The sequence below is a fragment of the Myotis nattereri genome (genome assembly GCF_964212035.1).
Source record: "Myotis nattereri genome assembly, chromosome: 4".
NCBI lineage: Eukaryota > Metazoa > Chordata > Mammalia > Chiroptera > Vespertilionidae > Myotis > Myotis nattereri.
The window spans coordinates 90,581,408-90,635,341 of NC_138079.1; the positions used below are offsets into that span (position 1 = coordinate 90,581,408).

A 53,934-nucleotide genomic window follows, 5' to 3' on the forward strand; every position below is an offset into this window, starting at 1 on the left:
TCCTTGCAACGATAGACCAGGGGGAAGGCCTCCTTAAATTGGGGGTTTTCGTCAAAAAAAGCCGGGGCCGCCCCCCAGGGAAGGTCCCTATTTAAGGGTTTATCGGGAGGGGACTGAGCCTGACGAGGCTGCAGGGCCGCGAGGCCCCGCCCCCCCCAGATTCCCAGCACGCCCTGCGCGGAGAGGACACGACGGTGGGGGAGGGGCGGAGGAAGGGGCGGGGCGAGGGGAAGAAAAGGACGTCGTTTTACGACCGGGGCGGTGCGGTGCGGAAGCGGAAGTGAAGGGCGCGCTTGGCGGCGGCGGCGGGAGCTGCGGAGTCGGGAATCAAAACAAAGGGCCTGGCGGGGCGGGGGGAAGGCGGCGGGGTCGGAATGTGAGCGAAGGTGGAGCTGGCTGTAGAGGTGAGTGTGCTGGCAGCGTTGGGAACCAGTCCTTGATGGGCCCACTTCTCTGGGGCCCCCAGGCTGGAGGAAAGACGGTGTACCCCCTTTCCCCTGCCTATTACTGGCGGAGGTGCGGAAGGTTGGCTAATCGAGAAGGACTGGGACCCACCACTCAGGCCCCCACTAAAGGTTCGGGTTGCTTCCCTTTCGTGTCGGTTCACGACAGCCATTGCTGCGCCGCTGCTGCCCTTGTGTGTGTGGGGGGGGGGGCGGCGAGTTGGCTCCCCGCCCGCACCTGTCTCCCTGCTCCCAATGGTGCCCTCCAGGTGTGGAGAGCAACCTTTCCAGAGGGGTTTGCTCTATGGGAAGGTTAAGAGAGGAAGATGGGGCGGGTGCTTTTGCAACCCTCCTGAGCGTTTTGCATCCTCCTCCGTTCTCAACACTCTCTCTCTAGGGTGCAGCCTCTGGTTTGAAGGGTAGTAGTTGAGTTTTCTTAGGGCTTGAGCCACTCCCACTACTTGGTTGTTACGCGACACCTTGATACACCTTTTAGAGTTCCCCAAGCACCTTTCTGGTATTACTAAGAGCTCTCCAGTTACCTTTATGTCTTTTGAACTTCCTAACATCTCTGAGCGGTAATATTCTGTTTTTGCATACAGAAAAATTGAAACCTAACGGTCTTCCTAGGCGTTTATCGAACTCTTCATTCACTCAGCTATTACGGATATGTGCTAGATTCAGGAGATACAAAAATAAGTAAGGAAACATCCCTACTGTCAGGAAGTTTATATTCAAGTGGAGAGACAGAAAATAAAGCAAGCAAATAAGACAATTTTAGATAGAAGAGCTATTGAAAAAAGTAATGGGGTTGGGGAGGGCGTATGGGGGGGGTGTTAAGGATTAGATTGGGTGTTAAGGTCACTGCTAAATTTTCTACTTGATTGTCTCATTTAATCCAAACAATAGCCCTATGAGAGTGCCACTATTCTCAGGCCCATTTTCCAGATGGGATCTGAGGTTTCGAGAGATTGTGAGCTACACAGAGAGGAAGCCAAAGAATTGGGGATTAATATGCAGACAGTCTGATTTCAGAACCTGTGCTCTCAAACACTATTTGAATTGCTCAGATATTCTTAGAGGTAATGGCAGAAGTGAGACTTAAACGCAAATCAAAGAAAACTTTGCTTTGGCTACTTAAGTTACTTAGTGGCATTCCCAGGAATATTTGGGAAAATTTCCAGGTGCAGGCCACTAACAAGCTAATATGTGTGTACTTTCTGTTGCTGTGTTGAGCAATACAGAGGGCACCTTGGTGTGGTAGAAAGAGGTGAACAAGCCTGGTTTACTCCCTTTCTAATAGTGTGATCTTGCGCAAGTTACAAAACTTCATTAAACTTCTGTTTTCTCCTCTGTAAGATGTGGCTTAATCATTGTATCCCTGTGCCAATCGTAGGCCTGCTACAGTGTAGGTAATAAGTACATATTTGCTGAATGAAGAAATAATGTTAAATAAAAATGCTTAGTAAACTATATTGTACTCTACCTGTCAGCTCACTTTCAGGATTGGCCTTGAAGAGGTTTGTGAGAACACATTGAAGTTGTGTATATCCTGAATATCACAAATTCTTTATGATTTAGAGGAGATTGTGGGAGGTATTAAACCTGTATTTAAGAGGAAAAACAAGTAGCATAATGTACTAATATTGTGGTAGTTAACCTCATCTCTGTCTCCAAATTAACTCCTAATTATAAACAGCTAGGTAAAGTAAAAATATTTATTTAGTATATACTAAGTAGCCAGCCCTGTGCTTGGCACAGGTGATGAAGTGTTGAAATCAAATGGTAGGCTCCTTTATCTAATATTTTTCACCCCCAGTAGTGCTGTGAGGTATATAGGGAAGAAATTAGCCACACTGTGAACCGAGGAAGAATCCAAAATTTAATGAAGTTTTGTAGCTTCAACATAGGGGCCAAATAGTAAATATTTTAGGCTTTGTAGGCAGTATAGTCTCTGTTGCAAATACTTAATTCTGCAATTATAGTGCAAAAATCAGCCATAGACAGTTCTTAAATGAGTGTGGCCATGTCTCGATAAAACTGTTTATAGACACTGAAATTTGAATTTCATAAAATTTTGTGTAATAAAACATTTTGATTTTTTAAAAAAACATATTTTATTGATTTTTTACAGAGAGGAAGGGAGAGAGATAGAGAGTTAGAAACATCGATCAGCTGCCTCCTGTACACCCCCTACTGGGGATGTGCCTGCAACCCAGGTACATGCCCTTGACCGGAATCGAACCTGGGACCTTTCAGTCCGCAGGCCAGCACTCTATCCACTGAGCCAAACCAGTTTCGGCTATTTTGATTTTTTTTCTAAGAATTTAAAAATGTAAAATACATTCTTAGTTCAAAGGCCATTTAAATAAAAGCAGTGGGCTGGTTTTGGCTGGCAGGTCATAGTTTGCCTACCCCTGCTTTATGTGATCAGCCCTCCTATACCTTAAATATGGCACTTGTATCATCATCTCTCCCCTCACCCTACTATGTTGATGTTAAAACTGCTTAAAACGAGGATCATATCAGAGAGATAGCTAAAAGGAATTCTTTTCTATATTCCCAGGTTACATTTCTGAAAGATAAATTAATAACCTTAAAGTGGCCACTGTAGGTAAGAGTAGGTGATTGTTGGGGTATAATGGCGGGGCTTGGAAATGAGATTCAGTTGTCCTTACCATTGGCTGGCTGCCTCCATGCCCAATGACTATTACTGATTTGATCTGCTTTTATTGTACTGTTTAAGTGTTGTTGCACTGGAGTAGATACAGCATGTCTGTGACTTGAGATTTCTCTGTTAGATTTTTGTTGGTATACCAGGTTGCACAGACTAAGAAATTGGTTTGATTTGTTTTGTAGCAGAATCAAATTCAAAGTCTTGGTCGGATGGCTCAGTTGGTTGAAGAGTCATCCTGTATACCAAAAGGTTGTTGGTTCAGTTCCTAGTCACAGTACATACCTAGGTTTCGGGTTTGATCCCTGGTCTGGGCACTTCGAGGAGGCAACTGATTGATGTTTCTTATATCAATAGTTCTCTCTCTCTCTCTCTTACGCTCAAAATCAGTTTTTAAAAAAACCCCACCATATCTTCTGGGGAAGATTGAAAAAAAAAATCAAAAGTCCACAGAGGCCACATAATGTGGACCTTCCATACTGATATCAAAGACCAGTGGGATAAGTTGTTATTAAATCAATTGCAGAATCTTACATAACTGGTAATGAAGACATATAGTTATTCTTTTACTAAAAATTACATGCTCTCTACTGTTAACTTTTTGACTCTCATAAGAAGAGCCTTTAGGGAAAGACAGTTGAGAAGAATTAAGAAAAACTATAGAAAACGTCTACTCAGGGCTAGAGGAGGTTGTCGCCAGCTAAGTGAAGAGGAGAGCTTTCACTCGGGATATGCAGGTGTCCAAGATTTGGCTACTTCTCTCAAGCATGGCTGTCTATAGAAAAGAAATAGGGCTCATCTGGAGTTCATTTTTATTGGAAGAATTATAGAACATGAGAAATGGAAGAGGCCGATTTTTTAAAAAAACAGGTGGATGCAGTCAGAATTTAAGCATAAACAGTCAACCAAGTTTACCAAATGTTAGTAACCTGTAATATGCTTTGAAAGCCATTCTACTTTTGCTCCTTAAGATCTTACTTGTTGGGAGCCATTGCACCATTAATATAGTTGCAGTCTCACATTTTAATAGTAAAATTTGTCCTTATGCATATAAATAACATTGAAATCTCATTCTCAACAGGGTGGAAGAATGAGAGAAAAGAAAGGTGAAAGAATGTTGAACAACTTTGTGTGGCTATATGATGGAAGGAAACGGAACTGAGAACTCCTGTAGTAGAACACTCGGACGGCTTCAACAAGATAATGGTGCTAAGCCATGGCTTTGGAAATTCTCTAATTGCTTTTCTCGTCCTGAGCAGATGTTACCACTTAGTCCCCAAACGGTAACTATGTGCCAGACTAAGGACATAGCAATTCCTAATGCAAATAGGTGGGCGCCCCATCTGTTCTGGGGCAGTTGCTCTCCCTGGAGTCTGTGCTGAGTTTTCCTGGTATCTTAATTATATTACTTCTTGTAGAACATTACTATAATTCCTGACTCAATGAGCATAATTTTTTAACTCCTGTATGTCCACTCTTAAATAACAGTAGATGCTTTAAATACTTAATGTTAACATTTTGGGAAGATTTTTTTCTCATTAAAGTCATGGATTTCAAAGATAAATCCACATTGTAGAATACAATTGGAGAAAATATAAAGTAGATTTTATTTTACTGTAGCCTTCTGAAATTTTTTAAAAATATATATATTTTTTAATTGATTTTAGAGAGGACGAGAGAGGGAGAGAGAGAGAGAAGCATCAATGGTGAAGAGAATCCTTGATTGGCTACATGCCCCCTACTGGGGATTGAGCCTGCAACCTGGGCATGTGCCCTTGACCGGAATCAAACCCGGGACTCTTCAGTCTGCAGGCTGATGCTCTATCCACTGAGCCAAATTAGCTAGGAACAGATCCAGACACTTGATTTTTGTCAGTGGCATTCAGAATTGAGTGTGTTCAAGGGTACCAACTCACAATAACCTTGCCATAAGAGCCAGATTTGTATAAATCAGAATGGCAGCATATTCATTTCCAGCCTGAACTGTAATTACCAAAAGGGCAGAATATAGTGCTTGTTGGATGGTCAGCCCATTGCTGTTACCTCCCTTTTAAGAAAAATCTAACTGAAAATCCAGATTTCTCCTGAATGAATATAGAATCACAGCAAAAGGAGTGAAATCATGGAAGTCAGATGGACCCTTCTATGCTTCCAGGGATGAGCATGTCTCAATCACTATACGAGGGCATCTTCTTCATCTTGGTAAAGCCTGCAGTCAGTCCATAAAGGCTCTTGATTAGTTAGATCTCCTTTCAGGGTCCAGGAGCTCTGCTGAGAGATTTATGTGCATGATCTTATTTTATCCTTCTAACAGTTGTCAGAAGTACATCCCGTTGTTCCCAGTTGAAAGATGAGGAAATGGAAGTGTAGAGGGCTTAAGTAACTTACTCAGGGTCATAAAACTGCTGAGTATCACATGCAAGCCAAGGCCTCTGACACTAACGCCATACCACAACCTTTATAAATTTACTGGCCTCCTGTGTCTATGTTGGAGGAATGTGACAAACTATTTCTCTTGTATCTCTTCCCAGTTTTCTAATTATCCTAATTTTTTTCACTGACCGCAGAATAATTGTTGGCATTAGGGATTTAGGCCATGATATTCTAGGGTTTGCTAAATGTCATCAGCAACACGTTTATAGACTTTTCCACAGATGGGTCACTTGGGGAGATGGCTGAGCTCATCCATAGTGCTTGGAATCTTCTCTGAAGAACCTTACTAAAACCCCTAATGATTTTACTGCAAAGCACTTTGCTTTTAAGCCATCTTTATTGAATGCTGCTGTGACTGTGTTGTTTTCATACCACCTATTTTGTCTTCAGAAGATGCCGTGAGACAAGGGGAAGTTATCAAAAGGAGGTAACTGGGACATAGATGATTAACCCGGCTTACCAAAGACCCCTACCCTAGTCTCTTAAAATTCCGGAAGAACACAGTCTTGCCTTTGGTTGTCTTTCCATGTTCACCTCCTGCAGGCCTCTCTGAAGAATGCCACTGGTTTTAGTTAGTATTCCATTTTGTTTGTTCATGATTGAGTGGTATAAACAGGATCGAATCGTTTCCATTGTTGAATTCAATAGGATGTAACCAAAAATCTCTGACCTCATAAAATTAACTGGTGTTCTGATTTTTTTTTTCTCAGAAAGATTACATGGAGAACAAGAAAGTTGCTGTGGAATTAAAGGATGTACCATCTCCCCTTCATACTGGCTCTAAACTTTTTCCAGCAGTTCCACTTCCAGATACTCATTCTCTTCAGAAAACTAAAATACAACTTCCAACTGTCCCCAAAGTAAGCTGCTGTGCTCATTGCACTAATGAACCCTCCACTTCACCAATGCGTTTTGGTGGTGGCGGTGGCGGTGGCGGTGGCGGAGGTACTGGTAGCTTGATTCATACGGGCACAGTATTAGACTCACAGAGCACCAGGACAATCACATGCCAGGTAGGGTCAGGACTTGCTTTTCAGTCTTCACCTTCACTCCAGAATGCCTTAGCTAGGAACAGTATGGCCGGCATTGCAAGTGACTTTCCCAGCACGTGTCCAGAAAGTAACCTCTCTTCCTGCCAACACCTGCCCTGTTGTGGAAAGCTCCATTTCCAGTCATGCCATGGTAACGTGCACAAGCTACATCAGTTCCCGGCTCTCCAGGGCTGCACCTCTGCTGGCTATTTCCCCTGTTCTGATTTCACAAGTGGGGCTCCAGGGCATTTGGAAGAGCACATTTCACAGTCGGAGCTAACACCTCACTTGTGCACCAGCTCTTTGCACCTAAATGTGGTCCCTCCGGTGTGTTTAAAGGGCTCCCTTTACTGCGAAGACTGTCTAAACAAGGTTTGTATCTTTTTATTTGATATGTTGGGGGCAGCTGAGGTTTGAGGAATGACATTTTTAAAGTGGATATATCTTGAAAAGCCTTTATTTTGCATGGGGTTGAAGATTCTTCCATGATGTCGCTTTCTTCCCATGAGCATAACTTCTGCTGGTCCCAAAGCTATGGGTAAAATGGGAGGGACCATTCAGATAGGTAGAGAGTAATTATTTATATAGTTTACCCTGTTAGGGCCTCTTGAGATAAATCTGTTTTGTACGTGTAAACCTAGTTCAGCAAAGCCTCGTGTACTGTTTTGTCTTTAAAGGCTACAGCACAATTGTGATTTCTTATGACACCCTGTACACGAACCCATTCATGTAATGTAGGTAATTGCATGTTGTCCTTTTGTAGTAATTTGAGGAACTTGAAACTTGGCCTCAATCCCACTTGTGTTTAAGTGAACACTTTAATTCCCTTTATGTAAAGTGTGTCTGAGGTCTCCATTGCAGCAGACACATGCCCCAGAATGTAAAGGTCTGATCATGTGACTCTCTCTCCTGATCATTTCAAGTCACTTCTTCGAGTGAGTTTATGAATTGATAACTAATAGTCTAGGAAAGATTATTTGAAAAGGTATTTTATTAGAGGTTAGCTTAGCATCTGGAAAGGAGAAACACTTGGAATGTGTTTTCAGTTGTTGTATATAATTCTGAAATGATATATCTGAAACCTTTTTAAAAAAAATTTTTAAAACAGCCGGCAAGAAATAGTATAATTGCTGCTGCTAAAGTCTGGCCAAATATACCACCTCCAAATACTCAAACTGCACCTGTTACTGTTCCTCTGTGTAATGGCTGTGGAACCAAAGGGAAGGAGACCACATTGTTATTGGCGACCAGTCTAGACAAAGCTGCTTCGAAATTTGGTAAATGACAGTATGGTATAAATGTGCATATTTAAGTAGTTTTCAATATCATATCCTAACTGTGCATTGCCTGTAAAAGAGTCCTTGTGGTTCTAAAGCTACTGTGTATGTGAGTGTCCATTTCCATCTCTTGGTAAAAATATTTTTATTTTTATAGATCAGTATGTTATTTGCCCTTTATTTGTATTTTTAAAAATATATTGTTATTGATTTCAAAGAGGAAGGGATAGGGGGAGAGAGAGAGAAACAGCAACGTTGAGAGAGAATCATGGATCAGCTGCCTCCTGCACGCCCCACAGTGGGATTGAGCCTGCAACCCAGGCATGTGCCCTAACCAGGAATCGAACTGTGACCTCCTGGTTTACAGGTCAAGGATGCTCAACCACTGAGCCATGCCAGCTGGGCTCATTTGCCCTTTATATTGGGCTGCGGCTAATTGAAATCAGAAGTTGTGTGTAGAAAAATGGGGAGTACATTAGGAGAAATAAGTACTGGATGGGACATAGTGTCAACTTAGGCTAATAATCACACTTATTTATTGTATACTCTCTAGAAGCTGTAAGTCTTTAGAAAGGTTTGGTAATGACTGGTGAAAAATGACATTTGAAAACCTAAGAGCATTTTCCCCAAAAGTAACGAATGTGATATTTTATTTTTTAAAAACATTTAAAAAATATTAAATCAGATGTTAATGCTGCACTAAAAATCATTTGAAAGCGACAGTAAAAACTTTTGTTACCTCTTCATTGTTCTTTCCAATGGGGCAGAGCATGGAAATCGGATCCCAGGGCTGCAGCATCCATTCACCTACGTGTTAGTATTTAGAGATGCATAAGTGGTCAGCATGAGGATGGCTCAGGCTTTGCGATGGATTATTGTGGGCTTAAAGTAAATTAACCTTTTTTAGTTTGTTCTCTTCTGAAAAATAGGAATAATTGCTAAGAGGTACTCTGACAGCTTGGGGGGTTTTTGTTTTATTAGATCAACCAGTGAGGTTGGTATCCTTAAAATTAATATCCATCAATTATTTTGATTTTCTGCCACTAAGAATGATAGCTATTTTATTTTAATTTGCCATTTCTTTTTCATTATGTATAATTGAAAGTGTTAACATTTCTTAAGGCTCACCAGAAGTTGCACTAGCCGGACAGCTGCTGGAAAACTTACCCCCCATTGGAGTTTTTTGGGATATTGAAAACTGCTCAGTTCCCTCTGGCCGCTCAGCCTCTGCTGTTGTACATAGAATCCGTGAGAAGTTTTTTAAAGGCCATAGAGAAGCAGAATTCATCTGTGTTTGTGACATCAGTAAAGAAAACAAAGAAGTTATTCAAGAGCTGAATAATTGCCAGGTAAAAAAATAAAACAGTTTTAATCTATTATGGTAGAAGAATAGGTACATGTGATTTTCTTTCAAAGAATTACAATTCAAAATTTATTTAATGTGCATTTGGAAATAAAGGAAATTAGCAAAAGATTATTTCTAAAGTACAGTAAATCCTCACTTAACATTGTCAATAGGTTCTACAACTTCAAGTGAAATGACATATAATGAAACCAGTTTTGCCCCATAGGCTAATAGATATAAACAAGAGTTAAGTTCCTATAGCAGCAGTACTCAACCTGTGGGTCGCGACCCCTTTGGGGGTCACCTAAGACCATCGGAAAACACATATAATTACATATTGTTTTTGTGATTAATCACTATGCTTTAATTATGTTCAATTTGTAACAATGAAATTGGGGGTCACCACAACATGAGGAACTGTATTAAAGGGTCGTGGCATTAGGAAGGCTGTCCTATAGCAATTCACCAGTGTTACAACAAAATGACATTGAACGAAATGATGTTATTTGAGGGCCTGCTGTACTAGCAATCATGTAATCGTGTCTAATTTTTCAGTAATGCTACTCGTATGTGACTAGTGATATACTTGTATAATGGTTTCCTTTGATTTTCTTTTTTTTTTTCTTTTTTTTTTTTTTAAATATATTTTACCGACCCTCTACAGAGAGGAAGGGAGAGAGATAGAGAGCCAGAAACATCGATGAGAGAGAAACATCGATCAGCCACCTCCTGCACATCTCCCACTGGGGATATGCCCGCAACCCAGGTACATGCCCCTGACCGGAATCGAACCTGGGACCCCTCAGTCCGCAGGCCGCCGCTCCATCCACCGAGCCAAACCGGTCTCGGCTCCTTTGATTTTCATAATTGCTCTGTGAACAAGGCTCATACGATTTATTATCTGAAATTTACGAATGAAATTGAGACCCCCAAAGTGGTTAAGCAACTTAAAAATTTTTTTTAATTCATTTGAGAGAGAGAGTCGGGAGAGGGCGGGGGAGGGCAGAAAGAGAAAGAGAAACATTTTTTTAAATATATTTTATTGATTTTTCACAGAGAGGAAGGGAAAGGGATAGAGAGTTAGAAACATCGATGAGAGAGAAACATCAATCAGCTGCCTCCTGCACGCCCCCTACCGGGGATGTGCCTGCAACCAAGGTACTTGCGCTTGACCGGAATTGAACCCGGGACCCATCAGTCTGCAGGCCGACGAGCTATCCACTGAGCCAAACCGGTTAGGGCATCAGTTTGTTGTTCCACTTATTTATGCAATAATTGATTGATTCTTTTATGTGTCCGACCTGGGATTGAACTCATGACCTTGGTGTATGGGGATGATGCTCCAGCCAACTGAGCCATCTGACCAGGGCTTAAGCAACTTTTTTTTTTTTAATATATTTTATTGATTTTTTTACAGAGAGGAAGGGAGAGAGATAGAGAGTTTGAAACATCGATGAGAGAGAAACATTGATCAGCTGCCTCGTGCCCACAACCAAGGTACATGCCCTTGACCGGAATCGAACCTGGGACCTTTCAGTCCGTAGGCCGACACTCTATCCACTGAGCCAAACCGGTTAGGACTAAGCAACTTTTTTTAAAAATTGATTTTAAAATCAAGAGAGAGGAAGGGAGGATAGAGAGATAGAAACATCGATAAAAGAGAAACATCATTCCACTGCCTCCTCTGTATGCCCCCTAATGGGGATTGAGCCCACATTCCGGATATGTGCCCTGACTGGGAGTCAAACCAGTGACCACTTGGTTTGTGGGTCGATGCTCAATCACTGAGCCATACCGGCTGGACTTAAGCAACTTTTTAAAGATCACATGGCCAGTAAGTAGATAACTAAGATTTAAATCCAGATTGACCCCAAAGTCTGTTCTCTTAAATTGGAACTAGAATCCAGTTCTTTTGACTCTTAGACAAGTAATTCCATTGATATGCCATATTGGTGTCTAAAATTATATACTTATGTTCTTTATAAAAACTAATCTGTTGTGTTTTGCATGTAGTTGTGGCACCTCTCAAAACTTTCTTTGCTTTGAAGACTGTTAATTATGACCTGATAATTTTTTTTTTTGTTAATCCTCACCCAAGGATATTTTTCAATTGATTTCTAGAGAGGGAGGGGAATGAGAAAGAGAAAGATCTATGTGACAGACACATCGATCGGTTGCCTCCCGCATACATCCCAGCCAGGACTGAGGAGTCAAACCTGCAACCCAGATGCATGCCCATGACTGGGAATTGAGCCTTTGACCCTTCAGTGTGCAGGCTACTGAGCCACACCAGCCAGAGCAAGCCTGATAATTTTAATAGGAATAAACACAGTTTAGCTCCCTAAAGGCTAGATGCCTCTCCTGTTCACTACCTGACCCCAGATCCTGAAAGGCGTAGTGTATATAGCATAGACAAATGACACCAGCCCCAAATATTATTTTAATCATATATCAAATCTCTGCTATTCCCAAATTGTTGGTAAAAGCTCTTCGTGAGAGTTCATGCAACTACTTCAAATTTCACTTCCTTTTCTCTGCCTAATTTCTGATAGGGGCATGGATGGAGTGCAAAAGCAGATTAGAGAGGAGAGGGGGGCAATAATGGAAGCAGGCAATTCTTATGGAGAACCAAATTTGAAATTATTGACACCTGGTTGCAATTTTTTCCCATTTCAAGTTGCAATAATAATAATAATAATGAAAGATTTTATTTCCTCAAAGACAGTCTGTTAAGATGTGTAGTGATTTTCTCACCTCAGCCTTTGCTCATTTGTCCTTATTATAAATTAATGCAGGTAACTGTTGCCCACATCAATGCTACTGCGAAGAATGCCGCTGATGACAAACTCCGCCAGAGCCTCCGAAGGTTTGCAAATACGCACACTGCTCCAGCTACCGTGGTTCTTGTGTCGAGTAAGTGTGGAATATCTGCTCATTGTAGCTAAATGCGCTGTGTGGGGATTATAGGAGCCAGAACATGTTAAAGTAAAATGTGTCCGAAAGAGGCTGAAGTACATTGGACATATTTATGCTTATGTCTGGGAACTGTCTGGGAAATAAAAATGGGTCTACATGGAATTCTGTATTTTCTCCTTGGAACTTGAGTAAGGATTCTTGTGGGGCCAAGTTTATTAAAGAAAATGTAATTTTTTCTTTTTTTTTTTTTAAAAAAAAGAAAACTCTGATATTGTTTTTAACCCTGGGCCAATGCTGCTAATCTTAAAAATCTAAGATGAGTAATGTCCAAAGTTGACACTCCCCAAAATATTAATATTTGCTCCCTGTTATGACTAGAAGTAATCTTGGGATTCAATATAAGTATGTGGTAAAATTGTCTTACCATGCTAATTCCTCTGATATCAAATGTGTTCCTATTCTAAAAAGGGAGGGGGAGGGGTCGGCTTTAGCTCAAGCAGTTACTTCATGGCAGACATTAAAAAGGGAGGAGGGAGTCTTTCTTTCTCAAGTGTTTCTAATGTTTGGGGATGGGATTGGGCTGTATCTTACCTTTCAGCTGATGTCAATTTTGCCTTGGAACTTAGTGACCTGAGACACAGACATGGTTTTCACATAATTTTGATCCATAAAAACCAGGCCTCAGAAGCACTGCTGCATCATGCTAATGAATTGATTAGATTTGAAGAATTCATTTCCGACTTGCCCCCCAGGTCACCACTAAAAATGCCAGTAAGTGAGTTTGCCTTCTCTTTGCTATATTCCAGCACTAGATTAGGGAGGTTGAAGAAGCCCTGAGCAAGGGGTCTCCAAGCCTAGAGGAAACTCTTCGTTATAGGAGGTCTAGCCAGATTTTGAAATAAGGATTAGCAATCTTCAGTTCTTCTCTTACAAATATACAGAGACTTGATATGTATGAATGTTGTTTTTATTTTTAAAATTGACTTAGATTTACCTTACCAATAGCCACTGGCCAGTGTCTCCATAGCTAACAATGCTTTGTGTCAGAGGGATAGAAATAATGGAATAAGAGTTATTATTCCTTTTGCTTTCAAGTGTTTTGGGTAAAGAATATGGTGATGGTTTGTACCAACTGGTGTGTTTGGAGTCAAATAGAGGAATTGTGAAGTTTTCAGGCATTTAAAATGTAAGTCCTCAGCAGGCCTCTGAGCCTGTTTTCTGTAGTTGCACTCCATGTCATGCAAGTGCACAGGAAGGTAGGAATGGTTATTGCTACATCTATAGCCTGTTAAGCCACATGATAGGAGAAGGTGAGTTTTTTCCAGCAAGATGAGCATTTCTGATCATCTTGATTCAGGACAGGAATGTTTACTGCAATGCTGAACAACATTAATAAGTTTCTTGGAGATTATTTATGTAACTCTTAAAGAAATAGTAACGATGGAGAGGAGCTGTAGTGTAGATCAGTGATGGAACCTATGACACGCGTGTCAGAGGTGACATGCGAACTCATTTTTTTGGTTGATTTTTCTTTGTTAAATGGCATTTAAATATATAAAATAAATATAAGTCTTTGTTTTACTATGGTTGCAAATATCAAAAAATTTCTATATGTGACATGGCACCAGAGTTAAGTTAGGGTTTTTCAAAATGCTGACACGCCGAGCTCAAAAGGTTCGCCATCACTGGTGGAGATGAAGCAGAAGAGTAGGCAATCCCATACATTAAGTGCAGTTTTAATGTAATTAGATAACTGGAGAGTTACCGAAGTACCTTAGCGATGATCTCATCCAATGTCCTTAGGGAGGAGAAAGTCAGCACTTAGAAAAAGTAGGCAATTCATTGGAGGTCACACAGCTTGATCATGGAAGAGCAGAGACGACCCCAGGGCCCCTGATCCAAGCACTTGAGCTGCTAGTCTCCCTGTATTCCCTGACACCCAGAACAAGCCAAGGTTAAACACATGCTAAGGATAACCCAGTTGGGGATACCAGAGTCTGACCCAACTTCAATCTTTGAACCACCCTCCTAATTAATTTTTGTTGTTATTCGTTATGTTTTTAGCCGTTTGGCTATAGCTGCATTTTTCACCCTTCTGCTTCTGTTTGCACTCACTTTTCTAATTTGGAAGACCTTGAAGTCAGGTGTATTTTAGGTGAAAGATTGCCCACTATAGAGATCTTTATTCCTTATGGTTAAAAAACAAAACAAAACATTATTCAGAAATTGAATCATCAGTCTCATTCACTAGAGTGATAGCTTCAGATACAGTTCTCTTTTTCTATGTTTTTTAATCTAAATAAGTTCACCTTCTCCCATCAAAATCATTATTTACCTCCCATCCGAGGTCTCAAGCTTGTTGGAGATGATTTCTTGTTCTTATTTTGTAATTAAATGTGTGCCCTTGAGTTAACCTGTTGTAACACTTCTCCTCTGTGTCAGCAGTGCCACACTCTGCTCTATGTTTATAACCTACCAGCAAATAAAGATGGCAAGAGCGTCAGCAACAGGCTCAGACGCCTGTCCGACAACTGTGGTGGGAAAGTGCTGAGCATCACAGGCTGCAGTGCAATCCTCCGCTTCATAAACCAAGATAGTGCAGAACGGGCTCAGAAGCGAATGGAAAATGAAGATGTCTTTGGGAATAGGATCATCGTGTCATTTACTCCCAAAAATAAAGAACTCTGTGAAACAAATAGTTCAAATGCAATTCCTGATAAAGTGAAGTCTCCAAAAAAACTTAAGATTCCAAAATTGTGCCTCATCAAAGATGCAAATGAGCAATCTTCCAGTGCCAAAGCCATGCCTGGAAAAGGGTCGCAGGCAAATTCTGGATCTGCTGCAAAAAACACAAATGTGAAAAGTTTACAGGTAATTATGGTACCTCTTGCTTTCTGAAGTTTATGATAGGTTTGGTTTCTTTGTCTCTGTGTTTTATAGGCCCGCTTGCTTTTGTTCTGTCCTTTTTTTAGTTCCATTTTGATGATAACTCAAAGTGACATGATTTCTGTACAGGGTCTGACACACCTTGGGTACTTAAATTTTTAATTCTTCTGCACTTGTCTCTTTTAAGGAGCTGTGCCGTCTGGAGTCAAAAACTGGTACTAGAAACAGTGAATCTCAGCAGGGTAACCTGAGGCTGGTGGCACCTCCTCACAGAAACTCGAGTGTCGTAGCACCCACACTAAAAAACTCCGGGTTGGCAGAATCCGTTTACAAAACCAATCCGAAGTAGGTTGACTTACTCTTTTCTCATAGTTGCTTCTCCAAAGTGAGGGAAAACAAATAACCTCTGATTTTTCCCTTCATTAGAAAAGAGAACCTCAGTGCCCGAAGTGTTACCAGTTCTCCTGTAGAGAAAAAAAACAAAGAGGAGACTTTGTTCCAAGTGAGTTACCCGTCTGCTTTTAGCAAGCTGGTTGCATCCAGGCAGATCGGTTCTCTGCTCACATCTCCATCTTGGTCTTCGCGGTAAGTCCAGCTTCTTGATCCAAGGAGTGGTTATGTGCAATAGAAGATATGTTTGTTTAAAAGAATTCAAGCAACACAGAAGCACATAAAGTAAAAGAAAAGTCTCATCCCGCTTCTGTCAGCCCCCTTGCCCCAGGTAATTTTAGCTAACATTTGGGGGCAGTGCTTCTCACCATCCTTCCCTTCTCCACGTGGGCATCAGTAAGCAGAAGTCAGAGAAAGAAGCTTGTCCTGGAGTTCCTGGCCAGGGAGGCACGTGAGGATGTCTTTGCCATTTCCTCATGGCCTCATCATGTTGAGGAAAAGGCCCAAACTAGACACACACTGGTTATTCTTATTCATAGGATAATTACAAGAAGTAAGGGCCTCTGTAAACCACTGTAAGGATCTGTATAACACTTACCTTATCTAAGCTTTCTAAACACTCGCACTGAGTAATTCTGGAAGCTTGGAAGACGGAAGGAGCCATAAGGCCATGTGGCATCCCATGAACTCCTTCTAGCATTGTAGGTGTTCTGCTGAGTTGGTGAAGACTCACTATGAAGGCAATGTTGGACCTGTAAAATTACATTTTATATTTTATTGATTTTTTTACAGAGAGGAAGGGAGAGGGATAGAGAGTTAGAAACATCTATAAGAGAGAAACATCGATCAGCTGCCTCCTGCACACTCCCCACTGGGGATGTGCCCGCAACCAAGGTACATGCCCTTGGCCGGAATCGAACCTGGGACCCTTGAGTCCGCAGGCTGACGCTCTATCCACTGAGCCAAACCGGTTAGGGCTATAATTACATTTTAAAATGTACACAAAACTTCTTTTTCTTACATGGGGAAGAAATGCTACATATGAGTAAGAATATCTAGCTTTTTCAAAGCTAGGGGTGGTTAAGGACTTACATTGGTTATCACAAGCTAAAGCTAATTTCCTAAGAATAAATGATCAGAGTGGAAAATCAATTCATTAGGTCTGCCTATAATTTCTACCTTTAGCTTTGAATTATCCAATGAAAGAATATTTCATATTAAATAATTCACTGGTTATTAATATGGGGTCAGCAGGTAGTACTTTTGACAATATATGTGGAAGACAAAAACACATTTGAAAACCAAATTGCATTGTGGCAAGCTCTGTCTATATATAGTTTCAAAGAAAGCCTAAATGATACAAACTAAATAGAATGCCATCTTAAAAAATAATCTCACTGTGTATGTCGTAAGCAGGAGCATGTCTCCAACCCTTTTAAACAGAGTGTCCCCTCTTGCTTTCAGTGTTGCAAATTCAAGCATTGGTGCCGACTGCCCAGACCCATTTGCAAATGGTGCTGATATCCAGATCAGTAACATAGACTACAGAGTATCCCGGAAGGAGCTGCAGCAGCTCATACAGGAAGCATTTTCTAGGCATGGCAAGGTAATCTCTCACTCTTGTTCTTGCCTTTGTCTTACCCTTTGCTGACATTTCAAATTGAGATAACTTAATTCAGCACTCATAACCACAGCCAGGATACGTGTTACTGAACGAGCCCGAGCTCCTTCCTTCATCTGCTCTCAGTGGTGCCATCCATCCAGTTTTTAGGACCCAGCCCCAGAGAGCAAGAAGCCTAGCAGAGAAGCATTTGTGGTCATGGGCAGGGATTTAAAATAGCACTTTAGGAAATAAAACATTGATGGGTTTTAGTTGGCTCTGGCTGCTAAAATCTAGAAATAGGATTCTAAAATAATGTTGGCTGTTTTTGGTAATATTTTACTGTATCCAATTCAGTTTTTAGGTGGAGTGTGCTAAAATTACACACCTTTTCCTGGTTCTTAAAATGGCTATGCCCCAGGTTTTTGCAGGGCCGAGAGAAGACTCCTAAACACCTCTTGCCCGTGTTGGCCTCTGAGCCTGCATCAGAGAGCTGTGCGTGCCAGAGCACACAGGCTGGCCAGACCAGTGTCACGTCCCTGACCTTGGGTCATTTAGGTTCTAGTTGGCTGAAGTGCAGAATATAGACAAGTTTCCTCACTTCACTGAAGTCCACAAATGTGTCCCTTAATGATTCACCTTCGATGTTTAAATCAGAAGACATAGCATCTGTTGTCTTTCTCACTGCTGTAGGTGAAGAGTGTGGAGCTCAGCCCCCACACAGATTATCAGCTCAGGGCTGTTGTTCAAATGGAAAACTTACAAGAAGCAATCAGTGCGGTGAATACCCTCCACAGATACAAAATTGGCAGTAAGAAGATCCTGGTCTCACTTGCCACAGGAGCTGCTAATAAATCACTCTCTTTACTGAGGTAAAAACCCAAACAAGCCATTTATTTCAGGAAATAACATTTTGGCCCTGAAATAATTTTATAAATAATAAAAATAGATTTTAGCACAATCCCAAACTGTTGTGGTAATTACATATGCAGTAATGCTTATTCTAAATTGATAGAGTTAGAAGTAAACTAGAAATTAGAAAAGATAAATTAGAAATAAGCTAGATAGAATAATTTGACTCTTGTTCAAGTCATTAACCAAAAGTGAAGCACACCTAAATTTGGCAGGTACTTGAAAGTGAAATGATACGCCACATACCCAGATAGCTTCTAAAAATAGTAGACCTTGACAATAAAAGTTTATGAGCCTGGAAAGTGAAATATTATTTTTCAAATCTTAGTAGAAGGTGGATTAGTCTGTAGAGGGTAGATCTACAAGCTCTCAACTGCAGATATATCCATAACGTTAAATAGACACCCAGCCCTGTAATTCTCATTACTACTATATTAATCTTAGGAATCTGGTGATGGTTTTATTGAGAATAAGCTTTGATTCTTCTTTGGCTCTCACTGTTTGGAGTATAGTAAAACAGGACTCACTCCTGAATATCTGTTTGGAGTCAAGATCTTTTCTATAATATACACTTCATTATTATAAATTGTTTCTCTTTCCCTTCTCCCTCCCAAGAATAAAAATAATACTCATGGAAGAAAATTTGGGAAGTTCAGAAACAGAAGAAGCAAAGGGGGGTGGGAGGGATCATCCATAATCCTATGGCTCAAAGCCATTCACTCTTAACAGTTTGGCTTTTGTTTTCCCTTTGAGTATTTTTGGTGCCTTTTTGTTTTTTAAAACCATATTTGAAATGATATACTCAATTGTATCTTTAACTACAGGAATTCTACTCCCATATTTCTAACATATGAACCACAGTGTAGCAGGAGACTTTCAAACTATTCTGCCTTTTGCTCTGAATTAACAAGGTGCTTGTCTTACTGAGTAGTCAGGGTCTTTCTGATACACAGGTAGAAAGCCTTATGCTTGAGTCAGAGGAAAATCCCAGTGTGACTTAATATTTTTTAATTGCGTTGTCCCTAAAATCCTTTCCTCAGATTTTTTTGGAAAATAAATTCTGATATACCAGAAACTGGTAAATTTATTTTGTATATACATTATGTTAATCAATTTTAAAGTACAACTTAGAAATCATCTGTTGATTTCCAACAGCATTTATTCTCTAATGATTAAGATTTTGTCTTACAGTGGAGAAACCATGTCTATTCTTCAGGACGCTCCTGCCTGTTGTCTGCCTCTTTTAAAATTTACAGATATCTATGAAAAAAAGTAAGTTAGGTTTATTTTTTTCATTGATGTAATTCGTACTGATTCATGACTTCCAGAATTCCAATATTGATTGGTGATTGGGATAAAACTCTTTTTTTTTTTAATATATTTTTATTGATTTTTTACAGAGAGGAAGGGAGAGAGATAGAGTTAGAAACATCGATGAGAGAGAAACATCGATCAGCTTCCTCCTGCACATCTCCTACTGGGGATATGCCCGCAACCCAGGTACATACCCTTGAGCGGAATTGAACCTGGGACCTTTCAGTCCGCAGGCCGACGCTCTATCCACTGAGCCAAACCGGTTTCGGCTGGGATAAAACTCTTAAGGAACTTGCAGCCTGATGGAGGAAATGAGACAAAGAGAGTGATGTTCAAATTCACATTTTGATTTTTTTTAAATCTTTATTGTTGACAGTATTACATAGGTCCTTCCCCCCCTCCCCCCCCCAAACCTCTTCCAGCCCGTTCCCATCCTTCCCCCACCCCCAGGCCCTCACCATCCATTTGTCTATGTCAGGGGTGGGCAAACTTTTTGACTCGAGGGCCACAATGGGTTCTTAAACTGGACCGGAGGGCCGGAACAAAAGCATGGATGGAGTGTTTGTGTGAACTAATATAAATTCAAAGTAAACATCATTACATAAAAGGGTACGGTCTTTTTTTTCAATAGTTTTATTCATTTCAAACAGGCCGGATTCGGCCCGCGGGCCGTAGTTTGCCCACGGCTGGTCTGTGTCCATGGGTTATGCATATATGCATACAAGTTCATTGGTTCATCTCTTCCCACCACCCTCCCCTGCCTTCTTTCTTGATTTTAACATACTTTTTTTTTTTTATCCTCACTGGAGGATATGTTTTCTTTTGTTGTTTTTTAAAAATATATTTTTATTGATTTCATAAAGGAAGGGTGAGGGAGAGGGGCATAGAAACATTAGTGATGAGAGAGAATCATTGATTGGCTGCTTCCTGCACAACCCACACTGGGGATTCAGCCCACAATCTGGGCATATGCCCTGACTGGGAATCAAACCCTGACCTCCTGGTTCATAGGTTGATGCTCAAACACTGAGCCACACTAGCTGTGCTAGAGGATATGTTTTTATTGTTTTTGTGTATGTTTTTTAAGAGAGAGACAGACAGACATCATAGATGTGGGAGAGAAACATTGATAGGTTGCCTCTGGTACACTCCTGACGGGAGTTAAACCTGCAACGTAGGTATGGGCCCTGACCGGGAATTGAACCCACAACCTTTTGGTATACAGGCTGACACTCCAATTAGTTGAGCCACCCAACCAAGGATTAACATGCATTTTTAAAAAATTTTTTACTTTTAGCAAATTTAATCTCATTGCCCAAAACAGTACTTTTTTTTTTTAACTGGTCAGTTTTATTATTTATTGAGTGAACAATTTTGAGCATCTTCTAGACTGTACGCTCCAGGAGGACAAGGGCAAAATCTGACCCAACAAGGTATCTTTGATACCCAGCACATAATAGATGCTCAACAAATATCAGTGGAGTGAAAGGCTGAGGCTCTGTGGACAGTGCTGAGCTGGGAAGACATAGCCTTTGTCCTTGAGGAGCTTATGTCTGGAAGGAAAGGAAAAACACACATTATTACATAGAACCAAAAAAAATGACATTAAAAGGAAAATGTTTTGAGGATACAGAGGATGGAAAGAACAGGAGCTTGACCGTTTATGTGGATAATGGGAACCCTGGAGTACTGGAGGAGTGAGGTGAGGGGAGAGGTGTAGCAGGAACCATGTTCCAGGCAGACTCTTCTGGTGACAGTCATGTCTAAGATGAAATGAACAGGAGAGGGATGGAGACGAAGAGGGGAGAGTGCTGCAGCAGTCCCAGTTCTGAGCAGATGCTGTTGGAACAGAAGGAACCAGATACCACAGTAGTTTCAATTGTCAGTAAAACAGGACTTGGTAACTAGTTTTAAATAGCAGGCAAGGTAAAAAGTAGAGGTCAATTTGATTCTGAGGTTTTTCTGCACTGGATGGCTGGGAGGATGGTTGTATAGTTAAACTGGAAATAGGGAAATAAAACATGTTCAGGAGGTACAAGTTTTTGATCTTGGTTTTGGACATACAAGTTTTAGGGAGCTATTGGAATATCTGGTCAAGAGTTCGATTCATCCTCTGCACATTTGGAGGATCCCTTGGGAAAGAAGTTGTCTTCCAGAAAGGACAATTATTTGCCTAAAGGTGATCATGAAAGACATGGGAGCATATAAAACTAGAGAAGAGGGAGGAGAAACAGAAGGGCAGAACTGGGAGAAATGCCACTAAGGACAGGAAGTGGAGGAGAACTCAGAGGTGAGAGTGTTACCAGGAGGTAGGGGTGGCTTGCAACATTGAGGGCACTGAGGCAGTGGTGTGAGGTTTGGGGAAGAGAAGAAGGCCAGTGGTGATGTGAGAGACATCTCTGAAGCATCCTGTGGATAAAATCCTGGAGGGAACAGTTGGCAGACTGGATGGTGAAACAGGAGAAGCAAATCCAGAGAGGCCAGCTGTCTTCATTATTGGGAAGATAGGAGCGTGTGAGATAGAGTGAGAGCAGGAGAATGTGCTTCTACAGGAGCAGGACAATAGGAGTGAGGGGATGAAGTTATGAGACTGGCTTTGGTAGAGGGGAAATATGAGCATCTGTGTAGGGAACTGGGAAGAAACCATTGGAGCAGCTGTCGTTTAATGAACACTTACTATGTGCCAAGCTCTCAAACAGAATCACATTTTATCCTCATATCAATACTGTGAGGCAGGTATTGTCACTTATTTTACATATGGGAAAACAGGTCCGGAGTGGTTGTGTAACTTGACTATGGTCATACAGCTTGAGTCAGGATATGAGTTCAAATCTACCTGCCCTGATTCAGAGTCTGTGCATTTAAGCTCCAAGTATGAAAGACACATGTCAGGGGGAGGAGTTGAGGGGTCCAGTCTCAGTGGAAGTATGAGTCGTTAGGTTGAGGCATAGGTAAGGCAAGGTGGTAGCTGGAAAGGCGTATACGTCTTCTGGGGGAGCAGAGCAAAGATGGTGAGGTAATATAGAGGGATTTGAAGTGAAGGGGAGCCAAGTTGAAAGAGGTCGTATCAGATAGCTTTCCATTTCAGAAAATTAGGTGAGGCATTTACAGAAACTGCATGAGGGTTGGGGGCTAGCCACCAAATGATATAATCATACTGAGCAATGAGCTGAGATGACTCAAAGGAATGCCAAGCATCACTGGTTCAATAGGGAATGAATTTATAGTAGAATTATTCCAGTTTTACTTTTGAAGAGACAGGCTCTATTCTTGGTTGTAGCCCTTTACTTAAACAGGACAGGTGTTTTGTATAATCAGTGAAAGACGTTCTAAGTCAGCATCTCTTTTTCCTTGCTTTTAGGTTTGGACACAAGTTGAATGTGTCAGATTTATATAAATTAACAGACACAGTCGCCATCCGTGAACATGGGAATGGAAGACTGGTGTGTCTCTTACCCAGCAGTCAAGCTCGACAGAGTCCCTTGGGGTCTTCCCAGTCCCATGATGGCTCCTCAACAAACGGCAGTCCAATTATATTTGAAGAGTTAGAGTATCATGAGCCTGTCTGCAGACAGCATTGTTCCAATAAGGATTTCAGGTATAACATCCATTTCCCTTCAGAAATAATCCTTTTGTATAAGGTCATGGAAGATCTCTTACAATTACCTTGCTACTGTTTTGTTTTCTGCAGTGAACACGAATTTGATCCAGACTGTTACCAGATTCCTTTTGTGATTCTCTCTTTGAAGACGTTTGGGCCCCAGGTTCATAGTCTTCTGCAGACACACGAGGGCACTGTGCCTTTATTAAGGTGAACAAACATGTCAAAACCATTGTGACGGGATACCTTAGTTCTCTTTATAGAAAATCTCTCTCTGTCCACACCTCTCCCCAAGAAACAGTCCTTAGCCTCGTAGTCAGTTAAAATATATCTGAAATGGGTCCATTCACTCAGTATTTTAACAAGAAAATGTTTGTGCTGAATTTTGGAAAAATGAGTAGGGTAGTTTCCTTTCTACAGAGAAGAGATGATTATAAGTGCTATAATAGAAGTATGCACAAGCACTATGAGGGTACACATAAGCTCAAACAGTTATAGATTTCAAAATTTGAGAGGTAAAAGTATTCTTCATAAGTTCATTTAACCACACCATGGGTCATCTGGTGAACAACATGGGCCAGCGCAGGACTAAGTTGCCTTAAGGCCTGTAGTAACTAAAGCAAAGGAATCACTGACTTGGAATCCAGTTGCCTTATTTGTAACCCCCTCTGCTGGAAAACTGTTCAGGAATTTCTATTACCATCAGAATGCATCAAAGAGGTCAGTTCACCGTGATGGACTCCCAGTGACCTTAATTTTAACTCTAAACCCAGATTGTGGGCATTTAAATTATTTATTAATGGATACATTAAAATAAAGTCTTCTGTTTAGTGGGTGCTTTACTTTTCCATGATATTAATTTAATGGCCCTTTTTTTCAGCTTTCCAGATTGTTATGCTGCAGAGTTTGGTGAACTAGAAATATTGCCAGAAAATCGAGGGGCTGTTCCCTTAGAACACCTCATCACCTGTGTTCCAGGTGTAAACATTGCCACTGCACAGAATGGCATCAAGGTAGTGAAATGGATTCACAACAAGCCCCCTCCTCCAAACACAGGTAGGTGTCGGGTGTCTGGTCCTCTGAGCCCTATCTGTAGCGAGAGAAGACTATTGGCTTTTATCTTAAACAAATGTAAAGGACCCCGGGTCTCCCCTTTGATCTTTCATAAAAGGGCTCTCTACTAGTAAAGTGCAAAGGTTTGGCAGAACTAAATTTTTTGAAAGTACCAGCATAAATTATGTTAAAAATTTAAAACCCAAATTCCACAGTAACAAATCTACTTACCTACCTAATTTGGGGAGCTTTTCAACTTGTCAATTGACTTGTCCTTTTAAAAATAATTTCAAATATTTGAAGGAAATACTTCTGAATGCAGATTTACCTTTGAAATTAATTTAGCTTGACATGTCTGACTTTGATAAATGTGAAAACAGATTTAACTTTAAAGGACCAGGGCATTTGGACCTAGATTTGGGTGTGTTTCTGAGTTCTGGACATTCCCTGAGTCGCAGGTGTCTAATCCTGCTACCTGTGAACACTAAGTTGTTGCCTTTATACCTCCACTTCCTTCTCTGTGGCCCTCAGTACTTCCTCCTTTTCTCCCCTGACCTCCCCCTGCCCTTATAAAGAAAGGTATGGGTAACCAAGGAGCTCTATACCAAAGCTTTTTACCCACCTCCTGCCTTTCACCTCAGTTCTAGACCACTCTGGGTTCCATATGTTATACCGTTAAAACTTCTCACTTACATGAACATTCAAAATAAGTGCAAAAACCAGTTTCTCAGTTTTATATCATGCTAGTTTTACATTCTTGCTTTCCATGGTTTCTTGGGCAATATTCTCAGCTTCTTTATGCATTAAGTAGAGGCCCGGTGCACAGATTCGTGCACTGGTAGGGAGGTGTGGCCTGTGGGGATCAGCCCATTGCAGAAGCAGCCGCTCATCCCAGTCAGCTGAGCAGCTGTGGACCTGCCCTCTGAGTGGCTGCTCCTGCTCTGGGAGCGCTGCACATCCCGCTCAGCCGAGAGGCACTCCCACTGTGGGAGCACACCCACCACCAGGGGACAGCTCCTGTGTTGAGAACCTGCCCCCGGTGGTCAGTGCATGCCATAGCGACTGGTTGACTGGTCATTCTGGTTGTTCCTCTGTTCGGTTGCTGGGCTTTTATATATATACTAGGGGCCCGGTGCACGAAGTTCGTGCACTGGGTGTGTGTGGGGCGGGGAGTGTCCCTCAGCCCAGCCTGCCCCCTCTCACATACTGGGAGCCCTCAGGCGTTGACCCCATCACCCTCCAGTCGCAGGATTGGCCCCTTGCCCAGGCCTGATGCCTCTGATAGAGGCATCAGGCCTGGGCAGGGGACCCTCATTTCCCCCCATCACTGGTTCTGCCCCCAGCCCAGGCCTGATGCCTCTGGCCCAGGCATCAGGCCTGGGCAGGTGACCCCCAGATCCCTCCGATTGCTGGCTCTGCCCCTTTCCCAGGCCTGATGCCTTGGCCAGAGGTGTAGACCCCCATCACCCTCCGATCGCCTGATTGGCCCCTTGCCCAGGCCTGACGCCTCCACCAGAGGTGTCAGGCTTGGACAGGGGACCCCCATCTCCCCCCGATCACTGGCTCTGACCCCCGCCCAGGCCTGAGGCCTCTGGCCCAGGAATCATGCCTGGGCAGGGGACCCCCATCTCCCTCTGATCGCTTGCTCCACCCCCCCGCCCAAGCCTGACGCCTCGGCCAGAGGAGTTGACCCTCATCACCCTCCAATCACCAATCACCAGATCGGCCCCTTGACCAGGCCTGAGGCCTCCGGCAGAGGTGTCAGGCCTGGGCAGGGGACCCCCAGCTCCCCACGGCTGCAGGCTCCGCCCCTGCCCAGGCCTAACGCCTCTGGCCGAGGCGTCCGGCCCGGGTAGCAGGGACCCGCAGCTGCAGCGGCCCCGCGATCGTGGGCTTCGCTTTAGGCCCAAGCAAGGGACCCCTAGCTCCCGGGACTGCCAGCTTCGACCGTGCCCAGCTCCCATCGCTGGTTCCACCCCTACTTCCTGCTATCACTGGCCAGGGTGGAAAAGGCACCTGATTCTCCGATCATGGCTGGGGGGCAGGGCAAAGGCGGCCCCAGGGCCGCCTTTGCCCTGCCCCCCAGCTCTTAGCTCCCCCCTGGGTTTCCGATCACTGTCAATGGCAGGGGGCTTCTTCCTGCTTTCCCTTTCGCCTCCCTGCATTGTGCCTACATATGCAAATTAACCGCCATCTTGTTGGCAGTTAACCGCCAATCTTAGTTGGCAGTTAATTTGCATATAGCCCTGATTAGCCAATGAAAAGGGTAGCGTCGTACGCCAATTACTATTTTTCTCTTTCATTAGTGTAGATAGATTAGGCTCTTCTGGGCTACCTGCTTGATGACCATTTATAACTGTGTTCCTGTGGGAAAGTATGTTCCATGTGACCAAATTACAATTGGATCTTTGAAATACAACCACCTTATAAACTGGAAACTTCTTTTGTATTTCCACTTATGCTTTAAGTTAACACTGGTGAACTATTCTTTGTTTTGGCAACTTGACTTCTAGAAGTATTGGGAAGCCTTTGCCAGCCCATGAATAAGTTGGGCTGGCCTGTTAATTATTTCGCACTTGGGTGTAGAAACTGTGAGGTAAAGCAAGCAGCTAGTTCGTCTCATTTGCTTGGTCATGACTGAGTTCAAGCAAGGGAATCCAAAGTTAGTTAGTTACCTACCTCTTCCAGCCGATGAAGTCATGCTTCATGTCTTAATGTATGTTCTTTTTTTCTCCCCACTATCTAGACCCTTGGCTTCTGCGGTCTAAAAGTCCTGTAGGTAACCCCCAGCTGATCCAGTTCAGTAGAGAAGTGATTGACTTACTGAAGAGCCAACCATCCTGTATCATGCGAATTAGTAATTTCATCCCATCCTATCACCACCATTTTGCAAAGCAATGCCGGGTGTCAGACTATGGATATTCCAAGCTGATTGAATTATTAGAAGCAGTGCCTCATGTGTTGCAGGTAAGGAATGCTAAGGGATTATTTGTTAAAGATGGGAATATTTCTCCATGACTTTGGCTACCTCAGCCAAAGAACCAGTGTAGCTGGTATCCTGATTAATTCCTAAGAAGTCAGTCCAGAGCAAAACATCTTGTATAAGCTTTCTTTAGAGTGCAGAAGACATACACAGGGTGGCTTAAGTTTTTAGAAAGCTACGAGCTTCCAACTTAAAAAGTCCTTAGAGCACTGAGGGTTATTTTCCTTCTAATTTCTATGGACTGGCCTTCCTCCCAGCACATATCTCTCCAAAAGTGTTCGCTGTTACATGGGAACTGCTGTGAACATGGGCTTTATAAGTATAAGTGTAAGTAATCCAGGTTTTGATTTGCAGATTCTCGGAATGGGCTCCAAACGTTTGTTGACCCTTACACACAGGGCCCAGGTGAAGCGCTTTACTCAGGATTTACTAAAACTTCTCAAGTCCCAGGCCAGCAAACAGGTTGTTGTGAGAGAATTCTCTCAGGCTTATCATTGGTGAGTTGATGAGAATTTTTTAAAAATGAAAGCAAATATTTTAAAACACTTTTTTTGAAGCATTCTTTTGGAAAACTTGTAAGAGTTATTCTGTCAAGTCATATTGTAATTGTTTACCTATTCCCATGGTTAAAATCTAGGTGTTTCTCAAAGGACTGGGAAGTCACCGAATATGGTGTCTGTGAGTTGATCGATATTGTATCGGAGATTCCAGACACAACCATCTGCCTGTCCCAACAAGATAATGAAATGGTGATTTGTATCCCCAAAAGAGGTATGTTGACTAGAAGAAAGAGATCTATCTAAATGGTTGTTTTAACATGGCATCATGGAAGAGATGCATCTTTCTCCCGCTTGTCCATGGTTCCCAAGATTCCATGGAAAGTACTGTGTGAAAGCGGTGGTTATGCAGTGGATCCAAGGCTTCAGAGTAGGTGGGACCACTTGTTGAGAAGAAAAGCAAGCTAGTGTTTTAGAATCCACCTGTCCCTTTAACTCTGAGCTACTTCGCTATGCACACTTGAAAAGGAAAGAAAACTCACATCAATGTTTTGGTTTACTGTTGAGGTCTGGGAGATAAGAGAGAGAAATCTGCATACGGTCATGTTCTCCCACTATTATTCATCAGTGTTGTTCTTAACCTGGGCTCCTGCACAGCACTGTATCCACGAAATCATTGCACTTCACAGCTAAGGCAAGTAATGCCAGTCTTTCCTAGGTTACCTTTTCAAGTGTGTCATGCTCAGTATGGGGTCAGGGTGGGAGACGGGTGGGTGGCTAGAGAAATTATTTCTAGTTTATAAGATGAAGCTACATGGATGTGTATCTGTGTGTATGTGTATTTCATTGTACACATAATAGCCTGACTTCCTGGTGTTTTGTGCTTGAATGAGTTTAAAAACCATCTGCAAAGAGAGAGGAGTGTCTATTTTAGGTTGTGTGTGTTTAGAAGGCAAAGATAAATGTAATCTGTGCATAGGATTAATAATATTAAGCACAAATGGGTAGAAGAAGGTTGTGACTTGTGTTTGTTTGTTTTAAAGAACGTACCCAGGATGAAATAGAAAGGACAAAACAGTTCTCCCAGGATGTGGTTGATTTGCTGAGGCACCAGCCCCATTTCCGGATGCCCTTTAATAAGTTCATCCCCTCTTACCATCACCACTTTGGCCGGCAGTGCAAACTCGCATATTATGGGTTTACCAAACTACTTGAACTTTTTGAAGCCATACCCAATATTCTACAAGTAAGTGAAGAAGTTCTTCCCCACCTCCCCCAGAGAAATAGGGAGTTATAGAATAGAATCAAAACTTGAAATATTTCTATCAGAGAAGCTATATTTTTGGCTCATTAGTATTTAGTTTGTGGTTTTTCCTTCAATATAGAAGTAAATTATTTCTCAAACTGGTGTTAGGGTAATTATTGCAAAAAGGGTTAGGCTTAGTGAAAAAAGGATTAAATACTTTAAATTTTTAAGTTGAATATACTTTCTTTTTTTTTTTTAATTTAATTTTATTTTTTTTTATATATTTTTTTATTGATTTCAGAGAGGAAGGGAGAGGGACAGAGAGAGATAGAAACATCAGTGATGAGAGAGAATCACCGATCAGCTGCCTCCTGCACACCCCCCACTAGGGATCGAGCCCGCAACCCGGGCATGCGCCCCTGACCGGAATCGAACCCGGGACCCTTCAGTCCGCAGGCCGACGCTCTATCCACTGAGCCAAACCAGCCAGGGCTGAATATACTTTCATTAGCTCCATACTTTTCCAATCTCTTATGGGGATGAGTACATAAAGCAATACAAATGCTTAGCTGGTAAGTCATTGGTAACTTAAACCAGACTTTTTTTGACTTTTATTAATATTACCATTTTCGACCCTCAAAGTGCTTCTTACATTTTAACACATTGTTTGCGGGTAGTTTTTATCGTGCGCTAACAGGTGGCACGTGGCTTGGGCCATTTTTGCTAATTTTTTGTGCAAATGGCAAAGTTCAGTAAAATTACGATAACTTTAGTTTACGTATTTATACGTTACCCACATTCTACTGCTAGTCTATAAAAAGCGTATTAATACGTGTCCCGCGCTCTACTTACTACCAGTCAACGTAAAACGTATAAATACGTTTCCCGCATACAATGTGTTAAAAAATTTTGTGGTAAAGATACACGTTACCTATACCTACTTAACTATTTTTAAGTGTACAGTTGAGTTATCCTGTATAATAAAAGGCTAATATGCAAATCGACCGAACGGCAGAACAACCAGTCGCTATGACGCACACTGACCACCAGGGGGCAGATGCTCAATGCAGGGTCTACCCTCTGATGCCACTCAGCCAGAAGCTGGGGTCACTGCTGGCGAGTGCAACAGCGGTGGCGGTGGCGCTAAGGATGTCTGACTGCCGGCTTAGCCATCAGTCAGACATCCCCCGAAGGCTTGAGGGCTCGAGGGCTCTGGGACTGTGAGAGGGTGCAGGCCAGGCTGAGGGACACACACCCAGTGCACACATTTCGTGCACTGGACCTTTAGTATTAAATATATTTACATTGTTGTGCAACCAAGTTCCAGAACTTTTTAATCTTACAAAACTAAAACTATATTTATTATAGAACACCAAAGTGCTTTTTAGTTATTAACACATTTTCAGGCTATTTAATTCCATGAATAATCGTAACTTTTTTGGTGTTCCTTTCCTCCTCCTGTGTGTTTTCCAAGGTTTTGGAATGTGGAGAAGAAAAAATCCTCGCTTTGACAGAGGTAGAACGATTCAAAGCTCTAGCTGCCCAGTTTGTTAAACTCCTTCGGTCCCAAAAAGATAACTGCCTTATGATGTCAGATCTGCTCACAGAATACGCTAAGACTTTTGGTTACACGTTTCGTCTCCAAGACTATGATGTCAGCTCAGTTTCAGCTTTAACGCAGAAGCTCTGCCATGTTGTGAAGGTAACGGATTTTTTCATGGGATAACACTTGGGGCATTCACCTGTGCGTCAGCATTTCTGTAGGCACACGTTGCACTACTTAGTGCTTCACAGCTTGCTTTGTATGTCATTAATACCTTGTGAGGTAATAGAAGGGGACTTAGGTTTGGCAGTTTAGTTTTGGACTTGCTTTGTGTGTTTATAAGTTGTCTTGTCAAAGTGATGTCTTGAACTGATGAGGTCACTGTTTTATTGTCGGGTGTTTATTCCCAGTGGTGTCAGTCTCAGCACCGCTGGCCTGAAATTGGATCAGTCTAAACAGATCTTCATCTCTGTTTGCGGGAGACTGTAATCACAAATCTCTTCTCCTTCCAAATTCTGACTCACTTAAGGAATAGGTGTAGGAGCAAGCTACCTGAGAATTGCCTTTGTTGTTGGTAACGCTGGGTTGGAGAGAGTACCTTCCTCCTCTTCCCTGCCCTGCACTGAGCTGAGCCTCCTGCCCTAGTTTTCATGCTGCATCCACCCCAGAACCGAGGAAACTCACTATAGGGAGGAAGAAATGGAAAGGAAAACACACCAGGTGGGGGCAGCCCCAGTCACCGGCCTGGACGGAGTCTGTTTATGCACTCGGGTAGAGGAGGGAAAACCTGCCCTGAAGACAGACGTAGCTGCGGGAGAGTGGGAAGAGCACTAGGAGTGGGGAACGTTGAAGGCCAAGGAGAAGGAATGGCCTGTGGCGTCGCATGCTACTGAGAGGGCAAGTGACACGGGCTAATGTGACCCACGGACCTAGCTAAGTGAGCATGTTCGAGAGCTACTGAGAGCGTCTACTTGAGAGAGAAGAGAAATAGACAAAGGCGAGAAAGGGTGATGGGTGAGGAGGCAGGAGTTGTGAGAGCTGTCATTCAGTGGAAGGAGAGACGGTGAAGATACATTTTTATTTTGATAAGAGGAAAGCAAGGTAGGGTGGATGCAGATATAGGTAAACTTGATGTTTGTCACCAGGAAAAGAAGGGGGTTATCTTCCAAGAGCTATTTTCCTGTCAGGTAGGAGGTGAGAGCAACTGCTTAGATAGAGGAGAGCATGGAGAAGGTCTGGAATTGTCATGGCGGTAAGTGGAAGAGTGACCAGGAAATCAAGCAGGGGTGCTGGGAGTATGGAGAACTCTCTGGAAGTCTGTAAAAATTGTGGCTGGGCTGCTCAGTGCAGCTCCAGGATAGCAGATAGTTGGGCTCAAGGTGAGACTTTGCCAGATGGGTACAACAAAAAGGCATGGACAGAGGAGTTTAGAGTATTGACATGACTGCTGATTAGCGGCCCATCAGTGCCAAGATGGATGAAAGGGGCGAAAACAGGAGTCATTGCTGGGGAAGTTGCAGAAGGATGAGAATCTCTTTGTCTTCTCCCACCCAGCATCTGCTCTAGGCTCCCATTTGCATGTAGGATGCATGGGAGGTTTGAATGACTTACTTTGGAAGTGGGCACTGACAGTATCCCAAGTGTGACCCTGGGGATGGGTGTCTGGAGTAAAATCAAGTAGAAGGATGTCATTGGAGATGAGAAATTAGAGGCACTGAAAGGCCATGGTGTGGAACAGGCTCCCGGAATGCTCAGTCACCCAGGACAACAGCAATGGTGACCAGACTTTGACGAATAAAGTTGAATGACTGGGAAGCTAGGCTGTGGAGGCGGGGACAGATGGGAAAGGCTACCCTAGCTCCACTCGATTCCCTGGGGAGCTTCTGGGAAATGCCAATGACCGGATTTCACCGCTGCCTTTGAGATTCTTATGTAATTAGCCCGAGTGTGCTCTTAGCATTTTTTATAAGCTGCCTGTGTGATTCTAATGTGTAGCCAGGGCTGCAAGTCAAGGGATGTATCTAAGTAGCATTAAAGGAGCAGGTTTGTTTTTTCCCTTGAAAGGCTGGAGTAGTAGTAATGGTCTGGGCATCTAAGATATGACTTGGACTGCCCTGGTCATATAATATGATTGATTAAACCTCACACCTGCAGAGGAAATGTGTAGTGTAAATCTCAAATCCATAATCTTGATAAATGGAGTGGGGCATCCATCTACCAGCTCCTGCCTTGGCTCTAGGTGAACATCAGAAGCATAGACACACTGGTATTGGGACGTCTCATCAAGTGCCACCCACCTCTCTCTGCCTCTGAGGATCCAAACCCCAGCTAGGCCCTGGCGGGTGTGTTTCAGTGGTTAGAGGGTCGGCCCACACAATGAAGGGTCGCATGTTTGATTCCTGGTTAAGGGTACATGCCTAGGTTTGGGGTTCCATCCCCAGCCCCAGTTGGGGCTTGTGTGTCTCTCACATTGATGTTTCTCTCTCCTCCCCTCCCTTCCGCTCTAAAAATCACCTGGAAAGTCAGAAAAAAATGGGAAAACAGCTGTAGTAGTAAATATTGGTTTGCCTGCCAATGCCTAAGCAGTGTGTATACTGAAGCTCTGCCTATTTTAATTTCATTGAAGACTCAATTCACAGATTTGTTCACCCCTTCCCAGGACCTGTGGGTCTCAGTCACTAAATGCTTATTTCTTCACATGTTTCTTGGTCCCCATATGGTAACTTGTGTCTTTTTTGCAAGGTTTCCCTCCAATGTGCTTAAAAACTGAAATCCTTTACCTTCTTGAGAATCTGAAAGAATGGAGACCTAGACATGTAATCAGTCCTGAAAATACCAACTTTTTGGCAAGTAACAATGGACGAGAATAATGCAGCTGACCTTTTAGTTAGAGTGGACCTGGTAGTCCGAATAAGCCTTCTATCACCTCCCAGTCTAGCCCCTGGGACACATATGTGGGGTGAGTGGTGTCTGCAGAGCAGCACTGTGGAGTGTCGCCTGCAGTCTAACCACCTCCACCCCAGCACAGCAACCCTTAATTCACAAGCTGGACCAGTGGATGCCAGCTGGCCAGTCTTGTCCCCTTCCCTTAGGGGGCAGTGGAAAGAATGTCCTAAGAGGGGGTGATATTGATGGAAGTTTCTGGTTATGGACAAGGAGGAAGGGAGAGAATAATTTCACTAGAAGGGTTGGTCTAGTGTCCTAAAGAAGCTGAAAACAAACCCAGTCTTTACTTCAATTTAAGAGAACGATTTAGAGACTTTTCCTTATGGGTCCCATTAGCGAAATGAAACTAGCTGAGTTTGGATAAGTTTAAATTCTTGTTTTCCCCAGGTTACTGATACGGAATCTGGCAAACAGATCCAGCTGGTCAACCGCAAGTCCCTGCGCTCTCTCACTGCCCAGCTGCTGGTATTGTTGATGTCCTGGGAAGGAGCCACCTTTCTTTCTGTTGATGAGCTCAAGAGACATTATGAAGCTACCCACAGCACTCTTCTCAACCCTCTCGAATATGGGTTCATGACCCTGACCGAACTTCTGAAAAGTCTGCCTTACTTAGTTGAGGTATGAGTGCTAATGGTTTTTTAGCGCCATTGTAATGAAACTGTTCAGTTGGATATTTCTGGATTACCTAGTAGTCTAGATTAGAGGGTTTAGAGCTGAAAGGGACCAAGTGGTCATTTTATAGTTGAACAAACAGAGACAACCTGCCCAAATGAATGTCAAGCCAGGTCAAAAGCCCTGGCCTCCTGATTCTTGAACTGGGGAACTTTTGTCCTGCATTAGGCTGGATTTTACTACTGTACCTCTCACTGAATTAGAGCGATTACATGGTGACTTCGGTGACTTACCAGTCAGATACAGGTCAGAAAAGGAGATTGACTGGCTGGTCACCCAAGGCACCCTTTCAAGGATGGCACTTCCAAGATTAGAAGAATTGTTAGAGAATAAGGTCCTAGAAAAATTTATCAAAATTGACTGGAAGTTAAAAATCAGACTATTTGCCACAAAAGAGGCTTTAAATGTCATTGAAATTTTGCCACTGAAAAAGGCACCAGGATCAGATAGGTTAACAATTGGGTTTTAACTAACCCTTAAAGAATGAACTTCTTAAAAAGTATTCTAGGCTACTTGTTGCAAAGCTCCCAATTTCATTTTATGACGCCAAAATACCAAACTTGAATACCAAAAGCCTAATATGGTCACACAAAAGAAAGTGAGTCTAAATAGGATATTAACCAATAAAATCCAAAAGTAACATACCATTGTTCTCATATAACCATGTGATCAATAATTAAATAACTAAAAGGTATTGACAGAAAATTTCTCCTTGGCCAAACTTCCTTCAGGCTCCCCTGAGCAGCCTTCTAGACCAGCGGTCACCAACCTTTCGGACCGCACGGACTACCAGCGGTTGGTGACCGCTGTTTTAGACTAGACCTTAACCTCGGATGTCAGTTAGGAATTTTCCATCCACCAACAGCCTCCCTCCTCCCTAGGCTATAAATCCCCATTTTTCTTTGTTAGATAGTTGACCCTTAAACAACATGGAGAACTGGGGCACCCCCCCCCCACGCAGTCGAACATCACGTATAATGTTTGACTCCCCAAAGACGTCCATTGTCCCTCGGTATCCACGGGGTTGGTTCCCAGACCCCCTCGGATTCCCAAATCCACAGCTGTCTCCTGTATAAAGTGGCATAGATCAGTGCATCCACTTGGCCCTCTGCTTTAGTGGACTCCCAACCACAGATCAAAAACAGTACAGGTATTCAGTGAAAAAAATTTGCGTGTAAGTAAACCCGTGCAGTTCAAACCTGTGTTGTTTAAGGGTCAACTGTATTCAGAAGTGAGTCCGTTCTACTAAGGCTGTTTCTCTTCCCCTGAGGCGGTAGTTCCTGAATAAAAACTACCACTTTAGCTACTGTCTAGCTCAGCCTTTCTGTCACAAAATCAAATTCAGCATTTTCTGAACTCTTGTTAATCACCTGTTACGTGAACACCAGTCCTGGGCAATGTAAATGGATGTTCAAGACAAAAGGCTTTCCATGGCCAGCTGAGGTTGGCAAATGTCCCTTCTCCTGCAGAATCTCAGTGCACATTGAAGATTCTGAAAAGGTTTATGGTAAAGAAATTTGCTTAATTTACTTGAAAACAGAAGAGCTTTGGGCCATTTTTCCCTTGTTGGTTTTGTTTTTTAGAAGAATGCTGACATCCTCGTCCTGCATCACCGAGTTCTTTGGAACACCACTTTGGGAGATGAGCTTTAGTGGCCTCAGCCCCCAGGCCTGGTACAGCTCTCTCTGCCTAAGGGGTTGCCTTCCACCTTCATGCCAACCTTTTTGTTTGAGACCCCAGGTTTGCCACTTTCCTTCCTTTCTGACACACTGCTTCTCCAGACCCCTGCCCTTTTGGACTTGCAAATAGACCTCGGGTTTGCTCAAGGCTCCAGCTTTCTCTGGGAGGAGATCCTTGAATAAATCCCTCCTCCTCTTTGGCTCCATTTTTAGGTTGACTTGACACCTTGTCACTCTCAGCTGGAGGCCCTCACTTCTGGGGATGGGGGCAGCCTCTCTGAGAGTGTCTAATGCTGCGTCTTTCTCTTGGACCAGGTTTTCACTAATGATAAGACAGAGGAGTGTGTGAAGCTCACAAGTCTGTATTTGTTTGCCAAGAATGTGCGGTCTTTACTTCGTACTTACCACTACCAGCAGCTTTTCCTTCATGAGTTTTCCGTGGCCTATTCCAAGTATGTCGGAGAAACAGTGCAACCCAAGGCTTATGGCTTCAGTAGCGTAGAGGAGCTCTTGGGAGCAATCCCACAGGTGGGTGTTTTCTGAGCTTCTTGGAGAGTCTTCCTAGAGAGCCACATCCTTACTTTCCTGAGCGGAATAAGGAAATGTCAGGTGTTTTGGACAGATCCTTGCATAACATAGTTTGTATAAGATGAATGCTTTTAGTGTTTCTCCTTCATTCTGTAAAGCTTTATTAAATTCCCATACGCCCGATGAGGAAGTCCTAGACCCTGCCCTCAAGAAGGTGTCAGGTCTTGGAGAGTCAGGACACCCCAGCAGGTGATAAGTCCCTATCAGTGCAGCCACCAGTGGGCACACGGTAGAGGGCCATGGGCAGGCCCGGCGGACACCAGAGCCAAGTTGCGAAGGATGTGTTGACCACGTGGCAAAGAAGGGAGAGGGCAGTCTAGGTAGAGGGGATGCGTAAGCAGATTTCTGACAGTGAAGTACGAGCTCTGTTATGGGGGCCTTGCTCCTCTGGATAAGAAGCAGCACTCAGGAGCAAGGAGAGACCTTCAGGTTTGCATGTGAAAAATAGCACAGTCACCGCTGTGCATAGTACAGTTGAGAGAAACAGGAGGGAACAGGGAGCGTGGCCAGGACTCTGGCCATTGCCCAGGTCAGGGTGCGAGTTGTGAAGGGATTGAGCCTGAGTGAAAATAATAAGAGCACGTAGTTAGGGACACGTGGGAGCTGAGGTCAGGGCTGTGATGACAGCTGCCTGTGGGAGCGCTCCAGGAGCCCAGGGCTGGGCCGAAGAGGCAGAGAGCAGCAGCAGCATTAGGTGGAGGGCTTTGTTTAGGATTAGGATAATGAGTTTAGTTTGAGGGATCTGGGAAATCTCCATGAATTCTTCTGGATGTGTTTAGTTTCTGGAAAAAATAGTAAGGGCTCTCATGTGAGAACGATCTTCATTTATAGACCAGAACTGGTGTTTAGAAGATGATCTTTTTAAAAGCCATAAGGAATATTTTTAAAGCTGAGTCTCACAATTTTTAGACTGCATAGCTTTTTATAAGGGACATGTTTTTGCCAGCCTCTATTGCTTTAAAAGAGTATAGAAAATTTTTTTCCTGGCATTAACTCAGTTTTAAATTCTAGTATGTTTAAGGCAGACACAGGTCACATTCTTCCTGAAGTTTAGGGTTTATCTCTCCTCCTTTTCCATTGCTTAACCAGGAGTATGTCTTGTGTGCAGGTGGTCTGGATAAAAGGACATGGTCATAAGAGAATTGTAGTGTTAAAAAATGACATGAAAAGTAAGTAAGCGCCCATCCCTGCCCCTGCAGAAATCCCGGTTCTCTCACTGACTTCTCCCTCTGACAGGTGCTCTTTGTCCTCTAGGTCATTTGAATTCAAACTGGCCCTCGGCTACTGAGCGTATCCTGGAGGTGCCCAAGTCTTGCACAGCCATGGAACTCAAACTTGGAGCAGGTGGTGATGGTAAGAAAGGACAGACAAGGCAAAGCTGGTGAATTCTAGCAGAAATGGCTTGGAGTGGGGATGGGGTGGGAGGGACTCAGTGTGCCATTTTCATGAATTAGTTAAGTAGCCACACATTTTTCAAAGTATTTGGTTAATAACAGAGAAAAAAAACGGCCTACATTTGATAGTATTTTATGGTTCACTGGTTAATGTTCTTAAGGGATGCTAGCACCCCGCTCCCCCTCCAAATGTTAACATGTCAACCCAATTCAGGTGTTAAAGGAAAAAATTATTCTGACACTCTTTTTAAAACAGTATTTCACCATTGCAGTAGGGTCAGCTCTGCTGCAAGATCAGGCTCAACTCTGAGTACAACAAGGACAAGTGGGGTTTGTAGTCAAGGGCATCGGTGGATGGAAAATCACCAAGGGGAGACATGATGGGTAGGGGGATTCTAGCCTAACAGACCTAAGAGGATCCTTGCTAAAGGCAGGCCAAGGACTTAGACATGGCAGTGTGGAGTGGGTGCTGGTGGAGGGTGAGGAACTTGATCAGATTGCATGGCTCGGGGATTCTCGGTAAACTGACTTCCCAGGATTTTTGCTGAGACACAGCAAGGACAGGACAGACATGGAAGGCCAAGGTCAGGGTATAGCAGAGGAGAGGGCTAAGAGGAGTCTCAAGTTGGGTCAGGGAGAGTCTTCGTCGTAGGACATCCCTGGGAAAGACTGATGGTAATTCATTCATGTTACTCAGAACAACATTGAGTCACTTAGATTTTACGTGGAACTATCTCTGTAGATGTAAATCAGCTCGCTTGAATTGAATTTTAACTTTATTGAAAGACTTTTGAATCCATTGTTATGTATGAGAATTTTGTCTTCATTGGACTCTGACAGTCATAAGTGTTACTGTGTTCTGTGTTTATTACTCAGTTGTGTAACACTTTACATTTTATAAAGCACCTTAATGTAACCCATCTCTCCCAGCTGTCACAACCTTCAGCAGTTGTTACCTACGTACCAAAATTCCCGGAGGTGAAGTAGCTTACCCAAAATCACTCAGCTAGGAAGTGACAGTACTTGGACCCAAGTCTTGTAAATGCTGAGCTTTGCTCCTTTAACTACTATACACCCCTTCTGGGTTTTTATTTCCCTCCTCTGGGAGCTTACTGTGGGGCCCTTTTTCTCAGATGGGGTCTCGGGGGAGATCTTGGCTTGTGGCTCTTCACTTACCAAAGACACACCCAGATCTTTCTGTTAATGGCCTTTTTTAAAACCTTGAGTTATTGAGTACTTCCTGCCACTTTTCCTGTTTAAGGCTTTGAAACAAAGCCTCGGGCAGACTTGTGTGGACTGTCCTGATGAGCCATACCTACCTCTCCTGTCCAGGGCCCAGTCCGACGGAGCAGGAGCTTCTCCGCCTGACCAGTGCCTCCCCCGTGGACCTACTGTGCGCGCCCGTGCCCTCCTGCCTGCCGTCCCCTCAGCTGAGGCCAGATCCTGTCATCCTTCAGTCTGCTGATCTCATTCAGTTTGAGGAACACCCTCAAGAACCTTCTGGTAGGATGTACTGTATTGTGGGCTTAAGAGATAAAATCGCACGCCAATGTAGTAAGTGTTTGATGGAGGTGGGAGAAACTATACCTTTTCAGGCACAAAATACCTGTGCTGATTATTCAGGACCCTCTTTTCCTGTCAGGGTTCCTCCCAAGCCTGAGGTGGCTTAGGGAGCAAGCAAGGGAGTGATGGTGCGACTTGAGGGATGGTACAGCTGGGCTACAGAGGAGGCACGCTCATCACCAAACATGCCGTCCCTCTGGCGGGGTCTCCATGATGGCTCCAGGGGGTGTGGGGCTTTCTGAGGGGTGAGAAGGCATGGATGGGCATCTGCCTGACTGCAGACCCTGCACGGTGTCTGAGAAGGAAGAGGAAGCTGATGGGGTTGCGCACTGGCTCCAGCCCGTGCTGCCCGCTCCCCCTGCATGCCTGACACTGCACTGGGGCTGACAGACTCAGCACATTTAGGTGGCAGGCAGAGCTTGTGTGGTGACTGGAGATGAGTCTGGCTCCAGGCTAGGAAGTGGCAGAGTTAGGATTTGAACCCAAGGCCTCCTGTCTTTCTGCTGCATCATCTGACCTGAGAGGATGGCCCTTCCGCTCAAACAAGGAACTTCCTTGTCTTGTCATCCCCCCTGTGTGAGCAGCTCTTCTCCACCCTGCTGCTGAGCTGCTTTCCTGGCCACAGGGACCGTTCCTGGCCACCTGGCCCATCTCACACCCTTAGTCTTCGCTAGCAGCATCCTAGAGCAGTGAGAGAACTGAGCTTTCATCCGGGAAGTGGAGCCGGGGAACCATACTCTCGGCTTCTGCCTCTGATCGAGCCTGTGGTAAAAGCAGGGCATGTTCCCTGGAGAGCATGAGTAGAGCTGGCGGGAGACTGACACAAGCTCTTTCTTGGGGTGGTAGCCTGGGCGACTTTAGCATACGTGCACCACTAGATGCAGCAGCCATCACACGTTACAGGAGAGAAAACTACTTTGAATGGTGTGAGCAGTTCTGTCTGCTGTTCTCCTCAGTGAAAGCCAGCCCGAGAAGGGAGCTGGGCTGTGCGTCCCTCCGTCACTCTCACCTTCTGCGTGCCTTCAGTGAGAGCCCTGCACAGCAGTGGGAGTTGAAGTGTAACAGTGCATCTCCTCCAGGCAGCATGGCTCTATGCACAGCAGCATCTCAGGAGCACTGCTGGGTGTGACTTCCTATATTTTCCAGGGCAGTTATGACTCTGTGCCATACCCCTAACTCCCCCCCCTCCCCCCTTTGGCCTGCAGAGTAAGGTCCTCTGTCAGGGCCAGTCCTCTGCCAGGGCCCTCCTGGGTCCTTAACTCCCTGACAGAGTGAATGGGCAGAGAAGCCAAAGTAGAAAACAATGTTTTTACATCATTGCTCATTGATTTGAAGGCAAAAGTGAAGATTTCTAAAACTTTGTAATCCAGGGGATAGCTGAGATGCAGTTTATAAATATTTGTCTGTGACATATAATACTGGCCACACAGCTGATATGTAAATGGTGGCATGGTGTGACATTTGGGGGGTTATTTTTTAAATATTTTTTGTGAAAATATTTTCAGTTTTCAGAGAAACTGAAAACCAGTACTTCTTGCAGGTCCTAGAACTAAATCTGTTTGCTTCTCTGTGTTTACAGAAGTTATGATTTTAAACCAAGAAGAGAACACTGAACAAGTAAATAACAAAAAGCTGACCTCCGACTCCAGCTCCTCTTGTGTCTCAGACGCTGTCCCGGCGCCTCCCTGCCCCCCCTCGGACACCCCAGAGTCCCAGCTCAGCAAGGGCCCTGTGGAAAGCCCAGCCAAAAAGCAGCCCAAAAATAGAGTAAAATTGGCAGCGAACTTTTCCTTTGCACCTGTAACCAAGCTTTGACTCATTCTGAACATAGAATTAGGACGGGAACACTGTCTGATTCTCCACACACAGTGGATTCAGAAGACACAGCCCTTGCTGTTTTAATGAAAACACCTAGAAGCCACCTCCTCCATCCTTAGCTGTATTCCGTACGTTTCGTTTTTTTTCCATTGAGCACAGCTTGGAGCTAAAGTTTTTCTACACCCCCCCCCCCCCCCAATGATTTGAAAACAAAATTCCTGGCATTTGTTAAAGAAATCTTAATATATTTTACCAACTTTTTCTTAATTATTATGAAATATAATGGTGTTCCATAAGAAGAAAGCAGTAAGAGCTTGGCTAGAAGGAAGTAGTTTTACTTCCAGTAAGCCCCATCAGTGGTATCATCCTCCATGTAGCATAATATAGTCTCTAAGCCTTTGCTTACTGATATTTTCAGATGGTATTAATCATATGCATGATGTGTCTTGAAACAAAGCCTGTTCAGTGGCCTGCGTGTTCACACACTGAAGGAGGGTGGGCCAGAAGTAAGAATGTCTTTTCAGGTTGGATATGAAGGTTCCTGGCTTCCATGTGACTTGTAAGAGTGCCTTGTTTTTTATTTAACTATGTCTGTAGTTGACAAATGCGGCTTCATCACAGAATTTTTTAAATGTTTCCACTGTGGGGTTCCATTTAGGAGCTTCTAGAAAGTTGATGATTTAAGCTTCCCTTTTATGTTAAGTTCCAGTTTGACATGCATTAGGTAAAGGAGAAGGAGAGGGTCTTGGTGTCGTGAATTTGAAGTCGGTGTTAGAAGTCCACACATGATTGTGTGTCAAGAGGCAGTGTTGGGAGAGTGCCTCCTCCTCAGGTATGCTGTGCATAAAGTACAAACCAGCTGAGGGGGAGGTGCTTCCTCTGGGGTGGTACGGACACTCCTTCCACCAGGAACACACAGAAGTTATATCTAAACATATAAAGGCCAAGGTGATCAACTTAACTTGGTTTTTGTCCTTTTAAAGCTGGTTTTGGTAGTCGGGAAGCTCTGTGTGTATGTGTATGTGTTTGTGTGTCTTAATAGTGTCTACTTTAACGCGGTTACTTCTCCCTGTTGGAAGCATGCAGGTTTTTTGTAGTATCTGGTGTTGGTATTTGGGAAAAGCCAACCTGTGAGGGAGCACTGCCCCGTTGAATGACCTTCGCCCGAGGTGGCTGAGGCATCGGTGACAGGTGGCCTCTCGCCCCTCCTAGAGAAACCTGACATTTACAATGGGTTGTATTTGTTGGGCAAAAGGCGGGTTCATTCATAGAGCAGAAAGAACCTGTTGACAAAAGGTCTTCCACTAGTTAGATGGTTTCTTTGGGGGAAATGCTTATATTTTGTAATTTCTGGAAAGCCAGAAAATGGGCTCTGATTTTATAGCCAGCATTTTAATAAAATGCCACAAAATAAGGGCTATAGAGAGATTTTTACAAGATAGATGTTTGTTCCCCAAATCTTTTCTATGAAGCCAATGATTCCCAGATCTCAAGACGTAGCCCCAGTCAAGATGGAACTACACTGGGAAAGCCTCTGAGCGTGATGGCACCCTGAGATCCCGCCGAGGCTTTTCCTCCACAGACGTAGTGGGACAGGAAGTACAATGCAAATGTGCAGTTTTTAAAAGAAGCTTTTAAACAATGGAATAGAGTTAGTGTTGAGAACATCAGTTGCCTTATCCTGAGATTTCATAAGGCTGAGTTTGCACACTTGGACTTTAGTTTTGCTCTCATGTAAAGAACTGTGGACTTAAAAAAAAATAAGAGGTACTATTACAAGTCACAAGGAACGGTCTCAAAGAGCAACTTCTTTGGGCAACAAAGAAGAGACTGACGTCGTATGCAGTCATGTGAGTGTGGTGGCACCATTTGCTGGAGTCGCCAGTCAGCCTGGGCCACGTGTGTGACTAACAGTCGCTGTGTGAAGATGGGACAATACAGCGAGTTCATTGTGTTCCTAATATATTCCGCAATGGCCAGTCCAGTTACTATCTATTTTTTTTTATCCAGAGGCTTAATTAAATGATGTAACAAAATGATATATAAGAATTAAGACAATGAAATTCTTGATTTCTTGGTGGAAAGATATACCGGATTAGATTTATCTTTAAAAAAAGACAGAAGTTACCACCACAACCCCCTTCCCCATCTTGCACTGTTTGTTTTGGATTGGGCTTGGGGGAAGAGATGTTTTTCTTAACTGTCTATTTTGTTTGAACACTTTTGTGGTTCAAGTGCTGTTTTGTGTGTTGGGACCAAACAGTTGTCAATAAACTTTACAAGCAAGCATCCGATGTGAGTGTTCCAAGTGAGTGTTTAAGGGGAGGGAGTATAAACCAGTCCAGTTTTGTCATCTTTTTATTTTGGGTTCCCCCAACTTCCCACACTTTCTGAAAATCGGCGGTGGAGACAAATTGATCTGACACTCTGGAGGCCCTTTTAATTTGGCACCAAGCCCTGGCAGGTGACTGGGGTTATGGGCCCTTTGTGGTCAGGACTCTCCGAGGTTTGTAATCTAGTTCCAGGTTATAATGTGTGGAGAAAATAGAATAAGCACAGAATGCTCCAGTTATAAAATGGATAATTCCTAGACTCACTCTCCCTGTGAAAGAAATCCATTTTGCAGGCTGCCTTGGTCTTGGTCCCTGCCAGACATGCTTTTTTAATAAGCCCATTTGGAAAACACATTTCATAGGTTCCATTGTGAAGCCCTTCCCTGAGACCACCACCCCCTTGTACGAATCTGAAAGGACCTAGAAGAGACTTGAATGTTTGGGTAAATTGCCTCTTGACAAAGTGCAATTTTTTAGAAGTTCAACATTAAAAAGCTCTTGAAAACCTTTGGCAATCCTTTCAAAACATCTCCCATGGCAGCAAAGTTTTGCAGAAAAACGAGTTGCCACCATGCCCCTAAAGAGCAGGGCAGAGAGGTTTTGTAGGTCTAGTTAAGGGTTTCAAACAGGGCCTTGCATTTACCTTTGTGCATTTCCCATCTGGTGTGGAGAAGGTAGCTTAGAAGATGGCTGGCTGAGAGAGAGCAGACCTGTCCATGCAGAGATGTGATCCTCTAGGACCCAACTCCAGATGTGCGGTCCACCCATCTGTCTCCATCACAAGGAGCAGCAGGCGTTGATTTGTCTTGTCTGGTTTCTGGCTGCCTCAGTGGGCAAAGCCTGAGTCACGGCTCAGAAGCATCCCTGCCTCCTCCCACACCAGGGACCTGCTGTAGCCTCCACTTGCTCTGCAGATTGGCTCGGGCTGGTGGAGGAGCAGGAACCCTGAGTCACTGCCCCATAAACCAGCAGTCAGCGTGGTCCTCACCACTGCCTTGCTTTCCGTCAGGCTTGTACACTAGCTGGCCCATGTCCCAGTTGCTAATGTGATTACAGCAACAACCTCCTCTAACTCGACTGTGGGGAGAGATGCAGAGAAGACAGATCCAATTTGCTTGTTTGAATTAATACTTTCAGGGCCAAGTGTCGAGTCTCTTTCCCGGGAGAGTTATAGTCTTTCCCTGAGAGGTCAGCAGCCCTGGGTAACAGCTTAGGTTGGAATATGAAGAAACCTAGTTGCCTTTGGGGTGAATTGGGCAAATTTTGGAACAGAAGAGAGAACCCCTCCCTCTTCAGGTGGGTGGGATGAGGAGATCTCAAGTCCAAGGTCGAGGCCAGAACTTCCCTCAGCAAGATGAAGAAGTCACATTTTCTGGGAAGGCGGGACTTAGAAATGGGGACTCGGGCACAGAGGAGGGAAAGGGGAAGAAACAGCTGCAGATGGGAGCTAAGTAACTGGCGCCACAGCAGTGAGCCAGCCAGGAGCACTGCAGTGGTCAGGGTGACCCAGGCTGGCAGGGAAGATGCTGGCACCATCTCTCCCACCTCTGCCTGAAAGCCTTCCAGACGCAGGCCTGACCCCTGCTGACCCTCCCCCATCTCCTCTCTCCTGACCGAGGGCCCCAGGTTTTGTTGGCTGTCAGCTAGAAGCCACCTGCCAGTCCTATAGGCCACCCACAGTTCCCTGCCGCAAGGGGAGCCTCTCTCCAGTCTGCTGAGGAGCCTTATAGAATGGAGCCTGATCAAGGGAGTGACCTCCCATCATCTTTACCGACTTCCACTTGTTAGAAACAAGAAACAGGCACCACCTCCCAGACCATCCCTAAGCCTTGACGGGAGGCCCAAGACATCCTATCCAGCTTCTAGCATGGGAGGGAAGGGGTCCTGAGCTACACCTTTTGAAGGCCCACAACCAAGCTTCAAAGCTGAAAGGGCCTTTAAAGTCAGGCTAGACCACACCACCCTCCACCTCACACTGGGTTACAGATGGGGGGAAAATGAGGCTGGAGAAGCTGAGCCATTGCCAAGTCACCGAGTGGCTGGAGGCTCCCCTGGTCTACACAGCTCCCAAGCCCAGGCACTGAGCCAGATGTGGGGACCCCAGGGAATAAGATGTGGGCCCAGCTGTGCCTTCCTGGGGCTCAGACAGGAAGACCACTCGGGGGACATGGTCCTCAAATCACAGAGGGTGTCTCATCACCAGGGAAACACTTAAAATGCAGGCTATCCACTGAAACCACTGGCCTGGGCTTTTCAATATCGTCACGGTCATGAAAGACAGAAACGACTGAAGGAGATTAGAGAAGTGGCAATGAAAAGCATTGCTTGTCCCTGGACCAGATCCCAATAGGGGAGGAGGAGGACAGTTGCCGTAATGCAAATAATTGGGAAAACTGATAAAACGTAAATACTAGGAAGTAGTATTGAGTCACTGTAATATGACAGAGAACACCTGTGTTCTTTAGTACACGTTGGAGGATTTAAGGGTAAGGCGACATTATGTCTACACCTGAGGTCTTCCAGAGAGAAAGACAGTGAGTGATAAAGCAGATGCAGCAAAATGCCAGCAATCTGAGTAAAAGGACATATAGGAATTCTTTGTCTAAGATCAAAATCATCTTATATTGCTGTGCAGGCTCCCGGGCTCCCTGGAGATCGAGGCCTGCACATGGGCAGTCAGGGTGGGAGCTGGCTGCAGGCTCCCGGGCTCCCTGGAGATGGAGGCCTGCACATGGGCAGTCAGGGTGGGAGCTGGCTGCAGGCTCCCGGGCTCCCTGGAGATCGAGGCTTGCACATGGGCAGTCAGGGTGGGAGCTGGCTGTCCCAGAGCCACGTTTCCAGCAGCACCTGCAGCCACAGAGGCGTTTCCTCGGGATTCTCCCTTTCAGACCTGCAGATTGTGTTCCTGTGGGTAAACAGTTGCTATTTGAATCTGAACAAACAGCTCTTGGTTGAAGCAAGTCAAGACCATGCTAGAGACCCACAGGGGACTGGCAGTCCCAGCACCAGCTCAGTTTCCTTCATGGTGGCTGCCTGTGGGCCTAGTCCTGATGATGGAGAGAGGAGGCGGCACAGGGCATTCAGTCAGACCAGGGTCTGAGTGCTGTCCTGGTTTTGGTGAGCTGATGACCTTAGCAATCCCTGCCCTTCTCTAAAACACTGTTTCTTATCCTCTAAAAGGCAGTGAACCCTTGTTTTTCGCTTCCCAGCATCCATTCTCTTTTCTTCTGGCACAACTGGGCTGAAACCTCTCTCCTCCTTCCCCCTGGCTCCAGGGTCCGCCCGTGGACCCCAACTTGGCTAAGCAGAGAACCACACCCCTCTGGCCCAGCAGGTGATTCCCGAATGGGCATGAGACTGTTTAAAACATGACAACAGGCTCAACGTGGAGTCGCTTATGCTAAGCCCCATGTCACCAAACTGAGACTTAACTACGGTTTCTCCTCTCCCAGAAATGGAACCTTAAGCCAGTCCATCAGGATCACCGATCAGCCCTAGTTAGGCAATCTGCCTGATAACCCCTGCCATCCCCATAAGGAGCGTGACCTGGCAATAACCAGCCCACTTTTTTTTACTGAGGATAACTTCCTCCTTCCTGCTCCCTTCTGCCTATAAAAGTCTTCCATTCTGCGCAGCTCTTCCGAGCTCCTTTCTATCTGCTACATTGGATGCTGCCAGATCTGAATTGAATTCTGCTCAAACGCTTAACATTCTCAATATGCCTCAGTTTACCTTTTAACATGACCCAAGCCAGGCCCGAGAGATTCCAGGCTAGGATTTTTGTTGAATTCATGGGGGTGTTACTCTAGGAGACTGGGGAGGCCAGAAGCCAGGAGCCATTGCCATGGGCCCTACAAAGAGTCTGCCTCAAGAAGCCAGCACAGGTAGGTGGAATGGAAAGGTGGGAAAACAGTGAGTCCAGATGACATTGTTTGCTACCCTAGATCCCAAATATCCCAGCCCAGGAGCCAGGAAATGCCCTTATTTTTTGCCTGTTTGGCTAGAGTTTCAGTCACTTACAACCAAGAGAATTCTAATGCAGAGAGCTCTAGCTCTGCATGAGGGACAGTGGGGGACACAGAGAGGCCCTCAAGGCAGGGTGGCCCCTTCCCCCATGCCACCCCAAGCCTCCCCTTCTCTCCTCCCCAACTCCCCTCCCTGCTGCATCTCCCGGAACCCCAGACTCCGTTCACTGCCCCCTCCCACATTCTTGCAGCCTCTGGGTTTACTACACTTACTCATTAAAACCCAAGTGCTGCTCTTTCTGTGGGAGGAGGAACAACAAACTGCAGCTATCATGTCAGTGAAGAAACAAATCTTTGTGGGTGGAGGTGAGCCCTGAGCTGGCAACACGGCGGAGGCTTCTCTGGACTTGTGATGGGGACCTGGAGTAGAGGTTGGACATAGGCTGGAGGGAGCCCAGTTGTTCCAACAAAGCGGGAGGGAAACTGCTGGTGAGGCCTGGGGACAGGGTGAGCCACATGGCGACTGCTGGCAGAGCTGGTGGAAACGGGGAACTGAATAGTCAAGCTGCCTTGGTGTGTGTGGCTGTGGCTGTGGCATGACCCCTCCCACCTCCATAAACCTTCTGGAAGGGCGGCTGTGTGTCCCAAGGCTTTATGCAGCTTGGCTTCTGTGGTGAAGGGAGAAGAGGGCTGAGTTCCACATGGGGCTTAGCAGGAGTTGAGGGAGGGGATGGCTGTGGGAAGAGAGGCGAGAGGTGTGGAGAACTGGTAGCAGTCAGGGTCAGGTGTGATGTGGGAAGGTGCAGACATCTTGAGGAAGCACTTGGAATGGGGGGATCACAACGTTGTCACACTGCAGCCCGCTCACTGTCACCTGCCTGAGGGAAGGTCCTCTCATCCTGTCCCCCCCCCGGCCCCAGGCCCTACTAAGCCCTCAGCAAATAGGCAGCCTTCTGATTCCACAGCTTTCCTACCTTTAGATTTAACTAATAATAATCCACTTTACTGCACGTCTTGCCCTTCCCACATGTTTGTCTCCTTTAATCCTCCCGTTGTTCTCCCCAATGTACAGTCTGGGTTTACACAGGGAGGGGTTCCACTGGCTCCACGCCCCAGCCCTTGTCCTTTCTCAGCGTTTCCCCTGTGCTAATCCTGCCGGGCAGTGGGCTCTGTTCAGACAACACTGGTGAGGAGGCCTCCCCTTGCCCTCCAGTTTGACGTCCTTGTCTCTCACCAGGACATAACTGCACAAAGGCAAGGCCATCCCTGTCTGCCTGTGTTCCCTAGTACCTAATGCCTATAGTGGAATTAATTCATGGATGAATGGGAAAATGACCTGAAGTTTGTTCCTCAAGACAGCTTTCTTTCTTAAACATATTTTTATTGATTTCAGAGAGGAAGGGAGAGGGAGAGATAGAAACATCAATGATGAGAGAATCATTGATTGGCTGCCTCCTGCACGCCCTCCACTGGGGATTGAGCCCACAACCTGGTGCTTGTGCCCTGACCGGAAATTGAACCTTGACCTCCTGGTTCATAGGTCGACACTCAACCACTGAGCCACGCTGCCAGGCAAGCCAGCTTTCTTGAGTGCTTTGCCTCAGCTTCTGCTGCCCACCCAGCTGTCCTGCTGATAACAGGCATGTGAGTGGTGGCTGGTGGATTGGGTGGGTTGTAACTGCTTCTTCTCAAGCTACAGAGGAGCTGAGCTGTGAGCTCCCACAGCTCAGGGCTGTCCAGCCAGTTAAGGTTTATAAGGGGCTCAGCTGCTGCTGGAATGGCCATGAATCACCTCTAATTGAGTACAGCTCAAAGGGAAGGGGTGCTGATACTGCTGGAATTAGAAATAGGAAATAAACGCCATGGGTCTGGCTCTTACCTTATTCTCACACTCAAGTCCTGGCTCTAACACTTACATGCTGTGTGACCTTGGGCTAATCACTTCCCCTCTCTGAGTCTCAGTTTCCCTGTCTGCCAAATGGGAGTGATAATCCCACCCTCTCTCCAATGGAACTGTGGGTGAGGGAGCCCTCCCCTGCCTGGTGCATCTAGCTCCCATGCCTGCACCTCGCTGAAACTGCTCTCGCCAACACCATCCTACTGCAAAGTCTTGTGGGCCCTTTTCATAAAGTTCTTAAAGTCACATGACCTCTAGGTCAAGTTGGATGCTCCGGAACACACCATCCTAGACACTGCTCAGTGTTTCTTCTTCCTCCCCAGCTGCCTCTACCTATTTTGTTCCCTTGAAGGTACAGTTTCAAACTGAGAAGCAACACACCTAGTTAGAGCTGCACTTTAGGAAGGTCATTTTGGCTTCAGAGTGGCACACAGGTGGAGAAGAGAAAGAGCTGGCCGGGGATCTGAGTTCTTGGCACAGGAAATAACGTGCGAGTCCAAGAGAGAGAGGCCAATGGAGAACATGGCAAGAAGAACAAAGAATCCAAAGAATCCTCTTTGAGCCACGGCACAAAGGCGGACCCAGGTGAGCAGGTGTGATGAGGAGAGAGATGTAGGAAGGGGCCAGATCGAGGGGGCCTTTAAGCTGCATGAAAGTGCAAGGATTTCATCCTAATGGCTTTGGGAATGGTTTTAAAGGGGGAATGGCACGGGTTTGCATAATTCAGGAAATCACCTGGCTGCTATGCGGAAAATGACCAATGCTTAGAGGGAACACTGACAGTTAAGCTACTGCGCTGACCAAGCAAACGATGGAGGCTACACTGAGGATATGGTGGTGTAGACATATCCTAGAGAAATTTAGGAGGTAGGCGCTAAAGACTTGGCAGTTGTGTGGCTGTGGAGAGGAATATAAGAGGCAAGGCCAAGTCCTAGGATAATCTTGGGCAATAGGGTGGCACATTTTCCTGAGATGAAAATCACAGGGGAAACTTAGGACAAGGGTCGACCAACTTGTTCTTAAAGGGCCAGAGAGTAAATATTTTAGGATTTGTAAGCCACATGGTCCCTGCCACAACTCTTCAACTCTGCTATTGTAGCACAAAGGCAGCTAGAGACAATACATACGGAAATGTACTTGGTTATGTTCCAATAAATATTTCTTAAAAACAAGTGGTGGGCTGGTTTGCTGACCCATGTTTTAGGTCATGTCACATTTGAGGTGCCTGCTCTGGATCCACAGGGAGCAGCTGGAGACAAGAGTCCGAGTGTAGAGAAAGGTCTAGGCCAGAGAGAAAATCCAGGAGCAGTCAGAGTGCAGGTGGGCATCTCAGACTAGCAGAGCGGGGTGAGCAGGATGCTGAGGGCCAGGCCCGGGGGACAGGAAGAGATAAAAAGGACTGGATAAATGTCTTTCTGAGTGGTGGAAGGTGCACCTAGAGAGTGAGCGCCTCAGACGTTGAGTGTGTGTGGCAACATGGCAGCATGAGGGCTGACATGTGTCAGCTGGATGTAAATGAGGGGTGCCAGATTCTGTCACCCCAAAAGGTATCTCTTTGGCATTGTTTTAAGCTAAAGGCCATTGAGAACCAGCTGATGCAAAGAAACTCTAAAAACAGGGGTCTTATAAAGGAAATTTCCATTTATAAACGAAGTTTAAATTCCCACTTGTAAAAGGTGTCTCCCTCTCCCATACCAGGAAGAGGACTCTTATCAATGGAGAAGGTAGGACTTAAATCTGCACAACAAACCTTACTAAACAACCCTTGTCTACCATACTTTTCCCAGTCACCTATGCATTACTTGTCTCTCTCCCCCACCCACTGCCTTCCCCCATCTTTCCCCACCAGAATCCCCAGAACCCCTTTCCTTTATTATTATTTTAAAAATATTTTAAAAATTGATTTCAGAGAAGGGAGAGGGAAAGACAGATAGAAACATCAATGATGAGAGAGAATCATTGATTGGCTCCCTCCTGCATGCCCCTGGGTTGAGCCCCCAACCTGGGCATATGCCCTGATCGGAAATCAAACTGTAACCTCCTGGTTCAACCACTGAGCTACGTCACCAGGGCCCCCTTTCCTTTGTTTTAGCCTTAGATGGTAGAGAAGCCCAGGTTCTTTGGGTTACGCATTGCTGGCTGCTTCCCGCGTGTGTCTGTGCATGCATGAGTTAACAATTTCTCTTTGTTTAACTCTTGTTTGTCTGTCTTTGGTCAGCCCCATTTACAGAGTCCCATCTGGAGAACCTAAGATGGATAAGGAGAAAGATTTTTTTCCTCCTCTATATAACCAAATGGTTACATCCATGACGAGGGGGTCAGTGACAAGAGAGTAACAGAAACCAGATTAAAATAGGCTGAAGAGGGAGCAGAGATGAGAAAAATGGAGTAAGGTGATGAACAAGTCTCAAGAAGGCCGTGAAAATATAGAGAAGAGAAGGTGGTGGCTGCTATGGACGCTGGAATGGAGGGTTGTTTGTTTGTTTTTTAATGGAACAGATTTGTTTAAATGCTGATGGGAAAAGAAAGGACTGTTGAGGTTACAGGAGGTGGATGCTGAATGACGATCCCACCACTGACTACCCATGGGACCTTGGATACCTTCCTCATCTGCAAAGTGGAAGTAATAACAGGGTCTGTCCTGTGGGTTAAGGTGAGGAGAAGAGAAAATGTGGATGCATGGCTCAGTGCATAGCAATAAGCTCTCAACACATGTTTCTCCTGCTATTATCTTCCCCCTCCTCCCCACCCCCTTGGCTTCCAGAAGGAGTGAGTCTGGGTGTGAGGGTCTGGAGGTCTGCAAGGTTTCTCAGCTTTGCAGGCAGCCCTAGTGATCTGGGAGCATCTTAAATTATTACTTCCTTCTGCTCTTCTGTAAAAGCCTAAATAAATGGTAGGGTTTTTTTGTTTAAAAATAAAAAATCAATAGGAATAGCAGGAACATAAGTTAGGTCTACCCCAGGGTTCTGCAGATGTACTAAGGCAGGATTTTTATGAGGGTTTCGATCTCCTTTGGCTTGTTAAATTGGTGACTATCTTTAATTGGTCTGAGGTCAGGCCTTCCAGACCCACATTTTCCACAGGCAAGGGAGAGTGGCGGGCCCTTAGCAGCCCACGTTTTTATTGCAAGAGTGAGGAGCATCTGTGTAGTAGGTTGAATAGCGTCCCCCTAAAATTGATGTCTACTGCTGTCTCAGAATGTGACCTTATTGGAAATAGGGTCTTTGCAGAAGTAATTAAGGATCAAGATGAGATAATCCTGGATTTAGGGTGGGACCTAAACCCAATGACTGGCATCCTTATAAAAATAGGGGAGGACACAGACACACATACAGAGGCAAAGGCCATGTGAAGACGGAGGTAGAGATTGGAGCGATGAAGCCAAGGATTGCCAGGAGCCACCAGGAGCTGGCAGAGGCCAGGGAGGACTTTCCCCTAGAGCCTCAGAGGGAGCGTGGCCCTGCTGACACCTTGATTTTATACCTCTGGCCTCCAGAACCGAGCATAAGTTTTTGTTGTTCAAAGACACCCTGGACGAGGTAACGTGTTATGGCAGCCCTAGGAAGCACTAAGTCTGGCTTCATGGCAGTGAAGGAGGACAGTGTTCCCCAGGGCCAGTGTGGAGGCACTGATGGTAGTGGTGTCTCTCTAGCTTCAGGATGCAGGAAGTGGGTGCACGTCAGAGGTGGGACCTGAGGCAGAAACACATCTAAGAGTGGCAGGGGCTTGCTGCTCACTGGGTGGGGCCATCGGCCCAAGACTCTGGTTCCTCAGTTAGAGAGATTTGTGTCAACTCCAAAGCTGCTGTGACTTGACAGACATTCAGATTTACCTTGATGCTGTTATTAATCCTCACCTGAAGATATTTTTTCCATTGAAGGGGGGGGGGGGAGAGAGAGAGAGAGAGAGAGAGAGAGAGAGAGAGAGAGAGAGAGAGAAGAGAGACATCGACACATTGATTGGTTGCCTCCTGCTCGAGCCCTGACCGGAGTCAGGATTGAACCTACAACCCAGATATCTGCCCTTGACCGAGAATCAAACCCACAACCCTTCTGTGCACAGGCCGAAGCTCTAACCACAGAGCCACACCAACTAGGGCCAGATTTAGTTGTGTTTTCTTTTGCTCAGAAAAAAACCAACAATATTCTTTAATAGGCTGGTTTACTCATATATCTCTGATTGCTGTGTTTCTTTATTTGCCTTTCTGCAGCTTGCCTTACCTAATAAGACATGTTATAGATGAAAGGAGTTTTTGTTTCATTTTATTTTGTTTATCTGGCTAATCCCAGATACTAATGACGTGCTAAAGAAGTCTTGTCCCTTTGTTTCAGCTGAGTTTGACTTTCTAACTCAGTGCAAAACACTTATAATTCCAGTGGGATCAGTGGTTCAGATCTACCTTTAATTTACAAATATATTTCTTTAAATGCGATCCATTAGTAGCCTAAGAACTTCACTTCTAGGAGATTATCTTAAGGAAAAATCAGAAATTCAGATGAAACTTTATCCCAGAATGTTTATCATAATATTATTTACTAGTGGCCCGGTGCATGAAATTTGTGCATGGGATGGGGGTGTCCCATCCTGCACCCTCTCCAATCTGGGACCCCTGGAAGGATGTCCTACTGCCGGTTTACAGGGATTGGGCCTAAACCAGCAGTCAGACATCCCTCTCGCAATCAGGGACTGCTGGCTCCTAACCGCTCACCTGCCTGACTGCCTGATTGCCCCTAACCACTCTGCATGCTGGCCTGCTTGCCCCCAACTGCTCCCTGCTACCGGCCTGCTCACCCCCAAATGTCCCCCACCAGTCTGATCACCCCCAACTGCCCCCGTGCCAGTGTGCTCACCCCCAACTGCCCTCCTGCTGGCCTGCTCACTCTAAACTGCACCCCCCACAGTCCTGATCACTCCCAACTGACCCCCACTGATGGC

The 53,934-nt window shown here is 44.6% G+C and overlaps 1 protein-coding gene across 1 annotated transcript; it reads left to right on the forward strand.

Moving 5' to 3' along the window:
* The first annotated feature begins 260 nt into the window (after positions 1 to 260).
* Positions 261 to 43,098, forward strand: MARF1 (meiosis regulator and mRNA stability factor 1). Its single transcript, XM_081088932.1, has 27 exons — positions 261 to 404; positions 4,199 to 4,400; positions 6,261 to 6,953; positions 7,690 to 7,858; positions 8,981 to 9,207; positions 11,999 to 12,116; positions 12,718 to 12,890; positions 14,562 to 14,990; positions 15,193 to 15,350; positions 15,432 to 15,590; positions 16,860 to 17,001; positions 17,689 to 17,867; positions 19,099 to 19,179; positions 22,583 to 22,819; positions 22,913 to 23,032; positions 23,703 to 23,878; positions 26,622 to 26,842; positions 27,213 to 27,355; positions 27,496 to 27,629; positions 28,399 to 28,601; positions 30,076 to 30,303; positions 33,478 to 33,708; positions 35,757 to 35,969; positions 37,138 to 37,198; positions 37,284 to 37,382; positions 38,756 to 38,926; positions 40,566 to 43,098. Exons 2-27 carry the CDS (start codon positions 4,257 to 4,259, stop codon positions 40,799 to 40,801), a joined length of 5,145 nt encoding a protein of 1,714 aa, XP_080945058.1. The 5' UTR covers positions 261 to 404; positions 4,199 to 4,256; the 3' UTR covers positions 40,802 to 43,098.
* Positions 43,099 to 53,934: the final 10,836 nt, after the last annotated feature.

Excerpts from the sequence above, each read along its gene's own strand:
- MARF1 (XM_081088932.1), top strand. The coding sequence starts at position 4,257 with ATGATGGAAGGAAACGGAACTGAGAACTCCTGTAGTAGAACACTCGGA. Across the intron at positions 6,954-7,689 it reads GCGAAGACTGTCTAAACAAG|CCGGCAAGAAATAGTATAAT; the intron begins GTTTGTATCTTT and ends TTTTTAAAACAG. Across the intron at positions 12,117-12,717 it reads TACCGTGGTTCTTGTGTCGA|CTGATGTCAATTTTGCCTTG; the intron begins GTAAGTGTGGAA and ends CTTACCTTTCAG.